Source organism: Lethenteron reissneri, chromosome 42 (assembly GCF_015708825.2).
Source record: "Lethenteron reissneri isolate LAM-NWPU_2019-01 chromosome 42, ASM1570882v1, whole genome shotgun sequence".
Lineage (NCBI taxonomy): Eukaryota > Metazoa > Chordata > Hyperoartia > Petromyzontiformes > Petromyzontidae > Lethenteron > Lethenteron reissneri.
The window spans coordinates 10886201-10958289 of record NC_083820.1 but is presented as its reverse complement, the minus strand read 5'-3'; the positions used below and the strand labels follow the sequence as shown (position 1 = coordinate 10958289).

At 49.5% G+C, this 72089-nt stretch overlaps 1 protein-coding gene across 1 annotated transcript; it reads right to left on the bottom strand.

Moving 5' to 3' along the window:
* Positions 1–18032: 18032 nt before the first annotated feature.
* Positions 18033–48854, bottom strand: LOC133352938 (delta-type opioid receptor-like). The gene is made up of 4 exons (XM_061568944.1): positions 48377–48854; positions 44117–44400; positions 33950–34305; positions 18033–30854 (listed from the first exon to the last, which is right to left on the bottom strand). The coding sequence occupies exons 2-4, from the start codon at positions 44377–44379 to the stop codon at positions 30328–30330; spliced, it is 1146 nt and encodes a 381-aa protein (XP_061424928.1). The 5' UTR covers positions 44380–44400; positions 48377–48854; the 3' UTR covers positions 18033–30327.
* Positions 48855–72089: the final 23235 nt, after the last annotated feature.

Genomic DNA, 72089 nt, shown 5'->3' with positions numbered 1-72089 from the left:
ACACCCACCCACCCAACGCACCCACCCAACGCCCTGACCCAACGCACCCACCCACCCAACGCACCCACCCAACGCACCCACCCAACGCACCCACCCACCCAACGCACCCACCCACCCAACACACCCACCCACCCAACGCACCCACCCAACGCCCCAACCCACGCACCCACCCAACGCACCCACCCAACGCTCCCACCCAACGCTCCCACCCAACGCTCCCACCAAACGCACCCACCCAACGCACCCACCCACCCAACGCTCCCACCCAACGCACCCACCCAACGCACCCACCCAACGCTCCCACCCAACGCTCCCACCCAACGCTCCCACCCAACGCACCCACCCAACGCACCCACCCACCCAACGCTCCCACCCAACGCACCCACCCAACGCACCCACCCAACGCACCCACCCAACCCACCCACCCAACGCACCCACCCAACGCTCCCACCCAACCCACCCACCCAACGCACCCACCCAACGCTCCCACCCAACCCACCCACCCAACGCACCCACCCAACGCACCCACCCACCCAAAGCCCTGACCCAACGCACCCACCCACCCAACGCACCCACCCACCCAACGCACCCACCCACCCAACGCCCTGACCCAACGCACCCACCCACCCAACGCACCCACCCAACCCACCCACCCAACGCACCCACCCACCCAACGCCCTGACCCAACGCACCCACCCACCCAACGCTCCCACCCAACGCACCCACCCAACGCACCCACCCAACACACCCACCCAACACACCCACCCACCCAACGCACCCACCCAACGCCCTGACCCAACGCACCCACCCACCCAACGCACCCACCCAACTGCACCCACCCAACGCACCCACCCACCCAACGCACCCACCCACCCAACACACCCACCCACCCAACGCACCCACCCAACGCACCAACCCACGCACCCACCCAACGCACCCACCCAACGCTCCCACCCAACGCACCCACCCAACCCACCCACCCAACGCACCAACCCACCCACCCACCCAACGCTCCCACCCAACGCACCCACCCAACGCACCCACCCAACCCACCCACCCAACGCACCCACCCAACGCTCCCACCCAACCCACCCACCCAACGCACCCACCCAACGCTCCCACCCAACCCACCCACCCAACGCACCCACCCAACGCACCCACCCACCCAACGCCCTGACCCAACGCACCCACCCACCCAACGCACCCACCCACCCAACGCACCCACCCACCCAACGCCCTGACCCAACGCATCCACCCACCCAACGCACCCACCCAACCCACCCACCCAACGAACCCACCCACCCAACGCCCTGACCCAACGCACCCACCCACCCAACGCTCCCACCCAACGCACCCACCCAACGCACCCACCCAACACACCCACCCAACACACCCACCCACCCAACGCACCCACCCAACGCCCTGACCCAACGCACCCACCCACCCAACGCACCCACCCAACGCACCCACCCAACGCACCCACCCACCCAACGCACCCACCCACCCAACACACCCACCCACCCAACGCACCCACCCAACGCCCCAACCCACGCACCCACCCAACGCACCCACCCAACGCTCCCACCCAACGCTCCCACCCAACGCTCCCACCAAACGCACCCACCCAACGCACCCACCCACCCAACGCTCCCACCCAACGCACCCACCCAACGCACCCACCCAACGCTCCCACCCAACGCTCCCACCCAACGCTCCCACCCAACGCACCCACCCAACGCACCCACCCACCCAACGCTCCCACCCAACGCACCCACCCAACGCACCCACCCAACGCACCCCACCCAACCCACCCACCCAACGCACCCACCCAACGCTCCCACCCAACCCACCCACCCAACGCACCCACCCAACGCTCCCACCCAACCCACCCACCCAACGCACCCACCCAACGCACCCACCCACCCAAAGCCCTGACCCAACGCACCCACCCACCCAACGCACCCACCCACCCAACGCACCCACCCACCCAACGCCCTGACCCAACGCACCCACCCACCCAACGCACCCACCCAACCCACCCACCCAACGCACCCACCCACCCAACGCCCTGACCCAACGCACCCACCCACCCAACGCTCCCACCCAACGCACCCACCCAACGCACCCACCCAACACACCCACCCAACACACCCACCCACCCAACGCACCCACCCAACGCCCTGACCCAACGCACCCACCCACCCAACGCACCCACCCAACGCACCCACCCAACGCACCCACCCACCCAACGCACCCACCCACCCAACACACCCACCCACCCAACGCACCCACCCAACGCACCAACCCACGCACCCACCCAACGCACCCACCCAACGCTCCCACCCAACGCTCCCACCCAACGCTCCCACCAAACGCACCCACCCAACGCACCCACCCACCCAACGCTCCCACCCAACGCACCCACCCAACGCACCCACCCAACACACCCACCCACCCAACGCTCCCACCCAACGCACCCACCCAACGCACCCACCCAACGCACCCACCCACCCAACGCTCCCACCCAACGCACCCACCCAACGCACCCACCCACCCAACGCCCTGACCCAACGCACCCACCCACCCAACGCACCCACACAACGCACCCACCCACCCAACGCACCTACCCACCCAACGCTCCCACCCAACGCACCCACCCAACGCACCCACCCACCCAACGCTCCCACCCAACGCACCCACCCAACGCACCCACCCAACGCACCCACCCACCCAACGCACCCACCCACCCAACACACCCACCCACCCAACGCACCCACCCAACGCACCAACCCACGCACCCACCCAACGCACCCACCCACCCAACGCACCCACCCAACGCACCCACCCACCCAACGCTCCCACCCAACGCTCCCACCCAACGCACCCACCCAACGCACCCACCCACCCAACGCTTCCACCCAACGCACCCACCCAACGCACCCACCCAACGCTCCCACCCAACGCTCCCACCCAACGCTCCCACCCAACGCACCCACCCAACGCACCCACCCACCCAACGCTCCCACCCAACGCACCCACCCAACGCACCCACCCAACCCACCCACCCAACGCACCCACCCAACGCTCCCACCCAACCCACCCACCCAACGCACCCACCCAACGCTCCCACCCAACCCACCCACCCAACGCACCCACCCAACGCACCCACCCACCCAACGCCCTGACCCAACGCACCCACCCACCCAACGCACCCACCCACCCAACGCACCCACCCACCCAACGCACCCACCCACCCAACGCCCTGACCCAACGCACCCACCCACCCAACGCACCCACCCAACCCACCCACCCAACGCACCCACCCACCCAACGCCCTGACCCAACGCACCCACCCACCCAACGCTCCCACCCAACCCACCCACCCAACGCAACCACCCAACGCCCCCACCCAACGTACTTACCCACCCAACGCACCCACCCAACGCACCCACCCACCCAACGCTCCCACCCAACCCACCCACCCAACGCACCCACCCAACGCATCCACCCAACGCACCCACACACCCAACGCCCTGACCCAACGCACCCACCCACCCAACGCACCCACCCAACCCACCCACCCAACGCACCCACCCACCCAACGCCCTGACCCAACGCACCCACCCACCCAACGCTCCCAACCAACCCACCCACCCAACGCAACCACCCAACGCCCCCACCCAACGTACTTACCCACCCAACGCACCCACCCAACGCACCCACCCACCCAACGCACTCACCCACCCAACGAACCCACCCACTAAATGCACCCATCCACCCACCCAACGCACCCACCCAACCCACCTACCCAACGCACCCACCCACCCAACGCCCCCACCCAACGTACTTACCCACCCAACGCACCCACCCAACGCACTCACCCACCCAACGAACCCACCCACTAAATGCACCCATCCACCCACCCAACGCACCTACCCAACCCACCTACCCAACGCACCCACCCAGCCAACGCTTCCCACCCAACGCACTTACCCACCCGCAGATGAGCTGTTTGGCTCTCCGATGCGTTTCGAGTTGTGCCGTGCATTGTTTGGCACGATGTCTGACATTTTGCTCCATGTACTCGGAGCTTCTTCGGGAATTGAATTAAATTAATTAATTCCCGAAGCAACTGTACGTATGTTGAACTTATTTTGCACCGTATGTAGCCAACCGTGAAAATCGGAGGTGCGGGGCGAGGAATGTTTAGTTCCTGGAGAAGCTCCCAGCACATTGGGCTACACATCAAACATCGTGCCAAACAGCCCCCATCACTTCTACCTCGCTCATCCTACTTCTACCGCTACTCCTTGCCCCCACCCTGCAGCCACAACCAGGCCTACCCAAGCCCTATCACTACCCCTATCACTACCCCAAGCCCTATCACTACCCCTATAACTACCCCTATCACTACCCCAAACCCCTATCACTACCCCTATCACTACCCCAACCCTTATCACTACCCCAACCCCTATCACTACCCCTATCACTCACTACCCCAACCCCCATCACTACCCCTATCACTACCCCATCACGACCCCAACCGCTATCACTCACTACCCCAACCCCCATCACTACCCAACCCCTACTTAACCACTCCCACATGTTATCCTGTCATCACCATGACTACACCACCAATTAAAAAAAAACGATCCATTCTCATCATATGTACACTTTTAAAATTATTCTAAAGCACCCTGGAATAAGGCGCTGTATAAATAATATAGCACGAGACATCGGAGAGCTAAACGCCGCGTTTTTTTTTCGTTCTCTTTTGCCCGCGTGTTGACGACGGGTTCCTCTCGCTCACGCAGCCTTTCCAGCGCCGGGCCTCTCGTCCTCCGTGACATTACCATGGTCCCCGAAACACTCTCACCTCCACGCCCTTCTCCGGTCACTTTCATCTTCCGCAATCTTCGCGCCTCAACGGTCAACGTTAATTCTCATTCCAGATACGTTAAGCAACAATTCTGGGAAATGAATTCACCCCCACCCCCTGTGGTGTAATGTGTGTTGATTTTATTTTTCATCAGCGGTGGCGCAGTGCGCGGCCCATTGAATGCCCTCTGGACGCGGGCCACCAGAGTTTGAATCCCGAGGTCATGGCTGTCCCCACCGGCAATTATCTCAACTGGTCCCTGGACTCTTCCCTAGACTCACTCGGCCTCAAATGTGTACCTGGTGCAGTTTCGCAAACACATTTCGAGTTGGGGAGACAAAGGCGGCTGGGTGTGGTGCTGGCCACACCACCACCCCTCGAGTGCCATATCGGCCTTCATCGGTGCCCATTAACAGAGCTCGCCCCGACAGTCCGTGTGGTCTACACGGGGGGACCCGCTGTCTTTGTTTTTAATCTCCCATGCGCACAATTCAAATATCAACGCCGTAGGCTCCAAGGCAGTTTCAGATTGTTTTGGTTTAAACAAATGCAAATGTTTCCACACACTGTAGAATGTCCTTTTATCTCCATCTGTTAAGTGAGAGGATAGGAGATGTGGAGTGGTTAAATGCAGTGCATAGTTGTGAATGATGGCGTGTGCATTTCAACAAATTGCTTGGGGAATATTTACTTCCCTGCTTGGCCTGAAGAGCTTTCATGGCTGCACTACACCTGTTGAAATCATTTGTCGGCCGATCTTTAAAGAGCCCTTCCGGCATATTTAATTCATAAGCGTATATATGTATGTAATTTAGTGGAGGCTTTTGTAAACGAAGCATTCCGAAAAGGGGTCCCATTTTACTCCGCTGCAATACATCAGGCATGGCTGTACACACGCCCCAGACTCATCCGTCTCACTCAATCGGCAAGACGATCACCACCCGGGTAATGTTCAGGGGCTGCGTTTTAAGTTCGCAACGGAAATTTCGCCGTCAATCACAGCGGTGGCACACGGCATGAGTCAACCAAGCACAGGCTCAAGGACCCAAGTAGCTCAAAGAATCCCGCCAACCCGCCGTCCCCCCACCTTCTCCCCAGATTCATGGAATTAAAGTAAAAAATGCACCACAATCATCAACATCATCATCATCAGCAATCCATAATAGAAGTATTGGGTTAGATCACACTACACAATTGTGTTTAATCTCCAAAACATCGGTGTGCTCAACTAGTAACGAATTGCCATGTTTTGATTCCGTGACAGCCCTTTCTAATTGGCTGTGTCGGGTGGTAGCGGGTTTAACGACACATTTATATTTACGCTCTATTATGGATAATATTGGTTGCGATAGCCGTCTCGCACTGGCCATACGGTGCAATAATCCACCGAGGACTCGCACGCTCCGTCTCCTTTGCGGGCGTGTTCCGGGATGCTAGACACCACCGCTGGACATTCCGATCGCGCGCCCAACTGCGCAGAGTTGTCGTGAACAACTCTGTCGTGAACTACTCTGTCGTGAACAACTCTGCCGTGAACAACTCTGTCGTGAACAACTCTGCCGTGAACAACTCTGTCGTGAACAACTCTGTCGTGAACAACTCTGCCGTGAACAACTCTGCCGTGAACAACTCTGCCGTGAACAACTCTGCCGTGAACAACTCTGTCGTGAACAACTCCGTCGTGAACAAATCTGTCATGAACAACTCTGTCGTGAACAACTCTGCGCTGGCAACGGCATCACGAGACCGACCGCGCGAATGCAAACCGCATTGGCGAGCGTACAGACATCCGCCACCGTTCCCGCATTCAGAGGCATCGGCTCTCACGGCGGTAGCGGCAACGCGGTGAATTCACATCAGGCAAAGGGGGGTGAAGCGATCGCTCACTGAAGGCTCTCCGAGAAAGGAACGGATTTGTGTATTTTTTTTACTTTGTGTTTTTCCACTGTCCACCGCCAAAAATTTAAATACGTGATTGTGAAGAGTGATGCATATAGCTCGCTTGCGATTGACCAACGGGAGAATCTACATTTACGGTAATCATCATAAAATAAGAGCTATTTCCTGATAAATGGAGCATTGATGAATTGGTGTTTGTCTCCTGCTTACAGCGTTGAATCAAAGGTGGACATTCCACATTCCTATGGCACGGGGCGAGTATATCTATAGGACAACCATTGTTGACTTTTCAACAAAGCGGTACTCATTTTATCGACACCGTGAGCATGATGGAGCTGCATCAATCCCTCGACCAGGATTCGAACCCGCAACCTTTCTTATCGCGAGCCCCTCGCTCTAACTCTGAGCCATCTGCCCAGATAAATATTAATGAGACATCAGCAGAAACACAGACGCGTTCAACGTTAGGTCACGCGTCCCGATCTAACGATTGGTGCAGTGTAATGTAAGCCAACTATCAGGAGCATATGCTGTGTTATAGAGGTGTCCCTCCGCGCACACGCCGACAGATGTTCCTCATTTACCCATCGTCTCCATGTAGGTGTGGATGCTGCATCAATAAACTCTACGCATCTCGAAGTTAGTACGTCACAAATTACACGTCTGAACCAGGGAGGTATGAGTCACGGAACATTCGGATGTTTATAAAAAATATAGATTTTTATATTTACATATTGTTTTCTCCCAATTATAGTCCGATATCAGTGGCGTGTCATCATATAAAGAGATGTCAATTGGGAACTCTGATAGCTGGCAATGCACTGGCAGTTGACCGGCACATCATAACTACTTCTGGCGTCACTTGAAATGGGTCTCTCTTGTCTCCCGTAGGGTGCAGCTGCTCGTAATAACCCTGGCAAGAGATCAATCACCGCTTGCCAATCAAAGTGACGTTCGAATTATCCGTGTTGGAATGCGAAAAGCCACTAGAAATTCAGAGGGGTTGCTTTGAAAAGCAATTACAATCCAAATTCAATATATGTATAACTGGCCAATGTGCTGGACACGGGCTAGAATTAAGAGCTCTATAGGTAATAGTGTGAAAGAAAAGACATCGGCCATAATATTAGTCTGTGATATATTTTAAAAAAATCAATTTTAATCCACTGCTGGATGAGGGCCTCCGCACGCCATGTCGGCCATTGAGGGTTGCTGAAGTTACGGATCACCTCACCGTGGTCAGACCCAAGGCGACCTAAGTAATCTTTGGAAAGATGTTATTAACCATGCAAAAAAGATTTAACTACACACATTTGGACCATATTATTTGACAGGTACTATTCTTTAGTTACCGTACAGTTTACTGATAGACAGCCAGTTTTGTTTTATCATGTTTAGCTTCTTTTTTCACACGCTGGTTGCCTGCCATGAGTTTTACCCACCCAGCAGCATAGCAAGGGGCTGCTTTGTCCTGACTTGCTTTTCTGCTTCTGCCATCTACATAACAAAGGCTCAGTCCCAGCAGCAGCAGCAGCCGCAGACATACTAACCATCTCACAACAACTCCTCTCCCGCGGCTTCTTCCCCCTTAACCAGTATATATACAAGGTCGGGTCTTTTGGGATTTCAATTTTTCTTGATACAGCAATTGTGCTGTGACGGTTCCACCTGAAGACGGAAGCTTGTGTTGCCTCCGAAACGTCGTGATTTATTATTTTATCTCTATTATTTCTTCCATTATTTATTATTTATTTTTTTCTTTCCTTTTTACCTACGTGACTTTACCGAAAAACCCTAAGAGTATGAATCATTGCAGTCACGAAAGCTTCAAATCTAAAGGGAATACATATAGTCAGTTGTTTGAAAAATTCAAGGCTTGTATCTGCCGTTTAAATCTCCTGCATCACCTTGCCATTGTGTTCAAATAATACTCAGCACGTTGTAGAAGGCGTCAAGTGAGTCATCGAAAATCGCTCGTCCGTCCGATTCTGGGCTCCATAAGCAGTTGCGATCACTCTGTGTGGATGGTGTTCCTCCTGGCAGCGTGTCCTTGAGACAGGAAAACATTGCATCGAGTCGCTAACACAATCATATCAACACACCGCTGCACAACTACTGCTACCGTTAGTCATCAGCCGAAAACAGCCTTTTGGCGTCCTCTGGTCTGACACTGGTGGTGTGATGAGGCCACACAGAAGGCGGGCTGTCTCTGGTGTAGGCCAAACAGTACCAAAGACAAACTCTTTGGTGCTTTCGGTAAAGTCACGTAGGTATGAAATAAAATAAATCACGACGTTTCGGGCGCAACACAAGCGTCCGTCATGACGTGGGAAAGCATGGTCTGGATTCTGGATTCCTGCAGTCACGAAAGCTTCAAATCAAGATTGGACCAAAGACAATGCATATATTAATAATTATCATTATAGGAAGCACGTTTGTTTGCATGTTTACCACAAGTGCGTGTGGTTAATGCAGACTTGACTCCTTGCAAAAGGTGTCTATTTAGAGTTTGAGCATCCTAACACCTGTTTTATTGTACATTCAAACCGCTGCTAAGGCTACACGACATTTCTGGGGAGGCTTCAGCCGAGAGACGTGGCGAGCTGGGAAGCCCCTCCCTCTGCCTTCCTCAGCCCCCGCCCACTTCGCACGTAACCACCCCCACTCGCTCGCTAGCCCCCCACGCACGGTGAGCGTGCCGTTCGTTCTTACTGGGGGAGATTCCGCTGACAAAATTACGTTGAATTATCACTTGAGCGGTCACATAGGTTCGGAACTGAGCCGAGGATCACTTAAATATTATTTAAAATATTATTCAATATTATTGTTATAGTGTTTCATATTAAATAGTATTGTTATAGTGCAATGGAAGTCTTGTTTGTTGGCATGAAGTGGGGCCGGTGGGGGAGACGAGCTGCGCTGATGCTCTCTGTGAGCTGACCAATAACAACCGGGAGCCTTTCGCTTGTCGGGCAGCCAGCAACGGACCACGGGTCAGCTACGCTTTGGCCCGGTGGTGGGCAAAAGACTCGCGCTGGATTCTGAAACACCCTGACAGATGGAGCACCTGTTCACTGAATAATCAGAGGATGGAGAATCCAGAGGGAGTCGTTCAATCTCCCCGGTGCAGTGATATAAAAAAAAACATAAATTGGTGTGAGTAAAAGCCCCACCTCTGTCTGCCCAGCGGCATAATCTGGTGCGCCACAGTGAGTCCTGATGACGACCGCTTGTGTTGCGATCGAAACGTCGTGTTTTTTATATATATTTATTTTTAATTTTATTTGTATTATATTTAAATTACTGAAAGAACCAAGAATAAGTCTACATTATCGACTGCGAGTACGCTCACTCAGTTTAATAACCATTGCTACAGTCTACATCATAGACTGCCAGTACACTCACCAATCTCAATAACCAGGCTACAGTCTACATTATAGACTGCCAGTACACTCACTCCGATTAAGAACCAGGCTACAGTCTACATTAGTGTTTTTTTGTTTATTTTGATTACAAAAAAATAGTATTTATATTTTTTATTAACTTTTGTATTATTATTATGATTTTACTATCTACGTGACTTTACCGAAAGAACCAAAGAATGTACACGTAATACACACAATTATATGTTCTGTTTGTTTGCAGCTCAGAAGGTGGCAATCTTATCCAAGACATCCGGTCAGCGAGAAAGAGAAGGCCAAGCTACTCTCGAGAGGGGCTCTGAAAATCTGAATCTTTATCTATACTGGAGGAATCCGATGAGCTATAAAGCTTTTTTTTTTTACAAATGTCCAATATATGACAGCTGTCCAAAGCGGTGGGAGTCCTGTTGCGAGTGACTACAGGGCTACACTTTAATCCAGCGAGAGAGACAGAAGGAGAGTTAAACAAAGATTGTCTATTCAGAGAGAAAACTCTCACAGGTACGGGCGGCTGTAGAGACAATTTGAGCAACAATGCAGCAGCACTTTTAATTTTGCCTATGAGGAATCCGAAGCTGGAGAAGCCACACAAACAAGCAGTTTTCAAGATGCAGAAATGCAACTGGGGAAACAGCAGAGGGAGTTCAAAGTAGGGGGGGGGGGTTGGAGAGAGAGAGAGAGGAAAACAACACTGACAGCAAAACAGGATCAATCGTATGCGTGTGGAACAACAACAAAGAACAGCAACTTGCAATGGACGGCCGCCACACCTGGCTGTGGATTGGTGCGGAGCAGCAGAGGCGGCGAATCGGACACTTTGATTGTAAACGGTTGTTTGTCTTCTATCGTTAAGAGGACACCGAGTGCTAGAGACACGTTGCGCCTTATCGGATGTCACGCGCCAAAGCAGCCGCGCATTTCGTTCAGAGATAATTAGGTCACTGCAGGAGCGAAACACTCGGCAACATTTTCACGGCCACCGATGCAATATTGGTAGGGGAGACTGCGCTTGTTCTCTGCAAGACTGGCGTTTTTGTTTTGCTGCTGCTGCTGCTGTGTTCTCCGCAGCACCACGAATCTCCCCTTCGTAAGATAGCCGGCTAGACGGCATCGTCCACGTAACAAATAAAAAATAAACGTAACATGACTGCGCCTCCAACACAACGTGGCGTCGAACATCATCACGCACCAAGGTTAGGCAACAAGAAAGTCCCTGTGAAGAGAGAAGGGCCCCGTCGAAGCAATGTGTGGCACAAATGTTTCCACGAATAACACCGAGCTCGCCTTGTCCTATTTTGTTGTGCACTTGAAAAAATGTTCCTCCAAGTTTGGGTACAAATACGTATTTTGTTTTCACTTCTGAGATGTGGGAAATTGATGAAAATATATTCAGGCAAGCTGGCAGGGCTGTCGGCGCTAGGGGTGTTGCTGGTGTGTGACCTCCACCACCAAATGTCCCTTTGACATAATTACAACCGTCTGGTCCACAGGACGGGTTGTGCAGGATTGGAAGTATTCCCCGGTGGTCCTATTTCTTTTTTAAAAGAAGGGGGACCGCATTGATTGCAAACAACTCACCGGAGCAGTTCTCTCCCCCACTCTGCCGGGAATGGTCCTGGCAAGAGTTATACAACATTGCCTTGTCGAGCAAGCGAGAGGCTTGCAGAGTCCCAGTGTGGGTTCAGATTGGGGAGTTCCTGCACAGATGCCTTATTCTTTGTCTGTCTGCTACAGCAGAGAAAGAAGGAAGTTTAACAGGATCTAAATCTATGCTTTATTTATACGGTAAAGGCCTATAATACATGCAATATGCCTTGTCTTTGGGTTATTCTTTGTGATTTTGGGGTTTCTGGTCTGATATTCTACTTGCAATGATTTAAGAACAATTCATTATGGTGGGCAGGCCCGGGTAAAGTTGCGTGGTCAACAAGGCAGAGACATTTCCTGTTCACTTTGGGGTGCGATGTGTCCTCTGGTCCATACATTATTTAACATATTTTAATCACTTAATTGAAGAAGCTTGCCATGGCTGTTTCGGAGGAATTTCCAAATACAATGGGAGGCTAATCGATGCCTGGGTTGTGGTCAAGGGACGGCTCCCTCTTGGGCAATCATGTTTTGTATACTAATGATAAGGTAATTTTTGCTCACTGTGAGAAAAGAGTTGGAGACTATTCTGAACCCGAAGTGTGCCGCTTAAGAGATGGGGGTAAAAACCCTACTTCACGCGGCCTCAAAGTGCACCTAGCCTGGTACAAGCACCGTGATGATGTTACTTCCACAGCGGTGAATGGCAGCTGCCTTTGTTGTATTTATAGTTCAGATCTACTTTGGGCATCAGCTCAGCCTTGTGGTGGAGTTTGCAGACAGCGGAGGCAAGAATAAATGAATGCCTTAAAAATAAAAAAAAGTCAGGAATCTCAATGTTAAACCAGAGCATCAATACCTCATATTGAGACAATTGTTACATAAGTATAACCCGGTCTGAACAGGTGTCCAGCATGGAAATATGCCACGACATCATTTACAATGTGAAATCTATATATTTTTGAAAGAACGTCTGTCACCTTGCCAATGTGTTTTACCTTTATCTTGTATAGTTTGTGTGCTTTCACGTACTTCCAGTGCGAATGACGATTACTTAGAAGTTATGCAACTGCAGTTCACTCCATATGTCGTCTCATGTTCTGATAAATATAAACCTGCCAAAATAAATCTAATAATTGCAACGTTATGCTTATAACACACGGTGGTGTCAGTTACACAAATATACTCAATGAAATAAAATCAATAATTAAAAGTAGCAAGACACGTAACTGAGATGACATAAATTATTCCGGAAAACATTTAGCAGAACTCTAACTTAATTGGTAATAGCTACACGTATATGTTTGTAACCTTTATCATTGATTTGGTCACGTCATAAATATTTTATCGGTATATTAAGTATTTAATAGAAGGAAAACGCGCAACACTCACCGTGTGAGAAACATTGAGCAAAATGGACCAGACGAATATCGCGCATCTCGTATCATACGATACATCGCATCAGGAACGGTGCAATGGTTATCACACTGGACTTATACATCCATCAATTTAAATCTTCCAGGCGATGCGGCAGTTGCAACGGGCAGCAGCACAGTTAGTCGACCGGCAAGTCACGTGCGGTAGCCGATGGGGGGGAGAGAATAAGTTATGGGTAAGGCCACCTCTTCCGAGACGTCTGCCTATCGTGGAAGAGTAGACCAAATGCCCCGCACGGGGGTAGAAATCGCGGTGGAGAGATGTTGTCTGCCTCGCCTGGTATGCAGCAGGCCGTGGGTTCGATCTCGACCCTGATGCCTGCTCAATATTTGGAGTTTGCGTGTTGCTCTCCGCGTGGTCGCGTGGATTTTTCTCCGGGTTTTCCCCTCCACATTCATCAGTAGTTGGCTGCTCTTCATTTCCACGTGATCAGCCACTTCGTTGAGCTATCATTTGTGGCCAGGTCGCCTCCGAAAAAAACCTAATAGGTCAGTGGGCCTTACCTTGGTATGAAAAAAATTTGTATAGGTGAGTTTTTGTTAAGTACATGCAACCCTTATAACCTGGGTTTTCACGATCGAGCAGTATTCACACATCGTCAACTCAAACAGCTCTGTCTTGCATTCCCTACTAAACTGGTCAAATCTGTGAAGAGTCTCTCTCTGCGATCCTCCAGTGGAGGCCGTTCTGCCAGCAGGGGCGTGTGAGCAGCATTCTGCAGCGCATCTTTATCTCTGTTGCTTCTTCTCCCGGTTGTACTGCCGCCGTGATGGCGTGTCGCGGCAATGGTGTTTGCATTCAATACGGCCGGAGGCACGGGGAGGTCACGAGGGCCCTCGGACACAATGAGTCACCCTGCTGGAAGAATACCGGCGGCCACGATCAATGGGACGCTTGCAGAATGAGCCGTGCATCGACAAACCTCCCTCCACTGCTCCTGGAGGGAATCATTCCTCACGCCGTTATGTGCATGTAATCGACGGTGCGTGTGCATGCGTTCATATTGCTGTAGGCGGGCATGGGAGTGCATTATTATTATTACCATTGATCATGTTTCGAATCCATGTTCACACTAAATATGCCTGATTGGGTCAAGGCGACAGAGTTTGGCACATAACTAGAAATAGCCGTACGATGGCAATGCTTTGGAAGTTAGCGCTCAGTAATTTGTACTGGTAGGAACCTCCTGGTTACACCAGCCCACAGGGGATTATTGTGTCCGTCGTGCAGGGAGGGGCTGGGTGGGGAGGGAGGGGCTGGGTGGGGAGGGGAGGGTGGGGAGGGGAGGGTGGGGAGGGGCTGGGTGGGGAGGGTGGGGCTGGGTGGGGAGGGTGGGTAGGGGCTGGGTGGGGAGGGACTGGTTGGGGAGGGGCTGGGTGGGCAGGGTGGGGTGGAAAGGGGTGTGGAGGGGCCGGGTGGGGTGGGGAGGGGATGGTTGGGGAGAGGAGGGGCTGGTGGGGAGGGTGGGGAGGGGCTGGGTGCGGAGGGTGGGGAAGGGCTGGCTGGGGAGGGTGGGGCTGGGTGGGGGAAGGGTGAGGAGGGGCTGGGTGGGGAGGGTGGGGGAAGGGTGAGGAGGGGCTGGGTGGGGAGGGTGGGGCTGGGTGGGGAGGGGCTGGGTGGGGTGGGGAGGGGAGGTGCTGGGTGGGGTGGGGAGGGGATGGGTGGGGAGGGGCTGGTCACCCCGTAGTGTCCTTATAAAACTCAACGTTTAACCTACTAACGCCGGCTTGTGCCCGCCCTCACAGTCGGGCATATTTGCGGAATACACCACGCCGCCGTTGACCCTGGTCATTGACCGAGCAACCCAACGTTCCTAGCAGCTCCCTCCGCAGGAATGTGTTAATATTGGCGTCCACGTCATCACGCGAGGAGCTCCGATCGTGATTGGCATCATTCGCGCGATTCCGCACGCAATATCCTCTGGTGTTGATGCCCTGCAGACTCGTAATTTGACCACTGGTTAACTTTGAAATGCGACCGTTGTGAATGGGTGCAAAAAAACGACCCAATGTTAATTGTGCCACATCCCAGGTACTCTCGAGACGAAACAACAACTAAGGAACCGCGTTGACAGGCAAGCACAAGCATGAGAAGGAGAATGTCCTATTAGGTAGAGGTGCAGCCCTGCAATGGCTTGTTCGTAGCACTGCTGGTGGAAGGGTCTTCACTAGGTGGAGCTCTATAGAGCCCCTCTAGAGGGTCTTTGGCCTACTCTTCTACGCTGGTCAGACGCCACCACACGCGGACCTGACGATGGACGCAACTCACTCTGCTGGGTAGACAGCGGGGGCAGAGGGAAGGACACAATGGACCGGTACCATTTTTTTAAACTTTCGCGCTCAGAGATGGAGCGGGTGACCTCTGGATTGATATTCCGGGCGAGCTCACCGTTGCTCCACTATGCTCGTGTAAATGCATGTTCCTGTAACCAATGCGGCGGTAATGGTGAATGTGGCGAGTGGTTTACGTGGTCTATTTCTTGAGATGCGTGTAAATCTCTTCACTGGACATCTGCAACAACCCCACTGGACATCTTTGGGGGGGGGGGGGAAATGAGCTTTTTAACTCATCGGAATCCTCCACCCGAAACAAAGATTCCGAGAGAGATAACGGTTTGAGGCCCCACAGACGCACCTCAGACCACCTAGAGTCCGGCTGATGGAGATTGCAGCGCCAGCAAGAGGAGAGACAATGGAGAACGGTTCCCCATTGTTATATATACTTACTTTTTTTTAAAAAGGTCACCGATTTGAGCTGAAATTATATTACCTTCGATTACGCGGGACGGACACCACCACTGTGAGGAGGAGGACGCGGAGGAGGATGAAGAGGAGGAGGACGAGGAGAAAAAAAAATCGACGCGACCACGGGGAGACCATACAAACTCCAAATATACAGCAGGCGTCAGGTTCGGGATCGAACCCACGACCTCTTGCATAGCAGGCGAGGTTGTTAACATCTCACCATCATGGCTCCCCATCGTAGAGCCATGTGTGTGGTGGCTTCCCACACACATGGCTCAACTGCCCCCCCCTTTTCCCTTCCCCCCATGCGAGAGGAGCTGGAGTCGGGCCTGGGTGCGGGAGAGTGAGCGAGAACTAAAACTCAAACCGGTCGTCACGATGAGCGGCTTGCAGCACGCCGAGGGGAAAACTGGAGGAGCTTGAGACAAATCGACGCGACCACGGGGAGAGAGACACGTAAACTCCAAATATACAGCAGCAGGCGTCAGGGACGGTATCGAACCCACGACCTCCTGCATACTCCGGCGCCCATCTCATTTGTATTAAGCTAAAGCTTGGTTTGTATCATTGTGTTCACTCCATCAGCTTACACGCGAAAAATTACAGATTAAATAGCTTATCCTTTGTACATGTGCTGCCCTACAATTTATTAAGCCATTGTTGGCGGGATGTCCTCCACCAACCAAAGAGAGCTCTGGAGAGAATTCCAGTCTATATGGTATTTTTTGCCTACTCTTCCATGCTGGCCAGAAGTCTTGTAAGAGGTGTGATTACCGACATTCTACCGCGGCCTGCCGATCGACTAACTGTAAATCTTCCATCATTGGTGCGAACCAAAAATAATTGATTTTTTTGCACGATTCGATGTGAATGAATGCATCATCACCTGCATAGTTGATAATCAAAATGGATTTCGATTTAAAGCTTTCGTGACTGCAGGGATTCATCTTCTTGAAATAAAAAATATTTTTTTTTATTTCCATTCTACGTGACTTTACCGAAAGAACCAAGAAGAATCAACATGGAATATTACAACTTCATATTCAACTTGAGCTTTTCAATAGTGCATCATCAGCATCATCATCATCACCGTGAGCCATGATCTACCCACTGCTGGATGCCATCGCCATCTCCCTTGGTCTTGCATTGCTACAATCCGGAAAGCACGCGACTCAATTGCCCCCCCCCCCCCCCATCTCCACAATCGGCATCGTCTCACTTCTTTGGCTGGCACTCAGCCGTCAGTCTTGACAAACAGCTATTATCCCTGCTGAAGCCCACGTTCTTAACAGTCAAAATTATGTCTCGCGTACATGCCACGTGCCCCTGCTATATAAAAAAAAAAACAAAGATGACAGTAAAAGCTGTGGCTGGCAATAAGTTGGGGAATGGAAACTTTTTTTTACATTTCATGGGTGAATAATGCGCACTCCGTTCGAAGCAAATGGGAACGGCTGCGTGGTGCCTGCAATGTAACATCGCTTGGCTTGGCAGGCGACGCACAGTGGCTGCGCGATTCGCAAAGCCCATGATCGTGCGTTGCTCATGAACCACAAGCAGTGCAATACCCTCGCGAAAAGAATGGGAGTGGAACTTACCCCTTAGGTGGCACGCAGCTTTGGGAATAGGCCTTCATTCGGCAGCGGATTGCCCACGACTGATGATGCTGATGCTGCTGCTGCTGCTGATGATGACAATTATATGAAGAAAGAACGAGTTACAAACTGATGTGCAGCCCATTCAGTCGTGCGGTCAACAGATATCGGAGGGCGCACTGTGTGAATTGTGTTCGCGCTGTTGCCCCTTTGGGATGTTTCTCCCCCCCCCCAACCTCGTCTCGTTTATTTTTCCTCCTCGGTCGCTAGGGGAGAAATTGGTTGTCGACGATATTTCGGAAGGACCACGGGGGAAGCGCCGTTTACGAAATCGATCGCGGCTGCACGAGAATATGGGCCCGCCCCACGTGACACGGAGGCCATTGCGACGTACACACGCGCTCTCGTTTATTGTTAGACGAACAACGAACACGTGGCGCATTCCAACAGTCGTTCAAGAAAGAAGCGGGTGGTTTTTTTTTCCAGATCAATGTGAATCATTTTAGCAATTCAACCAAAATATATAAATATATATTGACGTGGCAAACGACAACAGAATGCCCGTGCACATCTCTTGACAAACGCACTTGCCAGAGATGCCCAAAGGTACAACAACAGTTGCAAAACACTGAATGTTTGTTTCCTGGAACACCTATGCTTGATCGTGGGTGTGTACGCACACACATACACAACAACAACAACAACCGCCATTCGCCACTAAGTGGCGGTGACGTCACCATGACGCTTGTGCACCTTGAGGCCACGTGAAGTGTCGAACGCCCGCACACACACACATACACACACACACGCCCAACCAATAAATCCACGAACAGCCAATTCAAAACAAATTATAGAAAGTGTCCCTCAGCTGAAGCAGATCTGTGAAAGCACTTATTTTCCATCGGACGACTTTGAAGATTTGCAACCTCCGAAAGTGAAAGACGGGCGCGTTTTAACGTTTGCCTTTGCCGATGGGCCATCGGTGCCTTCACGGAAATGTTTTTCTTTTTTTCTTTCACGTCGCACACACACAGAGAGAGGGGGGGGGGGTGGCGATCAGAGGGGCGATGAATTGCGACTGCTGGACTCTTCGCCAGCGTCCGTGCATGAGAGACAGTGGCGTCGCGACTCTTTTTGGCTGCCTATCGCGCACAAAGATCGTGGGGGGTCACCGCATCGCAGCGCGTTTGCAGCCGCGCTTCTGCGGCCGTCTGGAACGCTCTTCCTTCCGATATTCGGAAGCCACTGTGGAGCTACGCACTTTCAAATCTTCTAGCTTTGAAACTCGTTTCTTTAGAGCCGCTTTTAGCGTTTAGTTCGCTGTGCTTTCCCCGCAAACTCCAATTATCACGGTTGGCTACGTACGGTGCGAAAGAAGTTCAACGTGCAGTAACATACATCCCGAGGTCCTTCGACTGTCTCTGAGCTTGATATTCAGAAGAGAAGCACAAGAACACAAAAAAGCTCAAAACAGTCGTCAATAACACTGCCCTAATAGGGGGGAAACATCCCGAAAGATAAATAACCGGCCGTGTTCCAGGCAATGGATTTTCTTCACAGCAGAGACGTGAAGCAGGGATCATTGCTCGCAACTTCACCGATTATGTATCGTCCCCTGTTATACATATTGACGAATGTGTTGATTTTTTGTTCTTTCGTATCAATATCGGGAGACTTACATAAGCCGCTCTCACGGCTTGCACAATCACACGCAGTGCAGCCCGGTGGTGGTGTTGCTTCTTCTTCTGTTTCTTCACCTGGGGTGCACGTGATCCCTGGGGGTGCGAGATGCCCTTTCTGGGGGTGCGAGACGTGGCCAGGTTTTGTTTTAGAGGGTAAATAATCGAAGCACGTACGTAAAACTACTTTGTTTCATCAGACCCTATGTGTATATTAACATTATATAATGTTTTTTTCTTTTTACGATTGAAGAATCACTGGTCCAGCCGAACGGATCTCGCTCCCTCGTTATCTCGCTCTGCCGCGCCATCTCAAGCGAGGCTCCCCCCCCCTCCTCCCCGTGAGTGGGAATCTTTATTTAGACCGCAGGAATCCGATGAGCTACTGAAGCTCCCCCTCTTCTCTGACCGTCCAGCGGGACGCTAACGTCCGCCCAGCCGGCGCTCAGCACCCGACAACCGCGACTCCGTGTGGATTTCCATCGCGCACCGATACGCGAGCGCATCTCAACGCGCGGTGCGGAAACAGCGGGGGGGGGGGGGTGCGTTCGGTTCAAGAACGGAGGCGGTAGGGCACAGGCAGAGGAATTTAAAGAGACGTCTTGAACCTAGACTTGAACAGAGGTAGGTTCAGGAGCTGACAATCATGGATGGCTGCGGGGGTGGGAGAGGGAAGATACGGCCGATTGGGGTAGCAGAAGAGAAGGAGTGACCTCCGTTGGATCATCTGCGCTGCTGGGAGATGGACACAATTAACTGCGGGGAGGATGCTGAGAGAAGGCGACAAGAGACGAGAAAGTCAGCGGAGAGATGACTTTAATGCGTTCAGAGGCCACCACTGGGCAGGAGGAACCTAGGAACGGAAGGCTTTGGAGATAATGGGGGACGCCGTTGTTGCAGGCAGGCGGAAGTTACAGGATGGTAGCAAACAATAGCTGCTGACTAGGATCAAGACCTTCCCTCTCCTCCTCTGCCTTTGAGCGCCTCTCCCGTCACGCCACGCCGAGGACGCGGGCGTGTCAGATTTGCACCACGATGGATCTGCCACTTCACAGAAACCCTTAAATGCGCAAGCACAGTGGTGAAACACCGAAGCAGAGATGGCATCTGTTAGATGTGTACTTGGCCAATGCACAGTTAACAAACGCGGCAATTCTAATACAAGTAATCTCCAATATGCACACACGAAAGTAATGTCACATGCATAATAACTCTACCGATAATTCATTTCATCAACAGATCGTAAAGGAAATGTGTTGACATTTGTGCTTGAAGCATGACCATTCACAATACGGCAGATGCAGCATCTTGTTCCAAGCAGGCAATAACGTGGTTATACGGGCACACGGGAACTTAAGTATAACAATTATAATCCTGTGTATTTTCTGTAGCGTTATTCTCCGCAGCAAACTCACAGGGCTTGTGGATAGGCAGGGAACGGTGGGGGAAGTGACGGCCGATATCAAAACGGGTCCAGCTAACCCACGTGTTTTCGGGTCGTACCACGTGTCGTTCGGCACGATGTCCGACGTTTCGCTCCACGTCCTGGGGGCTTCTTCAGGAACCTAATTGAATAGTTCACGTTCCACCTTGATGTACTGTATATCGTATTCGCTGCTGCTGCTGTTGTTGGTTCCTGATGCTAATCAGCTCAGCTCTCTGTCTGCATCAGGGCGCCACGGTGGCTTGGATATGTTAACTACCTCGCCTGGTATACAGGAGGTCGTGGGTTCCATCCCGACCCTGACGCCTGGTGTATATTTGGAGTTTGCGTGTCTCTCTCTTGCTCTCCCCGTGGTCGCGTCGATTTTTATCCGTGTCCTCTGGTGTTTAACCTCCACAATTAGAATCAACGTGCGTTTAGAGTATTTGGCTGCTATAAATGTCCACGTGGTAAGGCATCTCGTTGAGCTCTCATTTGTGACTGCCTGGTCGCTTCTGAAAAAAAGACCTATAAGGCTCAGTGGGCCTAACCTTGTAAAATAACAAAACAAAGTTTAACTAACTTTTTGTATTTTAGTTTATCTGGGAGCCAACTGCGATACCAACAACAGCAGCAGCCAGCGACGCTATATTATTATGGGAGAACGTGAGCTGCTCAGTCCATTTCCTGATGAAGGTCCTAAGCACGTGGAGCGAAACGTCGGACAAACTCTCCGACGTGTTTTGTTTTCCGGTCGTACCGCACGATGTTTCGGCCGAGATGTCCGACCCGACAACACTTGGGGAGAGTTACACAGCACAAACCACGAAACCCCTACACAGTCGTGTGAATACAGCTGTGTTGTGTGTACTTTGGGGAGCGGTAGTGTCGTGGTTATCCCACTGAGCGACGAACCCGGCGACCCGAGTTCGATTTCAAGCTCACAGCCGCCAACACCTAATGGCAATTATCTGAACCGGTCCTGGGCCTCACCGAGGTCAACCCAGCTTCAACAGAGTACCTGGTGCGGTGTGTAAATATCGCCACTGGGGATACAAAGACGGTTATGTGTGGTGCAGGCCACCAACCCCATCGTGTTGCAGCGCCAGTTAACCGATAAGAGCTAACTCACTTTTATACTATTCCATGCCCCAAATTTGTATATATATAAATAGTATGCTCTTTCCATTACATTAAACTTAAAAGTAATTACAAAAAGGGCATTTGCATTTATATTTGACTATGTACAAACGATATTTTTTCTTTATAAAACAAAGCAATGCGTTTCCGACGGGAAAAATATAATTAAGGTGCCAATTGAGAAATCAGAGCAATTTGTTAAACAACTAAATTACCAAAGTGGGAATGGTTGATGAAACATTACTAGCCTGTTGCTAACTTGCATTATTAAAATCTATTGTCATTTTGATCAGGACGTTTCTTTTCATATTCTCTACATATTGCGTGGTGGGCCAATATAGCTTGATAAATGGTGTCATAGAAATTTGGAGAGCAATTTTAAAAGTAAGGAAAATTAGTAATTGGTACCTATTATATGGTGACGACATAGTAGACTTGAATTAATATTTGATTTTCATACAAGTTCTGCAATTGTCTACGTTTTGTTTAGCAAATGAAATATACTTTCTACTACATAACGAATGCTTAAATGACAAATATGCATCAATAATGTATTATACATGTTTACGTCTTAACTTTGTTGATTAAAATGAGCAAAAAAAAGTACACGTGTTATCTGGGGAATTTGCATGAATATGCAACGTTTTTAGGCATGTTCCTGGCAATTAATATCTGGCCTTCAATTATAGCGAGAACAAAGCACATTTGGCTGAGTAATGAACGGTGTAAATTACTATTTTGGCAGTGCATCATAAACATTCCTAGCACGGACCAGGGGATGGCCGATTGCAAGATGTGCAATATTTCTTAGGATTTGAGTCGACTACGTTTAGGGATTGATTTCGTAACGTCTCTCCAGACGACATCGAGAATCGATTCTTCTGGGAAGGGCTCCAACATCTCCGCGACCATGTAGCAAAGCGCCGCTGTTTGTGAGCGTCGTTCGTGCGAAATACAGCACAGCGTCGCATATCCGACTCGGCTGATGTAGGCGAGTTTGTTACAAGGCCAGATACGTGAGCATCTATCCAGAAGTAGGTTACTGGACACACCTAAAAGCGTCAAACACAGGACCATGCTTCTATGTGTGTGAAAATGTCAGATGTGTGAATTTCTGTAGATAAATGACAGATGAAGCACATATAGTCCCCTGGGTGTGGACAGCTCATTGGTCCATGCGAATATGTCACGTGATGGTCGTTTTTGATCGTTATTTTCCTTTGACAGACATCGAAAAATATACCTTTAAGTATAGCTAATTCGGTTATAATGCATTAGGTACTTAAAGCATACCTTTAAAATGCTACACCAATGTGCCAAGGACAAGCCGCGATGGTTAAACACCACAGGTGCCTTCAATGGGCAGAGCGCTCCAGAGAGCGCATTTCTAATTGGACACCAACAACAACCAGAGCGCATCGTCGTAACGAGAAGCTTACAACGGTCTGAGGAGCCGCCTCGATGAGCGTTCACGCGGAGCATGTCAAAATCTAGCCAATCGGAGGCCACCGTTCCCTTCCCGCGAAACTTCTCGGCTCGCGGACGCAAGGCGCCGCACTCATTGGCTGACCCGTGTGCGTGACGTCACAACGCTGTCAATGAAGGGCTTCACATCCGCCTCGCCAATGGCACGACGTTCACGACACAATAACCACATTCATATATTGAGCATATGTCGTTATTTAGACAACAGTAGAAAAAACACCAATATTGTTAATGCCAACTGTTTATCAGCATACACGTTATCTACATGCCCTGTTCCCCTTTACAAAAGCATTCTCTTAATCGAGATGAGGATGAAAATGCCCGCGGTTTGATTCTGGAATTATTTTTCAGTCAAATATTCACGAGTATTCTTAAGCATGAAATAACGAGTCATCTTTACCGCTTCCTTCGCCGCACAGTACAACAGCACCCTCGAAATTCTCGAATAGGAACGTTCTGTAAATCGTGATTAAGATGGCAATCGATCTAACGACACGTGGTGGCGGTGTGCTCGCAGTGTAAACTATTCAACTATTTAAACTTGTTTTCGCCAGGTAAGGTCCACTGAGCTGTGTATAGCTCTTTTTCAGAAGCGACCTGGCCACATATGATAGCTCAGTGAAGTGGCTAATCACGTGAACAATTTTTAGCAGCCAAATACTCTCAACACATGTTTCTAAATGTGGAGGGAAAAACCGGAGGACCATGAGAAAAATCCACGCGACCACAGGGAGATATGATGTGAAAACTCCAAATATACAGGTGTCAGGTCTGGGTTGAAACCTACGACCTCCTGTATACCAGGCAAGGTAGTTAACATCTGGCCACCGTAAGGCACGGCACCCAACATGTCGTCCTTGCATGTCACGTGACCACCACGTTGCACGTACAATGATCTCAGCCTTGCACGCAGTTGCCTGCTGCTGCGATGATGATGGCCTTGTCATTTACAGAAAGTGTTGGAATTGATTTAAAACAAAAACACGTCGATCAAATGTGTAAATGACTAGGAAGTCCCATGTGCAATAAACAACAACAATAATAACAAGGCCGCAAAAATCGTAATCACCATCGATATACATTTTTAGCAAATTTGAACAACTGACAGTTGCTGTGATGCAGCGTTCGGGGACCACAATGCACGGATTCAGGAAATGCCGATGTTTTTTTTAGTGCATACGCACAATGGCTGTGCGCATTTCACACATTTTTTTACGTCTTGTTCGGAACTTAAAAAGCAGCGCCGAGTGGGCGGCGGGGAGGATGGGGGGGGGGGTGCGGAACGTCAAGACCATGATCCAGGGATGAGATTTTCTCAATACTACCATGGTTTTGTGGGAAATCAACAGCGGGGTCAGTTGTTTACAAACATGACCGGTATTTGGCACGAGGACAAGAGTGAACGAGGCCAACAATAGGCGTGTGGCAGCGCTGCAAGTCGTTTTACATCCATCAGAACACACAAAATCCTCAACGCCCGTGTGAAATGTGCATACCTAGCAAAAGCAATCAACATGGAACGGTAGTCTCAGACACATATATAAATATATGCAACCCACCGCAAATAAACCCAACATCCGTAGACACATTCTACGATCCTATGGCAGTATATATTGGAGTATGCATTCAAGTGCATTGAAAGAGGAAACACACGGATCACGTGAATGGGATGGAGCAGGACGTGTCGCTCATGAGGATGATGGGTCAAGATGAATAACGGAGTGGCAGCCGATAATGAATTAAAATGCGTCCGAAGAGGGCATCTGCCAAGGAGATGGAGCCTTGGGTTCAGCTTGTCTGCAGATAACAGAGCATTTTAACAAATGCAACCTTAATAACAAAAACGTATGCCTCTGTTAAATGGAAAAAATAATAATAAAAAATTAAACCGACAGTGGAGCATACTCACACATCAAAAATAATCCACTGGTCGCGAATGCCGCTTTATTATAGTCTGGGCATGAGTGGTGACGCCGTGGTTAGCGCACTACTTTATGAACCCAGAAATCGGAGTTTGATTCCCAACCGTGGTTAGTAAAATCTGAATTGGTCCTGGGCAACCAACCTTCAGCCTCACTGACCAGCGTGATGAAACAACTCCCATGAGCGACACTTGCGTGGGCTGGCCTTCATCCAGCAGCGGATGGACGAAGGGCGGTAACTGTCTGACGCTTCACATTTGTGAGGATATATACCACGAATATTTTGCTGCGTCAGTGGTAAATGTGAACGTGTTTTTAGCGTGTTGTCACCCGCCCGGTGTGTATATATATTACTGTCATTGCCGTGGACGGGTATTAGCGCTCTTCACGTTGCCCGCGAATGTTCACTCTCGTTCACAGTGAACGCTTACACCATCGTACAACGCGATTGCGTAACCTGCATCTGTAGAGCAGTGGCCGCAGACACGTGGCGTATTTAAAAACGACACGAATGTGGATTCATTCCCATCGCAACCAAAAAAGTAAAAAAAAAATATTTTTGCCGTTGCCACGGTTATTTTTTGTTTTTTTGTAAAAAAATCCCGGCGGTGCGTGGGGCTGCTACAAATGCACGCGGAAGGGTCCCGCAGGTTGGGAGAGAGAGGGCCCTCTGATTAATAGGCTTGCCACTCGACGGTGACGTTATGATTTATTGTACAGGCGCTTATTGTACGGCGCGCGTATCGTCCGTCGTTACAAAATACCGTTACGCTGCGCTTCGCGTTTTTTATTTGTCTCAAGCAATGAATTTGCTGCTGAAATATTTAAGGCAATAACAAAATCAACAAATAATATTGTGAACAAAACTCTTTAGTATTACCCATTATAAATTAGAGTACCGGACAGGATGGAAGTTACATGCCATCATTTGTGTTTCAATCATTTTTTGCATTATTGGCAGCATGTGCGTTATAAGCATTATAGATGGCATCGATTTAAAAGACTGACAGAAAGCTGATGTTGAGTGAAAAGCAGTTGAAAACCTTTAAATAATCTTACTCGTGCAGCAAACCACGAAAATAATAACATTTCAATCAGATTTACAATTATAAAGTGATAGTTGTCAAACCGTGTTATTGAGATATTGTATCATGCTGCTGAAATGATATCGTGGTGACCCTGCTGATGGTCCCAAGTTCCAACAGCCCTTTTGTGTTTTGGGCAGCCTCAAGGTTTATCCAGGAGTGTGCCACCTGTCAGAGCAAAGCATCGTCAAGGTCACGAGCATTTCCGTAACGACGACTTCGCCGGATTTTCACGGTTTCGCCGTGCAGCTCTGCCACGTGTTTTCGGTGTCTGAAAAATCTGCCAGCTCGTGGAACGAAACGTCGGACATCATGGTGCGACCCGAAATCACTGTGGAGAGCCGTACGGCGCAACCGTGAACACCTACTCGGTAGTTTTAAGATGTTTTACCTCTAGCGGCAACCGTCGCAAGTTATGCATCGGCAAAACACGGCACCTCGTTCAATCTACGGAAACGCATAGGTCAGCGAAGTACGACTAACGGCGATCACCGTATGGAAATAAAAAAAAACTGTTCCAGTTGAAAATGTCAACCTTGCTGCTCGCGACGCTGCGGAGCAGACGCGATCAAGCACGAGTGCAGCATCCACTCCCACTCACGGAGTCAAATTAAATCCCAAGGTCCTGCCCGACACAGTGGATCGACGTGCATGGAGCCAAAAGTTTCAAAGTGCCCACAGTGCCAACTATTCAAACCCGAAGAAGCTCCCAGCAAATGGGAGCGAAACGACGGACACCGTGCCGAACGACGCGCGGAGCGACCCTCAAACAGACATCGGGAGGACACAACCGCAAACAGCGACCGTCGGACAAACCATACAACGCTCATCGGTTTCCCACCACGAGAGGAGGGTGCTCTTAAAAAAGTACACGACGACACTCAATCCGTCTAATCGCTAATAATAACAATCGTAATAACTGTGCCGATGGGAACAATCGTTGCTCAGTGAAGACACGGTAACGTGTTCTTTATCCTTCTCCTAAACGAGTCGCGAGGGAGCCACCGTCGCTGGCTCATGGCCGCTGCCTCCCTCCTGTCCGTGGCGCTCAGAAGGAATCAGCGGCAGCTCCCGGGGGGGAGGGGGGGGCGAAGCGACCAATCATTCGCTCCGTTTAAAGCACCTCCGTCAAAACCCGCTGGCTTTATTCCATGCACTTAGATCGATTGGGTTTTTTTTTCTCTTACACGACTTGGAAACTTAAAAAGAGCAAGTGGTGAAGGTGCAGCTGTTGGCGCTGCTGGTGGAAGGGACTCACCACCAGTGGGATCTCTGGATGGCCCACCCTCACTCGAGGCTACTTTGGCCTACTCTTTCACATTGGCCAGATGTCGTTAGGAGAGGTGTGCGCAGCCACACTTTACCACACCACCAGACAAGACTTGCCGATCCACTAACTGTTGGTATTATAATATTTATTTATACTGCAGGAATCCGATGAGAGGAATCCGATGAGCGACAAAGCTTTTCTGCACAGATGACCAGTAGGGTTGACGGAGGTGACGGAGGAGATTAAGAAACTTGCCTCATTATTTCCGAGGAATAGAATTGAGCCGGCGGACCGAAGGATTGCGAGTGCAACCACGACCTCGTGGCAGCGCCAGGTGGTGGGCGAAAATATACACAGCCCCCTACACAGAGGGCCATTACTTTTTTTTTTATAGATTTTAAGTGATAATTTTAATAAGTAGGCGGCCAAGACGGCCGAACAAATCGCTCAACTGCGATGCTCACAGCCCACCGTGCTGGCGCGCGTCGGGTTAGAGCCAAGTCACAAAAAAGTGAATCACAAAGCGAACATCGCCAAATTGGCAAAAGGGAATCACCGCGCTCCATTGCCAGCGCAAGCAGCAGCAGCCACAACGACGTGCATCATCGGCGTCGTCGGCATCATCGGCGTCATCATCATCATCGTCGCCGTCATCATCATCATCATCGTCGCCGTCATCATCATCATCATCGTCGGCATCATCGTCGTCAGCAGTGCTCACTCAGCGCGCTCGCAGGGGCCGTGTCGGCACTTCGATCGTGCTCGTTGTTGACAAAGCGTTCGAATCAGATTGCCGCTCGATATTTGTTTCTTATTCTGAGATCTAGAACGAAAAGTGTGCGCGATCCAGATAGGCGGCCGCTATGTGCCCCCTGTCAAATCTTCACGATCGCGGCCGAGGGGCGAGATGGGGGTGCCATTGGTAACAGTCCCATGTTTTCAAGCTGCTTTGGAAACTCGGTAGGACATCGCCGGGGCTCAAGCAAAGCGGCCGTGCATTGATTTCGTGTCACCCGCGGCCACGGCAGTCCACCTGACCGCCACCACCACCGCCGTTGACGGCCATGCGGCGGTGGATGGCGACTCCGTCGCACGTGGTCATTCCTCGCTGGCTTTAGAGTGACCGGCGGTGTCACAAGCACGGCAGGAACACAGGCCCATCGCGTCAGACGTGACGCCCAAGCCGTCGCGGCCAGTTGTACACTTCAACTCGTTTGTGGAGCGCCTTGACGCAGTCCGTTGGGGGCGTTCCGTCAGTCGAGGTCTTTAGGGCGATTCTGAAAAGACGTCAATCTTCTCTTGCGTATCCGCCTTGGGCGGGGTTGTTTTTCTCTCAGTTTTAACGTTAAAAGTTGTTTTTCTTTTTACTCGGATTGTGTTGTAAAGCACGCTGAGGCCTTGTGTGAATGGCGCTATATATATGTAAAAACTCGAGTTTTACTTACTTACAAATCTTGAAGGTTCCTCGCTCGGAGCGCTCGTCGTTTGTCACGGGAAACGGCGGAGAGGGCAGATCCGATGCGGGCGGCGCACGTGAAGAGCCGTGCAGGAGCAGGAGCTCACGGCGGCATTGTGGCGCGTGGCAAACATTCGTGACGGATTCGACGTTGAACTGAAGCGGCATTTGAGTCGGTCTCTTTGAGAGAAGCGTCACCCTTATCGATCGCGGGAGATTTCAAAGAGCTCGCGACTGCGGTTTGAAAGGAGGGTGTGGGGAAGTAATTGGCGGGTTAATATGCGAAGCGATGTTTCCATTCTTGAAGTGCATCGTCAGTCATGGAGCCGCGTTTGAGACTTTGATTAATTACGTTGTTCGCCTGATGGGAAAAGGAGGAATAATTTGTGCAGCTCCGCTTCGTGTCCTCCTCCTCCTCCTCCTCCTCCAGGCTCCCTTGCGACCCCCCCTCCCCCCCCGGCCTTTAACCTCTTCGCAATTCTCAATCGCACGACCCCGCTAGCCGCCTCTGATTTCAAATCAATCGCCGCGATCTCCACCTTTGTCCCTCGTAATTTTGTAAATAGCGCGAGCGCGACCCTTCAGCACAGCCCCATGTGCTGTTGGTAAAAAGAAAAATCCATACATGGCTGATGAATTGTGGAGGGGGGGGGGGGGGAGGGCAAAGCCGAGGGAGACAAGTGGTGAAAGATTTAAAAAGAGAGGAGAGGAAGGGAGGTGCTGGGATGGTTCTTAGGTGAGAGCCACTGAGCTGGTATCCGATTAGATTCTAGATTTAAATCCAGGTTTGCAGACGCCGTCATTAGACCGGGTTCTCAAGGTTCTAGTGAGTTGATGGTCTCAGCCGGGTCACTGACAACTCGCTCGTAAAATTTTGATACCACAGAAAGAAAGAAAGACATCTTCTTGTCACGCGATGATCGTTACAGTCATTTGCAGCGTGGGCGCGAAAGTGCCGACCCTCTAACACGTGAACCAGAGGTCAGCTCGAACGGATCTCAGAGAAATTTCCGTGATATCTGCTTCCGCGGGGCCATTTCCCAACACGGAGGATCTCGCCGCTCCGCCAGAGATCTGAACGGTTTCTTGATCTCACGTTCTGACGGCCACAGCACAACTGAAAGCAATGAAAGCACGCCACGTTAGAGCACGCAAGCGGAGTGACGCTGCCCCTGTGCGCTCCGGGCAGCCCCGCCACCATCACCACCACCGCCGCTGGCACTCGAGGGCACCGCCCCGGGGCCGGGAACGCCGGGCCCAGGCCGCTCCGGCCCTGCCGGCAGGGGGGACAGCTCCACGACTAGTCAGGTCTGCGCCGTGCTCTGCTCCTCCTGCGGGGACGGCGGCTGGCGGCGCGCCAGGCTCATGACGCGCGTCGTGGTGCCGATCTTGAGCTTGCACAGCGGCGGCACGGAGCAGAACTCGCGGAAGCAGCGCTTGAAGTTCTCGTCGAGGAAGGCGTAGAGCACGGGGTTGAGGCAGCTGTTGGCGTAGCCGAGCGCGATGCAGAAGTGCCAGCTGGCGCGCACCGTCGGCGAGTCCGCGATGGACACGAGCGCACGCAGGATCACGTAGATGTGGATGGGCGTCCAGCACACGATGAAGACGGCCACGACGATGAGCACCATGCGCGTGATGCGGCGCAGGTTGCGGTCCTTCTCCTTGGAGCCCGACAGCATCCGCACGCTGCGCAGCCGCAGGATCATGAGGCCGTAGCACACGGTGATGATGCACACGGGCACGATGTAGGCGAAGACGAACACGCAGATCTTCAGCAGGTTGTCCCAGTACCAGTGCGGGCGCGGGAACTGGACGACGCAGTCGAGGTCGCCTGCGACGACGGGAGGGAGGGAGGAAGGAAGGAAGAGAGGGAGGGACAAAACAAATCTCACGGAATTGTAACCGATGATGTTCGTAATGGACTTCTTGCCTTGGGAATCTGAGATGATTAAACGAGTGCGTGTGCATGTGTGTGTGACAAGGAGGCTGATTGGCGATGAAATGGTTCTGCGTCGTATATCAAAGCGCCCGTTGTTGACCGCGTGAAAAGCCACCGGCTGCGTAAATTTGCGGCGAGAAATGAAACATGTGGCGACAGACTGAGTAGAATCAAACAAAAGAATTTGCAAGGTGAAATGCGGCCAGCGCCTCCAACCCAATCCCATTCTTAGACAGGGGTCACCGGGGTTTGAGAATAAAACACGGGATGTGGGCGGCTGGCTCGGGAAGAGTTCGAGGTTCGAGTTGCCAACCGCTGAGATCCTGGATTCCTATTCGGGCATCCGTCCGGTTGTTGCAATCGAGTTCTCAAGTCCAGTGAGTTGATTGCGTCACAGCCCGATCAGCAATGACTTCCAAAATAAATAAAAATCCATCCCATTCAAATTGGTTCTGCACTTACTTTGGCTAAATTCCAGCTCTGAAGATATTAAATATCGCCTCTGACTATCATGCAATGGAATTTACCATCAGTGGCAACGTGGGTGGGAACATTCCACCCCTTACGATGTGGACTGGAGGTATTTTCATTGGATGTCAGAATTAGTTGTGATATATTCACTTCTGTGGGCTGCGGTCTGACATGAAGGGTTGCTCTGCTCTGCAAGAAATTCAGTTGGATGCTTTGTCTCATGATATGACGTTGATAGCACAATTGGAAAATTGGGCAAAAGATATATATTCCTTAAAGAAGACAAATATGTTGGCTTTGACTCATGTAAAGCACCGTCGCACAGGCCAGACAGCAGTTGAAGAGCCATGCTTCACTTTGTGATATATTTAATTCCTTGGGCAGTATTTTATTTAACTGATATATCTCAACTGTCAAGACGATGTAAATTATTCCTGTAACAGGATCATATTTTAACCACTCCCGTGAAATATGTTCAACAGTAGAGATAAAATAAACTGTAGAATAGTGATCTCTAATTTACATATCCTTACATTTCACAACTATTTTTTTTTACACTTCTTTTCCATCAGTCATGATTTTATTGCACACTATAGGACTTTCAGCGTAAGTTTCATGCAGGAATTATTTAATATTTTTCACTTCCACTGGAGCATTCCAATTGAGGCCAGGCAGTTACCAAGAGATGTTCACATTGTGTGTGCCCAGAAACGCAAGCTTCTGCATGAAACACGACCTTAAGTACAAGGTCGTATTTAAATACAAGGTTATATTCAAGGTCATGTCTCTTAGAGTTATCTTCGCTTGATACAGTAATTTTGCTGTGACTGTTCCACCTGAAGACGGAAGCTTGTGTTGCCTCCGAAACGTCGTGATTTAATATATTTCTTTTTTTTTTATTTGAAGCTTTCGTGACTGCAAGGATTCATATTCTTAGGTTTTTTCCGGTAAAGTCACGTAGGCAAAACATTTAAATTATTAAAAGTAAAATAAAATAAAAATCACGACGTTTCAGAGGCTTTTGTTGCCTCCGAAACGTCGTGATTTTCATTTTATTTTACTTTAATTAATTTTAATGTTTTACCTACGTGACTTTACCGAAAAAACCTAAGAATATAATTATTTGTTTTCTTTTTACCTACGTGACTTTACCGAAAAAACTAAAGAGTATGGATCCTTGCAGTCACGAAAACTTCAAATCTAGAATTAATCCGCCTAGAACATCCGATTAATACGGTTGGCTACGTACGGTGCAAAAGAAGTTCAACATGCAGACTACTTCCTCTATGACGTGCTCCGTTTCTTGGCTGCCACTCCACGTGTTAATCTGGACCGTGGACCATCTGTCCTCTGTAGTCATGATGCCTCCTGTCCAAGGCCACTTACTTTTCTTCGTCGTTTAAGGGACGTCATTTAACCTGCACAATATCTCACAATCCATCATCTTCCCTCTCTCTGTCTCTCAATGCAATTCCGAAAGTACATCGCTCCGTGCGCTTGATTGAAGATAAGATTACAGAAAGCCCGCACGGGTCACCAGTCGTCTACTGGGAGATTACTCACGATCGCGGAATAGCAAAGGATCCGTTACCTACCTCGGGTCTTAGTGCGAGATGGGAATTTGTCAGTGAATAGTGGGGGTGTGGAAGCACAAATACATCACTGCTTCACCCAAAACTTGTGTGTGTGTGTGAAAAGTACAAAGACCCTCCCTCGAGTCTCAATGACTACAGGAGTAAGTGCTTCTTATCCAGCATGTCAAGTCTGCCACGTGAAGTCTGCTATGAAGGTTGCCACGGTTGTGAGATGTTAGATACATCGCCTGGTATGCAGTAGCGCGTGGGTTCGATCCCGACCCTGACGCCTGCTGCATATCTGGAGTTTGCGTGTTTCCCCTCGTGGTTGCGTGGATTTTGTCTCCGGGTCCTCCGGTTTGTCCCCTCCACAATTTAGAATCAACACACGTTTAGAGTGTTTGGCTGCTATAAATGTCCACACGATAAGCCACTTCGTTGAGCTATCATTTGTGACAGCCAGACCGCCTCTGACAAAGAGCTATAACACAGCTCAGATGGGCCTTACCTGATAAGTAAAATAAAACAAAAAAAAAATCGATTTAAAGCTTTCGTGACTGCAGGGATTCATCTTCTTGGTTCTTTCGTTAAAGTCACGTAGAATGGAAATAATAAAATAATAAAAATAAAACATAATAAAATAATTCTCACAACGTTTCGGCCACAACGCAAGCAGCCGTCCTCAGGTGAAGAACAGGTCTGGCCGATCAGTGGACTTCAGTTCTCTCACGAGTCTGAATGAGATAGAGTCTGAATGAGACTCTGTCTTCTCGACAGACCTGTTCTTCACCTGAGGACGGCTGCTTGCGTTGTGGCCGAAACGTCGTGAGAATTATTTTATTATGTTTCATTTTTATTATTTTATTATTTTCATTCTACGTGACTTTACCGAAAGAACCAAGAAGAAAAAAAAAAGTTAAAAAAAATCCACAGATTTCCCACCTTTCTTGTTGTACTGCGTGCCCGCCATGATGATGACCGGCAGCCCCACGGTGGAGGAGAGCAGCCAGATGCACACGTTGATGAGCTTGGCGTTGCGCGGCGTGCGGAAGTCCAGGGCCCTGACCGGGTGGCACACGGCGATGTAGCGGTCCACGCTCATCATGGTGAGCGTCAGGATGCTGGTGAACATGTTGTAGTAGTCGATGGAGATGACGAGCTTGCACAGGATCTGGCCGAAGGGCCACGTGTCCAGCATGTAGTTGGTGCTCTGGAAGGGCATGGTGCTGGTGGCGAGGGCGTCTGCCAGCGCCAGGTTGAAGATGTAGATGTTGGTAGCGGTCTTCATCTTGGTGTACCTGCGAAGACGGTCACGTGGGGGGGGGGGGGGGGGGGGGCGAGAGTGATTTTTCCAAGTCGTGAAGACGCGTGCATTGTTGTTGTTGTTGTTTGAGTGTTTTTTGCAATCAAATAAGGTGAAGAGGTAAAGGTGCAGCCCTGCTATTGCCAGCTTATGCCACTGCCTCGCCAAAGGGCCTCCACTAAGAGAGAGTTTCTATAGACACCCCCCACCCCCTCCAGACGCCATTTTTGGCCTACTCTTCCATGCTGGCCTAGACGCCGTGGAAGGGATGGAAGCACCACACACTTTACCCCACCGCTCGCGACCTGCCGATCCTATAACCGTGGCGTGCCCATCGATGCCGCCGGGCGTTCAGAGGCGACGGAGAGGGGAGGGGAAAAGGAGGAGTTTAAGAGACGTTACATCGTCGTTTTAGCTGCCGCGCCCGGAGATTGAATCGAACCTCCCGACCTCTGGGTGGCAAGTTCGTTCGTTAATCCTCTTCATCCCCTATGGGACACAAGGCTGCTCTGGATTGCAAGCGCAGTGTGCTAACCACTGCATGACGGAAGAATCCCTTGGTCTTGAATGTAATTTGCCTGTTATTTGTACAATGCTGGGCAGTGTGCAAAGACCATTTTGCATAAATTGTCTCCTCACGGACCACACCAGAGCGTGATCCTGTTATTAGTTTTTCTTTCTGTTCGTAGCGTGTGCCAGTCTTTGTGGAACGATGACGTTTTCAAAAGCTTCTGCGAGTGAAGAATGAACCCCGAATGCGTTCGATGAATGGAAAAAAATCACGAACGGCTGATATTCCACGGACCCTGATGGACCGTACTTCACCACTCTGGACCGTACTTCGCCATGGCGGTCAGTGTGGGGGTTGGCGAATGTACGGGACAATCCGGGACCGGTTCACATACGTCACTCGGGCAAGCGGGTTTCAAAGCGCGGCGCGATGACAACGCTTCGCCCCCACAAGCCACGATACAACGCGATATGAAAACGTTGGGAGGACAATGAATGTGCGACACACTGTCACGTGGGAAAATAAATGAAGATCGGCCATTGTGTGCAGGCTGGGCAGCCTGTTCCTTCCTCTCTCGAGGTCATCTGCTGAACGAATACATTACAAGGTCGCGCTCATTGCACACAGAGTGCTTTCCACTAATGAACCACAATGCCTCGCTGATCTAGTCTATGAGCATAAGCCACCATCACGCGAACTCCGCTCGTCCTCGCAGCAGCGGATTTTGACGAACCTTTGAACAAAGGCGTTTACTGCATTTCTCGCTTTCAGATGTACTTCTGCGGCCGTCTGGAACGCTCTTTCTTCCGATATTAGGGGAAGCTACTGGAGCTACGTGCTTTTAAATCTAAATTGAAAACTCATTTATTTAGGACTGCTCTGTGTGTTTAGTTTGTTGTCCTTCGATTGGCACGGTTGGACACGTGCGGTGCGAAAGAAGTTCACCGTGCGTACGTACGTCTGCTGCTTTTGAATCCTCAGTGGGACGTTGCGTTTGATGGAGAACGTCAATGCTTATTATGCCACCGCTGGAGCAAAGGCACATACATTTGCAGGTGCGGTAGAACCCCTCTGAACCCCGGTTATTGGTTTCACGAAACCGGTCGTTAAGTGATTTGGTCATTAAGCGAGTATAGGAAATACACGTTAAAGGCTTAATTCGTTCTGATAGCATCGGGAGTTACCTTGTTCCACCGGAAAAGCGTACTTCATGATATTTAAAACAATGGACATTAATACATACTCTTTGGTTCTTTCGGTAAAGTCACGTAGGTATAAAATAAACTAAATTAAATCACGACGTTTCGATTGCAACACAAGCAATCATCATCAAGTGAGAAACCCACAGCAAGTTTTTTTTTCAAATCTAGAATGGATAGTAATACATAAACATACTAGCAATATTATAAACACATACTATTAAAAAAAACATGGTTGATCCATGCATTAATTCATGTTTACTGTAGCTACAACAGCCCATCGTTAACAGGGGAATGTCGGCAAGGGAACACATTGGGCTCTATGGAGGCACTACACTATACACTACACGATACACTACACTATACACTACACGATACACTACACGATACACTACACTATACACAACACTATAGACTACAGATTGGGCTCTATGGAGGCCTGCCGTTAAGCGATGAGTCGTTAATAGGGGTGGTCGGTAGGAGGGGTTCTACTGTACACACTTCAGAAGATATCAACAAAAACGAAAAGGAAAACGTGATGCATTTCACGGAGTGCATTTCTGACATTTAACTGTGCATTTTTAGAGCCGAGTTTTAGCATTTTCTCATAAAATTACCCAACAGGAAACTATTTCTCAAGGTACCATGTTTCATCCGAGCGCACAATCACTGTGACTTTGTAAAGTCGAGCAGCGGAGGAGGCAGGGGAGCTGGTGGGCTATGCAAATGATCTCAGAGTGATTTAAAGCTTTCGTGACTGCAGGGATTCATCTTCTTGGTTCTTTCGGTAAAGTCACGTAGAAGGGAAGTAATAAAATAATAAAAATAAAACATAATAAAATATTATTATATTATTATATTATATTATTAAGTAATACAATAATAAAAAGAAAAATAATAAAATATTATTATATTATATTATTTATTATGTTTTATTTTTATTATTTTATTACTTCCCTTCTACGTGACTTTACCGAAAGAACCAAGAAGATCTCAGAGTGAGGAAGGCCGACAGAGCCAGAAACAACCACACACCAACGATGAAATAAATGTAATCCCGTGAAAAAAATGTATAATAATAATAATATGGATACCTTTACATGGTTAGAATATGCGTGAGGATATCGGGAAGATTTGGTTGGATTATCAACTTCAGTCATGTTCTATCCACTGCTGGATGAAGAACTCCCCCCGTGTTGTGGCCATCCCGTCACGGTCCTGAAACGGCTTCTGCGTTCTGATCCAATCGCTCCATCTCCGTGTTTGTAGTGCCCTTGGTCGTCTTCCCCTACTTAGGCTGCCATTCCATCACCGATTGCGTCCATATTTCTTCGTCCCTTCCAGCGACGAGTCCTGCCCAAAGCCAACTTACTCTTTATTGTCAAGATCATGTCTCCAAGTAGCATTTGTTGACGGATATATTGTTTAATTTTAGTTTTTTTTTTTTTATACTTGTGACCTAGGTCATGGATGAATACAATTCTCATTTGAAATTACTCTATATATTTTTTAATCAATACATTTCCTTCAAGGCTCACCAAAAAAACAGCAAAGTTTCATTGATACTACGCTAAAGGCAGCGTTGCAGTGGGAAGGGCGGCAGAGTGGCACAGTGCTAATGCTCGTGCCACATGGCATCGAAGTTCCTGAGTTCGATTCCTGACTTGGGAGTCTGTCTGTGAGGAATTTGTATTTTTTTCCCCAATTCTGCTTTGGGTTCTTCTGGGTTATCTAATTTCCTCCCATGGCGAAAGCAAAAAAAAAACACAGTTAACCGTTAGTGCTCAAAACATCAAAATGCTGAAAAAAACCATGCAAATTACTCAATTGGTATTTCACACAGGAGCAACACTGCAAAACCTTGGCTCGATCATCCTGAAAAAGAGTGCTGAGAATCAGGCGTGGATTTTTTTTCCGGATAAGCAAGTCTAAATGAATAAATTCAGTAAAAAATGCAGACAGCTATGGATTTTACGATTTTGAACTGGGATTAAATGTTGATGGGAGCAGCGGCGAAGCAAAGTAGCACACTGCACCATGAACCCGGGTGACCCGAGTCCCCCAGTTATGGGTCAGAGTTACATCAGTGGCACGTGATATCTAAGCGGGCCCTGGGCCTCTCCTTCACCGACCCACTCTGACCAGCGAGATCAAGTACAGCCAAACAACCTCCATCACTTGGCACAGCGCGAGAGTGGCGTGTTTCCAGGAGTTGGAAGAACAGGGCTGTCTTTCCTACAGCCCTGTTCTTCACCTGAGGACGGCTGCTTGCGTTGTGCCCAAAACGTCGTGAGAATTGTATTTTACTATTTTTGTATTTTTATTATTTTATTATTTCCCTTCTACGTGACTTTACCGAAAGAACCAAGAAGATGAATCTCTGCCGTCACGAAAGCTTTAAATCGAAATTTAAAGTCCTGTAAATTGTCATTGTGACCTAGGATGTTGGAATCTGTCTTAAGTGTGCAATTTAAAGTTGACCTTTTTCAACACGCAATTTCATAACATACAAACAAAATGTCAACGTTGTTACCTTCATTTACCATTGAAGCGGTGATAACCTGATCACAGCCTTGAATTCGCCATTCCTCTGGCGGGGGTGAGTCTATCCATCCGACAGCCACTGTTGACTTCACCGCGAAGTGGTACTACTCATTTAAAATGGTCCCAGGTGCATGATGAGCTCAGTCAACCCACCTCCCACAATCTAGGATGTAAACCTTTTGTTTGCCAACTAATATGTAGCAAGATTAAAATTTCTGTCGAATGAGAAGGATAGTAGAACTCAGCACCATCAGCTGGCGAGCTCCTCTTAGCTAAGAGGATGACTTTACACGTTCTGAACGAGTGCAGTAACGGATGCACAAAATCACATTAAGCAATTTCCAAAACCCAGGAGGTAAAATGAAAGAACATTCATCTTCACATGCTGGTGTCAGCTGCCAATGAGCCTGACATTTCCCAATTGGAGGTTGCTAATGGTCGCGGGGACAATGGTGGCAATTTACTCCAATTTAAACTCACCCTGTGTTAGCTTGAAAAGGCCACCAGCCCTTAATGAGCACACAATAAATTACATCAGACGCCATAAACGTATTGGCAGAGAAGGCTACATTAGCGGTGGTCCGTTGCCAATGCAGTATAACTAAATGAGTTGTGCAGGATTTCATTCTAAACGGTGGTGATTTGTGGTCCAAGATATTTATGAAGCGTTAATCGCTTTACTTTTAGTGGTGGCAGTGCGGGTTAGTGGACCTCGAGCTCCACTGTGAACCTGGTGACCCGAGTTCAATTCCATGGCCCTGGATAACATCAGCGGTGAGCGATATCTGAACTGGTTCTGGGTTCATCTTCTTGTTTCTTTCGGTAAAGTCACGTAGAAGGGAAGTAATATTTTATTACTTCCCTTCTACGTGACTTTACCGAAAGAAACAAGAAGATGAATCCCTGCAGTCACGAAAGCTTTAAATCGAAATGGTTCTGGGTTCTCCTGTAACCCTATGTAAAGGAGAGCCGACACAAGGTTGCAGGGGGTTCGTCTTGTAATCCTTTCTCCCATCCACACCTGTCCCCAGCCGTCCCAATCTCGTACCCGCCAAAGGCCCCCTCTTTCCGCCCGTTCTCCCCTTATACCGTATCTCCTCGATCACCCCTCCCACTAACCCTCCTATTGGTGGGAATCCTTCCCCTGACACACCTACGTCTACATCGACCCACACTGACCAACCCCAGTGTGGGGAGACCTTCATCCAGCAGTGGAGTTATATAATACATATCATTTACTCATATTTACTGACTTGCTTTACCATTTTCTCGATATTGCACTCCTATCGTTTTTTGTACGGTTTGCTGTTGTGACTTGCTGTGCTGCTGATACTGGACATCTGCAAAAAGAGCTTCTTAGCTCATCGGATTCCGACTGGAGTATAAATAAAGATTCCGATTCGGAGTGACAAAAGAATTCATCAACTGATCACGTTTTTCTTCTTGTTCCATTTTGTGTATTTGGGTCCATTCTTCACACAATGAAGTGGTGGACCGAGAGTTACGGACAGAAAAACAACGAGTGATTGCACGGATGACCAGCGTGGGTGTAGTAGAGACATGGTGAGCGGTACAGGGCTTATATCATCCATTCGAGGTTTTTGGTTTAGGTCGCGTAAATCTATAAATGTGTCGTTAAACCCACCACTACCACCACCCGACACAGCCAATTAGTAAGGTTTGTCACGTAAACAGAACCTGCCAATTCGTCACTAGTACAGCACACCGGTGTGTTGGAGAGCAAAGCCACAACATTTACAATCTGAGTACTGCCAGTAATTACAACCAGCTTCAACAGGCAACAGCCAGATGTGTGGAGAAATCCTCCTGTTTCATTCCTTAAATAGAGGGGTAGATGTGATGACGACACTTGTGAATACTTCTTGAGCGACGTGGGGGGGAGGGATTCATGAATGCACATGAATGACGATGGGTATCCATTGCCGGTTGAGTTATTTATATGGCAATCAACGTACATTATGCATGCACATTTTGCAAGCCCATCGTGGATTACAAAAATGTAATCCACCATTGTTCTACACTACTACACTCCCCGGCCCCCCGGTGCTCCTTTGCAACAAGCCCCATGGATTGACGAAGGGCCGTAGATGATTATTGTTTTGGAGGGGATGACGGTGCGTTGTGTTCTAGTCGCCGGTGACCCAGCGATGGCAGTGGAAAGTCCCGTGAATCCAATTCATGAATCTGCAAATGGTAATTCAATTCGTGCTGGTGGCACACATTTCCACATTAAAAATAAAATGTATTAGTGAAAAAAACAACTAAGTTACAGTGACCTAAAAACCCAAATCCGAGAGAAATAATTTAAATTTTTAAAAAAAGTTCATGAACAGTGAGCTCATCGTCAGCAGCCATTATCACTCCACTGATGGATTAAAGCCTTCCCCAAACCGCCGCCATCTCTCAAGATCTTGCGATGAAGCAACTCCGCTGCACACGAGCTGACGCCGTTGCTCCATCTGCACGGGGTCCTTTCCCCTCGGCTGCAGCTCCTCTCTCAGTCTCGACCGTCCGCCACGGTCCCTTCTGGCTGTGACGCGTCCTGGCCATGCCCACTCACTCACCTCTCACTCACCTCTCTCTCTCTTCTTAGCACTTTGAGTCACGTCTATAACCTGCCTATTTCCTCGAATCCACGCACTCCTCTGCATGGCGAGGCGGTAATCAGGTTTCTAAATCAATCTAACTGCAGCAGAAGCATTCGACGCGATGGGATGCTGTTAAATGCACTTCATTACACACGCAGTGTTCTGTCTTCACCAAACGTAAAACAAATAAACGGCGCGGCCCACTAATTCCCTGCTCACGCCACTGCTGTCAAGAGGGTCCTCTACCAGTTTGAGCTCTCAAGAACCCCATCCATAGAGTATTTGGCCTACACCTCCACGCTGTCCACGCCAATAGATCATCTAGAGCCGGTGACCGCTGGATTGCAACTTTAGTGTGCTGCTAACTGTTGTTACACGACGCCTGTGAAGCCGCAGTGCGCTCCACCACTGTTATACGTTTAAATGCGGCTCCATTGTTTAAACAGCTGCTCTAAAATGCATTTAAAATCACCGCAAAGGTAATTGAAGTGACGGTTTTTATAGGACGCGAATAAAGCGCATATGCTGCAGACATTGCTCTGCTTAGAAATTGGTCTATGAAAACAAATCCATACATTTAAGCGGCCAAATGAATCTGTAATAATTGCAAGGTCTTGCTGCGTATGTAATTATTGGCGCGTGAAGAATACGTGGGCTAGATAAAGTGGGCTGCTAGGTTACACGATGCCTAGAAACGTGGGCATTGACACAAATGTAATTTGAACCAAAACAAATCTGAAAATTGTGCAAAGACTCATGGGGAGGTGTGTCGGCGCAAAAACAAACGGAAAAAAATTACCGGATGGATTCACCAGCATTAGGGAGTCAGAGCCACAAACGTGGATTGGGCAGGCAAAGCCGCTGGGAGCCATAATGGGCGATGGTCGAGACTAGCGGCGGAGTAGCAGCCAAGGCAGAGAGCCGAGAGGAGATGGAGCGATGGAATGAGCTCGTGGGCAGGTGGTGCTCGGTGAAATGTAGCATTGGGAGACCGTTCGGGATGGACACGGCTTGGGGAGGGCTGCGTCCAGCAGTGGATTGATCATTACTGATGTAGATCATTGTTATTATTGCTGTATTTAACATCGCTAGTACCTAACAATAGTAACCGAGCGCATCTTTATGGAGGTTACGGATCAATTGTGGGGCATGCCGGTGACCACACAGCACCAACCTTCGTGTGCCCACCATTTCCGGGGATCACTCAACATTGGCAGATATTTTGATTTAAAGCTTTCGTGACTGCAGGGATTCATATTCTTGGTTCTTTCGGTAAAGTCACGTAGAAGGGAAACAATAAAATAATAAAAACCGCCACTTATTTCTAATTTTCTTGCTGTGGATTTCACACCTGACGACGATTGCATGTGTTGCAGTCGAAACGTCGTGAGAATGTTATTGTTGTACATTTTTATAATTTTATTGTTTCCTTCTACGTGACTTTACCGAAAGAACCAAGAAATCGTCGTGAGAATTTTATAATTTTATTATTTTATTGTTTCCCTTCTACGTGACTTTACCGAAAGAACCAAGAATATTGGCAGATATGTTTAGGCCGAGTCGACCTAAAGGACGGACATAGGGACCACGCCAGGTCGTAGGCAGGGGCGCAGCTGAGTGGCTACGGAGTTGATTACAAACATTCTGCTCAGTTTTTCATATCCACATCGCCACGGATTGCTCAGAGGGAGTCCTGCAACACTCGAATTATATTGAATCTACGCAGGCCTTAAACTTCAGCTGGAGCTGTCCGATGCTGAGTTCTGGGGAAATATTTTCTCCGAGAAATTGCGGCCTGAGTCTCGCCACAACGACTGGCCACTTGACTCGGTTCTGAGCCTACGATTAATTTGGGAGCAGCACAGTCCACAAGCACACGTGCCTCTGTCACCATGTTGATGGGACAAAAACGTGGACTGTATAAATTGTAGGACAGTTGTCCAAAATGCCGTGGCGTGTCTCCGTACCAACATCTAGCACCCGGGGATTCATGTTGTTTTCACAAGATAGAGCTGAGCCCCAGACAGCTCCGGCTGGTTGTCGGACACCCATCACACCCACCAGGTAGCAAGTAGGTAGGTTTTCAGTTTCAGTTTCATTGATTAGGTATAGCCCTGTGAGCCATTCGGCTCTTGAATCGGGTGCAACCGCAACAAACAAAAATAAAAACATCAACAAGAAAACATCTTAAAGTGACTATGTGACTATGTGCAAACAGAAAATCCAAGAATAGACAGCAAAATATTGCAGAAAAAGCACCGTACACCAACGCTCTATGCAAAAATTCCAGTGGGATTCAAGTCAAACAACAACAACAACCACAAGACAACTTAGATTAAGGCCATCAGTCTAACTCCATACTACAACAAACAAACATGGCCAAACCAAAAAAACTTTTCGAAATCACCAAGATAAAGCCATAAGCAATGTAACAGTGATCATAGGAACTGTGACCGAATTTTCACAATAAACGACATAAACAACATGTACCACCACACCCTGCAGCCATAGCTGGCTGCATGAGTCACTCCACAACAGCAGGTAAGTATCTTCTTGGTTCTTTCGGTAAAGTCACGTAGAAGGGAAATAATAAAATAATACAAATAAAACATAATAAAATACAATTCTCACGACGTTTCGGCCACAACGCAAGCAGCCATCCTCAGGTGAAGAACAGGTCTTCAGACGCTGCCTTTCCAACAGACCTGTTCTTCACCTGAGGACGGCTGCTTGCGTTGTGGCCGAAACGTCGTGAGAATTGTATTTTATTATGTTGTATTTTCATTATTTTATTATTTCCCTTCTACGTGACTTTACCGAAAGAACCTCGAAGATGAATCCCTGCAGTCACGAAAGCTTTACATCGAAATTTAGCAGGTAAGTAAACAAGGTAGTAGGAGGTCGGTAGGTGCAGAGGTCGGGACTGCGGGCAGCGCTCCTTACCGCAGGATGACGAACATCACGAGCAGGTTACCGGACACGCCGAGCACGCACACGATCGAGTAGACGGTCGTGATGATGATGGGCATGGCGGAGAGCGGTTGCTGGATGGAGCTCGCGTTGGTCACCGAAAGGTTGAGGCCGACCCTCTCGGCCAGCCACACCGCGGCGTCCACGCAGCCCTGGCTGGCGTTGTTGTTTATGTTGTTGCCGCCGAGGTGGACCGGAGAGTCATCGTCCATGGGCTGAACCTTGAACACCTCCATGATCTCGCCCTGACACGCGTCCTAGAAGACGTCGGGGTAAGGTAAAGGTACAGCCCCTGCAATTGCTCGCTCACGCCACTGCTGGCGGCGTGGCCCCCAGCTCGAGAGAGTTCGAGGAGGGGAGATCCCCTCTGGCGGGGGGGGGGTGGCGTATTTTGACAAACTCTGCTGGCCACACATCTTGGGAGGGCCCACACTTTGCCCCACCGTACGCGCGAGCTGCCGATCGAGTCGCGGTTTATATGTAAATATACTGCTGCGAGGACGGAGGGGTGGGTGTGGGCGGGGGGGGAGGGCTTTAAGAAATGTGCCCATTGTGTAAAATGCCGCACCGGGAGATAGAATCGAACAGGCGACGTTTGCAATTGCAAGTCTTCTTTTTAGGGGGTGGAGGGGGGTCTCTGACCCGGACAGACCCCGGCTGAAATTAAGCGCCCTGGGTCATAAATGACAAAGCACGAGTCTTTCAAGGAGACGTTTTCATTCGTCAATCTGCCAACTGCTCGTTTGGCTCGCTCACAAATGCAAACTTCATAGGCACGCTGAACATGCGATGCGTTCTTGAAGTCGCCTCTTACTTTGACAAAACGTGCGCACGGAAGATGCCATCAAATTCGCACTCACGACGTGGAGCCAAACGCGAGGTCGTTCCCCCGCCTCCTCCTCCTCACCACCACCACGTGAACGTGTGCGGGCGTGGCTTTGTCATTTTATAGGAGTGGCTGAAAGTGCACGTAGCCTGGCACGATCGCCTTGGCGACGTCACCGCCGCTTCGTGGCGAATGGCGGTTGTTGTTGTTGTTGTCGTCGTGCGAGCGTAGGTGTGGCTTGGCCGTCGGAGGTGCTCGCGAACAGCACTTGCTCCTACTGTCTGCTAAGGCTATACGGGGGGCATCTTTATAGGTGTGGTTATGTGCGTGTTCCATTCCCGCTCACGGCCAACACCAGCGACGCCGATCTGAACCGGTCCTGGGCCTCCCCTAGGTCGACTCAGCCCTAATTGAGTACCTGGTGCGGTGCGTAAACATCGCCACTGGGGAGACAACGGCGGCCGAGCGTGGTGCTGGCCACCCACCCCCTCGTGTTCCGTGCCGGTCTTCATCGGAGCTACTCGTTAGCAGCACTTGCCCCAACAGCTTGTTAAGGCTATGCGGGGGATCTTTGTCTGTGCACCTGTGTTAGTACGTGTTGAAGGTCATTGGAGGCATATCTCTACGTGCAAGGTGTGCCTTTAAATCAGTGTCGGTTCGCGGCGCCGATTTGTCCAGGCAAATTATGCCCCCTCGGGATTTCCAGTTTCAGGTGATAACGCGTGCGGATGCAGGCCTCGTTGATAAGGCAGAGGCATCGTGTGATGGTGGTGGTGGTGATCGTTATGCCCCTCGTGCTGGGTCGGGCGGGGGGGCTGTGTGCGTCTGTCTGCTGACGATGAAGCCACTTGCCCAGTGCATTCCAGTTTAGCTGTGGGTCTTCCTTGCGTTGTGCCTATGAGTGGGGAGCGGTAGTGTAGCGGTTAGCGCGCTTCGTCGAGAACCCGACGACCCGAGTTCGATTCCTTCTCACGGCCAACACCGGTGACGATTATCTGAACCGGTCCCTGGGCCTCCCCTAGGTCGACTCAGCCTCAAATGGATACCTTCTGCGATGTGTAAACATTACCACGAGGGGCCGGGTGTGGGGCTGGCTATGGGGGGATCTTTGTCTTTATTCATAAATACATAGGTCGACGAGGATGTATGCGAGTCTATGGCTCTCTGTGTGAGTCTATGAGTCTCTACGTGAGTCTGTACGTGAGTCTGTACGTGAGTCTATGGGTCTCTATGTGAATCTGTGGCTATTTGTGTTAGTCTATGGGTCGCTGTGTGATTGTCGGTCTCTATGTGAGTGTGTCGGTCCGTGCGCTAGCCTATGGGTCTCTATGTTAATCTATGGGTCTCTATGTTAATATCTGGGTCTCTGTGTTAGTCTATGGGTACCTGTCTTGATTGATGTATCTCTGTGAATATGTGGGTATCTGTGTTAGTCGATGGTTATCTGTGAATGTATGGGTCTCTGTGTGAGTCTCTGGGTATCTGTGTTAGTCTGTGGGTCTTTGCGAATCTGTGGGTATCTGTGTTAGTCTATGGGTCTCTGTGTTAGTCTATGGGTATCTGTGAATCTATGGGTCTCTGTGTTCGTCTGTGGGTTTCTGTGTTATTCTATGGGTAATATGTGAATCTATGGGTCTCTGTGTTAGTCTATGGATATCTGTGTTAGTCTCTGGGTCTCTGTGTTAGTCTATGGGTAATATGTGAATCTAGGGGTATCTGTGTTAGTCTATGGGTATCTGTGTTAGTCTATGAGTATCTGTGTTAGTCTCTGGGTCTCTGTGTTAGTCTATGGGTAATATGTGAATCTATGGGTCTCTGTGTTAGTCTATGGGTATCTGTGTTAGTCTCTGGGTCTCTGTGTTAGTCTATGGGTAATATGTGAATCTAGGGGTATCTGTGTTAGTCTATGGGTATCTGTGTTAGTCTATGGGTATCTGTGTTAGTCTATGGGTATCTGTGAATCTATGGGTATCTGTATTAGTCTGTGGGTCTCTGTGTTAGTCTATGGGTCTCTGTGTTAGTCTGTGGGTCTCTGTGTTAGTCTATGGGTCACTGTGTTAGTCTGTGGGTCTCTGTGTTAGTCTATGGGTCTCTGTGTTAGTCTATGGGTCTCTGTGTTAGTCTCTGGGTAATATGTGAATATATGGGTCTCTGTGTTAGTCTATCGGTCTCTGTGTTAGTCTGTGGGTCTCTGTGTTAGTCTGTGGGTCTCTGTGTTCGTCTCTGGGTCTCTGTGTTAGTCTATGGGTCTCTGTATTAGTCTGTGGGTCTCTGTGTTAGTCTGTGGGTCTCTGTGTTAGTCTGTGGGTCTCTGTGTTCGTCTCTGGGTCTCTGAGAAAACTATGCCACACATTTGAGTTGCAGTATCTCGATGAGCCCAGAAGCTGTTGCCGCGTCATCGACTCGAGCTACGCACCGCCGACTGCTGCACGGCATCTGCTGTCCGTGCATGCGTAGGCGCACATGTACGTGCAGCGACGCCTGCACGAATGAGTTCACGTGTTGTCGCAGTTGTGTGTGTGTGGGTGCAGCGGTGAGTGTATCCGCGCGTGCGACAGAGTGCAACGGCGAGTCTAAGCCGTATGTGCAGCAGTGCGTGTATTGGGTTGTGCAGCGGTGTGCGCAACAGATGGTGCATCTGTGTACAGCAGTGAATGTATGCTACGTTCAGCAGTGAGCGCATCTGGACGTGCAGCAGTGTGTCTGATTGTGCAGTAGCGAGTGCATATGGGCGTGCAGCAAGTGGGTGCAACAGTTGGTGCATCTGTGTGTGCGACAGTATTTGTAAGCGCTACAGTGAGTGTAACTTAACTGCAGCAGTGAGTGTGTATGCGAGTGCATCAGTGCCTGTATCTGAGTGTGCAACAGGGTGCAGCAGTATATGTGGGAGCAGCAGTGCGCTCTCGTGCCCATGGGGATGTGTGTCAGTGGGTGAGTGCAGCAGTAGTGCAGCAGCGGTTTGCGCGCTGCTCTACGAGCCTTGCTACGCGGGTTTGATTCCCGCTCACGGCCAACACCATTGACGATTATCTGAACTGGGCCTCCCCTAGAGCGACTCAGCCTTAAATGAGTACCTGGTGTGATGTGTTAACATCGCCACGAGGGAGACAAAGTCGGCCGAGCGCGGCGCTGGCCACCCACTCCCTCGTGTGCCGTGCCGGCCTTCATCGGTGCTACTCCCTAAGAGCGCTTGCCCCAACAGTTTGTTAAGGCTATACCGGGGAACTTTGTCTTTGTGCGCAGCAGCAGTCAGCAGTGGTGAGTGTACTCGTGGGCGCCCAGGTAAGTGAATCTGTTCGTGCACCTCTGTGTGCAGCAGCAGCAGCGAGTGAGTGTACGCGCGCGCACACACACACGCGCAGACGCACGGACGCAGCGTTCCTCATCTCCCCGGGAGGAGCACCCACCTCGATCGCCTCGCGCCGTCTCCTCTCCGCTGCTTGTCGCTCCGCGTCCACCGCCCGCCTCCCCCTCGCCCTGCAGATCGCGCCGGAGCGGCACCGACGCGCGCGCGCGCGTGCCGTCTGCCGTCCTCGTCAATTCATGAGTACGACGATTGACTATTTACTGCAGCTGCAGCTGCTGATGCTGTGGCGTCAGCTACGCTCTGCTCGACGATCAAGCAGAGAGTCGTTGAGAGGAGAGATCGGCGTTGGCGCCGTTCGGTGAGAAGCGAGCAAGGGCGAACGTCTCGATAACAACAAAAACAACAATATTAAGGAGATTCCCGCCGGCGTTAGTCTCCACCGAAACCCGGTGCCGCGGTTTCAACCGAGAAATCCTTTCGCTTTGACAGTTCGACTCGAGGACACGGTCCCTTAACGGCGCAGCGGTGTTCGCGTGTAGATAGCCCCCCTTTTTCTCGCGCCGAACGAAGAAAGAAGGCGAGGGATGGCGGGATTGGGGGGGTACTATATGGGAGGCAGCGGGTCTCCCCTCTCATTCCCTCCCTCCCTCTCTCCCCTCCTCCCTCCCCCACCCCCCATCGCTCTTCATTGGAAGCGCCCGCGCCGCGCAAAGAGCTCAACAACCAAAGATAAAGGTTCCCCCGTGTGGCCCTGGGGCAAGGGTGCTGTTCGCGAGCACCACCTATGAAGGCCGGCACGGCGCACGAGATGGTATGGGTGGCCAACAGCACGGTACCGGCCGCCTTTGTCTCCCCAGTACTAATGTTACACTGCCCATAGCAGGTACTCATATAAGGCTGAGTGGACCTAGGGGAGGCGGGAGGTCCGGGACTGGCTCAAATATTCTCTACAATTTTGGTCGTACGTGGGAATAAAACTCTCGAGTCACTGAGTTGGTAGCGGAGTGCGCTCACCACTGCGCCACCGCTCCCCACCACCACCCTCCCCCACTCGCCCCTCACGTGATTGACACCTGCACGACAGCGTGACCTTTAATTAACGTCGTTAATTATTATTATTAGTCTTGCAGTCAGCGTTAATGCGAATTCGCTTCCTATATATATTAACGTGTGTACGAGTGCGCGTGCGTGACGACGCCCCACGTGCTCGCCACGTGCCCGTGGGACACGAGAGAGGTTTACGAAGCTCGCATTCGGGGCCGCCGCCGCTGCTGCTGCTGCGCTGTGCTCTAGGTCGACTCAGCCTTGAATGAGTACCGGCTGCGGTGTGTAAACATCGCCACTTAGGGAGACAAAGGCGGCCGGGCGGGGCTCTGGTCACCCCCACCACCACGTGTGCCGTGCCGGCCTTCATAGGTGCTACTCGCTAACAGCTCTTGCCTCAATAGTCTGTTTGAGGCTATACGGAGGGTCTTTGTATTTGTGTGGTGTGGATGTGTGTGTGTAGTGTAACAGCGCCGGCTGGTGGACATACAGGCGCCGGTGAGGTTGTGCGAGGGGTGTAGGCGGAGGGAGGAGCTAGGGAAAGGCTCACGGAAGAACCCATCTGGAGGCCCCTAAAACCTGCTAGCGGGTTCGAGAAAAGAGGCACGGGGGAAAGACAACCAACTAGAGACCCATTTCTAAAGACATTTCTCAAAGAAATGGGTCTCTAAAGGAATATACGTTTACGAACCTCCACGTGAGTTTATATCTTAAACCACCAACCACACAAGGCTGCACGTGTGTCCCTGGGTGTCTATGTGCGTGGGTGTCTATGTGCAAAGCATGTGTCCGTGGTGTCTATGGACGTCTATGTGTCCGTGTGCGTTTGGTTCGTTTCTGCCGGAGTGGCCTCCGTTCCATGCGCTCCACGTCTTAATCGCGCGCAAGAAGGGCGACATTAATGATGATGAGGCGATAATCGCCGAGCTTAATGCACACAGCAAAGACAAAGATGCCCCGTATAGACTTAACAGACTGTTGGGGCAAGTGCTGTTCGCGAGCACCTATGAAGGTCAGAACAGCACACGAAGCAGGTTGGGTAGCCAGCGCCACGCCAGACTGCCTGGTACTCATTTGAGGCTGAGTAGACCTAGGGGATGGCCCAGGACCGGTTCATATATTCGTCACCCGATGTTCGCCGTGGACGGGACTCGAACTGGGCAGCGCAGCGCGAACCGAGACGTTGCTCTGCAACCGCTCACGATGAGCATTTTTTGCGGAGATAATTGTCCATTGGTGACTGGGTGGCGTGCCGCACGGCGATATGACGGTGCCATGCGGGCAGCCAGAGGGCTTCAACAATTACCGCGTCGTCGTCGTCGTCAGCAGCTCTAACGCGACGCTTGCGTATTCACGCACAGCTCTGCCCGTGCGGTAGAATTATTCTCGCATATGTGGACGTGCCTGCAAGGTTAGTCAATTTCGATTTAAAGCTTTCGTGACTGCAGGGATTAATCTTCTTGGTTCTTTCGGTAAAGTCACGTAGAAGGGAAATAATAAAGTAATAAAAATCAAACGTAATAAAATAATACATTATTTTATTATGTTTTAAATTTTATTATTTTATTATCTCCCTTCTACGTGACTTTACCGAAAGAACCAAGAAGAGGAAACACATAATTATTCCCGCGACATGAAAGGCGCAATATTGCAGGGCACCTTATTTGCACAGCCATTTATTTACATATAATCGGATGTGCACGCGTACGCTAAATCCTGGTTTACATTTGTGCATGCGTGGTGCGTTTGTGAAGGGTGTTTAAATCAGAGGTTAAGGCGCAGCGCTGAAATGTGTTTCTCACGCCACTGCTCGCGGAAGGGCTCCCACGAGAGGGCGCTCTAGGGAGCAGCCTTCTGTCTCGCTGTTCCGCGTTGGCCAGACGTCTCGCATGTGACAATCGTGGTGAAACGTCACACCGTGTCTGTGTGTGTGTGGTTTGGTAGCGCGATGGTTTGCCAGCTGCGCCACGAAACCCGGCGAAACAGGTTCGATTCCCACTCACGGCCGACACCAGTGACGATTATGAGTATCTGGCACGGTGTATAAAGATCTCACTGGGGAGACAAAAGCAGGTGGTGCTGGCCACCCGGCCCCTGGTGTGCCGTGCCGGCCTTCATAGGTGCTGCTACTCGCTAACGGCGCTTACCCCAACAGCCTGTTAATGGGGGTCTTTGTATATGGGGGCAGCTTTGGCACAATGGTTAGCGCACTGTCCTATGACGCTGGCGACCTGGATTCTATTTCCAGCCGCATCTAAGATCATTGGCGAGTGGTAATTGAGTATCTCTATCGGTCCTGGGCCTCCCATTGGGAGACAACGGCAGTCAAAAGTGGTTATAGCCACACGACCTTGGTCACGTGCTGAGCTGGCCTTAATAGTTGCTCGTTCACAGCGTGTGTCCCAATAGTCTATAAACGGCTATACGGGGGATCTTAGTCCTTTGCGAAGTATGTGAAGTCCCTGTACACGTTGAATTTAATTTGCCACAGCGATGAAAGGGTAGTTAAAATGTCCCATTAGCCCACGCAAATACCAATTTGGTTTTCGTAATGACTGTGTTGCCAAGCTGACGTGATGAACGATGGCAACACTTCACATGCAGTGTTCCGGCTGATCGCTAATGATATCTGCCCGGCGACGCAAGCGTCAACGGATGGCTCTGAGCAAGCGTCACCAACTGGGAGCATCGGAACATCGCGCGGCTAACTCCGACCCTGACGGACAATCGTGGGACCTGCGGTCTCAATTCTCGTAAGCATGAACCGCAGAGCAAGTCCATTGCCACCATTCGCTGACCGCATTCCACAGATGCTCCGAGTGTCTATGCGAGTTTATGTTTTACGGTATGTATGCTGAACTTCTTTCGCACCGTACGTAGCCAACGCAAAAAAAAGTTAACAAACGGGTCTCTCTATGCAAGTCTATAAACCTCCACGCGAGTCGAAATCTTAAACGACAACCCACAGCATCACGGCCACTATGCCCGCTTCGATCATTCAGCGTCACAGATGCTCAACGTGAACATAAATGACGTCACGCGATTTTGGACGATTTTTGACCCCCCCCCCCCTCGTCACACGGCGTCACAAAAAGTCAGAACCCCCCCTCAAATATGACGCCACAAAGCTCTGCTGCCCCCCCCCCCTAAAAAAATGCTTCAAATTGCTTTCAACTATTGTCATTGTGGTGCGTATTTAATGTGGCGCTGCACTCTGATATTATAGGAGAAACCATTTACTAAAAAGTATATTTAATTAAGTAGAGCGTGTTATCTACATTTATTTAAAGTTGAGAATTTTGATGTGACGTCACATTTCTCAAACCACCCCCCCCCCCTCGTCACACATCGTCACAAATGTCTGACCCCGCCCCCCCCCAGGTGCGTGACGTCATTTATGGACGGCCCCTAGAACGTTGCTGATCAACTCCCCACCGCACAGAAGAGAAAACCCAGATAGAAGTTGATGTCATCTGCTGTGAATCGTTAATTGAATGCAAATCTGGGCACGGCAGAGTAAACTGTTGATGGTTGCGTGGAAGTGGAGACGGCACGGGCGACATGGGTGCGTGTCCCTGTGATGTCAGGTTTGAAATGCAATTTGTTTTGCATCATCTGGAAGGACGTGAAAAGTGTAAGGAGAAAAAAAACTAAACATCGAAATCATCAATGTGGATAAAAGCGATCCTTGAAATAGCAGAGATAGCAAATAAATGCATTTTCATTGCGCCCTGCCCCAAAGAACAGACCTTTCGGTACGCATGGGAACTGTCACCAAGCTCAATGTAGTTGCTATTTACTATATTATTTACCAGGGCCAAGCCCCCTGACCTCTGAGCTCTTTTTAAATCCTTTATATTAAGTTCACTTGCGCGCTTGCTTGCGCGCTTACGACCGTGCAAATCTTTCGGTCGTTTTTTAACCCACTTCCCGTGATCCAATCGAGCTGACATTTTGCACACAGACTCGTTGTGCGTGACAATTTATTTTCGTGAAAATTTTTTTCCAAAACTTTACACTTTTTAGGAAAAAATAAATTATATTTAATTACCAATTGCTTAATGGTGGCAGGCAATCATCTGACCCATAGGTGGCAGCCATCTCAAGCCAGAGGACGAGAGGACTCTAGCCGCCACGCATACAAAGGATTTATAGTGAAAAACTTTGTTTTTACGGGTTCATTTTTTTAGAGACAACGTGGCCACACACGGTCGTGGCTTCTATCGTCATCACAGTGGGGAATCACAGTGGCAGCCAAAACTAATCTAAACGCACACATCTCAATGTGGAGCGCAAAACCGGAGGACCCAGAGAAAAGGGCACGCGACCTCCGAATCTACAAGAGACATCGCAGGGGTAGAGATCGAACCCACGTCCTCCTGCGTACCAGGAAAGGAACATTTTATTTCCACCAGGGGCGCCTCATTAATCGTTACGAATAATCTCGAAATAATAATAATGATCCAGATTATTGGCGAAGCCATGATGTAACGAAAGAAAACAGAAGAGGCTTTGAGAACATGACCACAGAAGAGCCGGCTGCTATTACTGATCACTGTGACAAATGCGGTTATAAAGCATTACAACAACAACAACAAAATCTGTGTTCAAAATAAGCCCGAAGGGATGATGGCAGGTCAAGAATAATGACGGAGTGGCAGCCGAGAACGAATGGAACGTGTCCGAGGAGAAGTCATAGAAAACGGGGGAAGCCGTTTTTGCTCAGCAGTGAGAAGTTAGAGGCCTCACAACAGCGACGTCAACAGCAGCAGCAGCAGCAGGCAGCAGCAGCAGACAGCAGCAGGCAGCAGGCCACGCCAGGGTACGAATGATGGAGCAAAATCCAAGAGACGGCTCTTTGTGGAATGTGCATCCCCATGACAAGGCCGGGAACATTTCTCCGCAGCCTCCAGAGCATCGAACAATGTACAAATAAAAGCACAGAATTCAACAACAATTTGTCCTTGTGCTGTTACCAAAAAAATGACGTTTTTTTTTAATATCGCACCGGGGAACAAACGCGCTTTGTATTATGTATGGACAACACGGGGACAACGTTTGTTTTTTAACATATTTTGATCGCTCCTTTACAATTCCACTACCGCTGTTATTGCTTTAAACTCATTCAAATGCTCAGGAATCAACGCGTGCTGTCTCCCCGGTCTGTTTTTTTGTTCCACTTGCCACCAAAATATGAACTGATAGGTAATTTCCCGATGTCCTGGTATCATGAGAATTTAGACAACAGCGTCTAGACACTGTTGATGGTCTACAGCGGGACTGAGAATCAAACCCCCACACACTGACCAAGCCGATTACACCCATCAATACGTTTTCGTGAAGAGCAGGGGTGACTGCGTGTAGCAAGCAGTGCGCACAATGACGTACTGGTCAATGACACAGCTGGCATTATAATGCATGCTTCGCCGTTAAAATGAGACGTTGACACGCCGTGTTTTTCAGGAGAGAGAAAAATGGCACGCTCCTTCGGATGCGTCGGCTAAGGTTCCCCCGTGCCTCTTGCGACGACTCCGCTGCTGTGCGTTTGAACACGCGACGGTGTCTGTTTGATAGTGCGCAGAGAGGATTCTAGTCGGAGTTCATGTGAGTTTAGTGCCAGGCGCTGGTTGGTACGAGTTTAGTGCCAGGCGCTGGTGAGTCTGCACGTCTGTAACATAGACGCACTCTGGAGGCGAGGGTGAGAGTGGACCACACCCGTTTGTGAAACTCCCTCCTCACCCGTGTGCCTCGAGGTCACCATCTCCCATCTTACCAGGCTCTGGCAGTACAGCAAGTGGACTGATGTCAATTCGTATGCGGATTAAGCGTATCCTGCCCCCTCCACCCACCCACCCACCCCCTTGCACGTATGGGCGTTCTCCAGTTCTCGTGTTTTCTCCCACGTATAACAAAAAAAACTCATTGATGGACATTGGCAAAGAGATTCGAATATAGGACTACAGAGCTCGGGCAATTGTTGGTAGCGTCGGCGCTGGCTGCCTTCACAAGTGCTTGTCTGCGGTTTTCCCGCGCCTCCGTGCAACATTTATGTCGAGTGTGGTTCGCAGGCTAATCCTGTTCGTGTCTAGGTGCATCATTATCATCATTAACTGGTAAGGCCCTCTGACTAAAGTAGCTCTTTTTCAGAAGCGACCTGGCCACAAATGATGGCTCAACAAAGTGGCTTATATCGTTTGGAAATGTATAGCAGTCAAACGCGCTAAACGCACGTTTATACTAAATGCAGAGGGAAAAACCTGAGGACCCGGAGAAAAATCCACACAACCTCTGCGAGAGAGAGAGAGAGCACGCAAACTCCAAATATACAGCAGCAGGCGTCAGGGTTGGGCTCGAACCCACGATCTCCTGGACACCAGGCGAAGTTGTTAACATCTCCTAGCCACCGTGATGATGATGAGAGAGAGAGAGACACGCAAACTCCAAATATACAGCAGCAGGCGTCAGGGTCGGGATCGAAGCCCACGACCTCCTGTGTACCAGGCGGCGTCGTCTCACAGTGGAGCCCACGAACACGATCCATTCGCCCCACCCCGACTCGTGTCAGCGAGCAGGAGGAACCTGCCGTGCTCCGTGCCAGTGTTGAAATGCGGGGAACATCGCAAGCGTCTCTCTCGCTCGCTCACTCTCAGCCCGCTTTGAACATTGTCTCACGTGCTGATCGACGATTGGCGGGGACAGATTTGATTCAGGCGCTTCCGTGTGCAGGGAAACTCGGAGGGAATTCAACGTTGTGATGATGCCACAGTGGGCCCGTGGTATGTGTATGGAAGTGTATATTGGGAATGTAAACATCCCGCGTTGGGAGTTCCTTTAAAAAGAATGCACTGCCGTGTGTAAAGTACCCTGCAATATGACCCTCGAAGGAGAGTTAAGGCAAAGAGTGGAGACAATGTCGTGGGAATGGAGGGGGGGAAGGGGAGTTATGGCGCAGCGGTTAGCACGTTGTATTGTGAGTTCGATTCGCGGCCACGGCTCACATCAGTGGCGAATGATATCTGATCTGTTTTGCGAGAAAAAAACGCATTGGTGAGCGCTGTAACAGAACGATATTAATCCGCGACAGAATGAATGATCAATTATGTTCATGTCCAGGGCAGCTAATGGTCGTCACTGGGTGAGCTAACAAACAAAAACGCCACCAATGGGCTTTTTAACATCCACAAGTCGTGTGCGAGGAGTCATCATACCGATTTCTATTTAAAAAAATCGCCTCTGATCGATCACTGCTTGAATGTGTGTCTATGTGATCGAGCTTTCGATTCGTGCTGCTGCTGCTGCTGAAAAGTCGGTATCGTTTCTGACGATTCCCCGTTCCGGTACGGTGGCTTATTTGGGCAATAAGAACGCACGCCCAAAATACTGTAACCGTCAAGTCCCAATCCCTCCATATACGGGCCTCAAAATGAAGGACATAATGTATCATTCGTTCTGTCGCTGATTCAATGATGCCCTTTTACAGCGAGCGCACTCAACCGACTTGAGCAATGTGCCGGCCCTGTTCACCGCTGGCGTCTGCGATTTGACCGAGCCGTGCCACACACTAGGGGAGGTGACACAGATTGTCAACAGACTCGGCCGCTGGTGGCATCAACATCGAAGAGATCTTTATCCGGCAGAGAATTGGAAAACATCATCATCATCATCAGCCGCGCTAGCTGACATGTGTTTTTGCGCAACAGCTTGGGGAGATAGAATCTAACAATATTTTTCTCCTTGATCTGTTTTCTGGCAAGCATGTATGCGTGTGGTTGGTTCATGTCTAATATCATGCCTAGGTTGCTGTCACTGACATCCTATCGGGACGGTGTTAGTTTAGAGGATGCCACCCTCCCTGAGCAATCGCCTGTCCCCCGCGGTTCTGACGATGTGATGGGATTGGGAGAGTCCGTAAGGGTGCGAAGGTGCACACACAGCCTCTCGCGATATCGCTGTTAGATTTTAGCATAAATAGTAGTGACTAATCCCATATCTGCATTTTGCATAAATATGCTAAATTCCTCTGTTGATATGCACATTTCTTTGTCAAGGCGCTCTCCTCCTCTAACCCAGCTTACATATACGCTGTCAAGCTTGGTGGTGTTCATTCAGACGCTGTCTATCCGACAGACCTGTTCTTCACCTGAGGACGGCTGCTTGCGTTGTGGCCGAAGCGTCGTGAGAATTGTATTTTATTATGTTTTAGTTTTTATTATTTTATTATTTTCCTTCTACGTGACTTTACCGAAAGAACCAAGAAGACAAATATTTGCTTTATCGCAATTAACGTTGCTATCAAACGACTTCAACTGGGCATGATATGCATCTGAATGACGTCTTAATTTATCGTTACTTGTAGGAGAGAGTAATGAATAATTTTCCGCATGAGAAACTGTTATATATTTTTTAAAAATGAAACAATATAACCTTGCATCGCCCCTTTTTCTAATGTACAGCCCTTCGTCAACCTTCGGCTGATTGAAGGCCTTCCCATGCCGTGTAAGTCATTGGGGGTTGTTTGACCATACTTCACCACGCGGGTTAAGTGCGTGTTGGTGAAGGTGGCGTACGCTACAGGACCGGTTCAAACATCACTCGCCGGTTCACTGCTCCCCATGGACAAATTCGATGTTGAGGCCACTGCACACAGACCACCGCCACTGCTCCACCCCGATATATTAATTAATGTATTTGCCCTTTTTCCCTTTCAATTCTGCATATACCTCGCTGGTCTCGTCCAGGAGCATAAACCATCATAACGCCAACTTCGCTCATCCTCACAGCAGCGGCTCTTGGCTGGCCATCGAACAAAGACGCGCTTTCAGATGCGCTTGTGCGGCCGTCTGGAACGCTCTTCCTTCCGATATTCGGAAGCCACTGGAGCTATACACTTCTTGATCTTGACTTGAAACCAATTTCTTTCGAACTAATTTTTGCGTCTAGTGTGTTGTCCCTTTCTCCCCGCACCTCTGATTCGCAAGCTTGGCTACGTACGGTGCAAAAGAAGTTCAACATACACGCATACAAAATTTACGAACCAATACACATCGTCATTCATGTATATAAATTGTTATGACCGGCTCTCTGTAAAACATTTATCAGTTCGTTTAAGACGTGTCTTGCTCAATGTTGTATTTTTTAACAAGCTATGTAATTATAAAAAGGTGGGGAAGGAGGGGGTGGAGACGGGTGGGGGCGGAGGAGGATGGCGGGGGGAGTGGGGGAGGGGGGGCAACCCGCGATGGGTTCGGACATCTGCCTACATCGTGACGTCATCTTCACCGGGGGGGGGGGGGGGGCTCTTAAAGGTGCCCTCCACATTGATGGAGATCCCTTTAAGAGTGAGGTCGAGCGGTACCACCTGTCCCAGACTCGGGGGACTTGGCGTGCGCTCGGCTGGCAAGAGTTGATTTGTGCCAAGGTCTGGTGAGCGGCGTTGCGTTGAACTCTATTTCAGGAGACTGCAGTGTCGATGGCCCCTGGTACCGGCTGAGAAATGCGCCTTGGAACAAAGTGGTTCGGTCCGTTGGAAAAGGTGGCGACCCTAGTTATGGGCCCAGGGTTGGCTTTCCACCACGACCATGATGAATTCTCAGTGACTGACCTCGAGGCAATTAAATAAAGAATTGGAAAGAGCTACGCTGGTGTGAGGATCAGATGAGGAATGGAGATGCGACGACAGAGAGTGACTATGAGCACGGCGTACTGAGAAGGCTGATGAAGAATTGATTGAGGAAGGTGGCATATGCGGGACATCGCTTCAGAGGGTCACAGCTGCAGTGGAATAAATGGGGCTGCAAGGCCCCGGATCGCTGTGATGGGAGTGAACATTTTGACCCGACTGCGTTCTGATAGGAATCAAGGATTAATGTTTTTACTCATAGATAGACCCCTAGGCTAACACACAGACATGCTCAGAGATCCACAGACACGCACAAGGACTCACATACACTCACATATACCCACAGACGCGCAGACAGACCCACAGAAATGCTCAGATACCCACAGACACGCATAAATACCCACAGACGCACACAGAGGCCCACAAACACACACAGAGATCCACAGACAGACACAGAGACCTACATACACGCATATATACCCACACACACACAAGACATATCAGTGTACGGTCCAGATCTAGTGCACAGCTGGAGACACAGAGAAGGTGATTTCTGCAGGGAATACAGACGGGAAGGTGGGAGAGGAAGGAAACTGATCTGTTGGTGGGACAGTTTGCGGTAGATGGACGATGAAATCCGTGGAATATAGAAGCGTCTCTCATGGACATCAACCGTCAGTTACGAGGATGATGCGAGATAGACATGGAGTAAATAGACCTCTCATTCTGCTACAAATTGGCCCCGCGTAAGCGTAGGGAATTTCAGAACAGCAGGGCTTGGACATATCCTCTGACTCTTGACTACGGGGGATATCTGAGGCTCTGATCTGTGACTGTAAGCCCCGGAGACTGAGAAAATGCCAATTCAAATCAGCATCTCGTACCAGGGATAGAGAAATTGATTTCTTTGTGTGGCCTTCAGAGAGATTGGTAACTGGCAGCTCTCCTGTGATCGTGATAATGGGGCTGGAAGAAGTTGCTTCATGACAATGACGCGTGTCACCAATGATGATCATGATGACTTGCCACACTGGTGTGAGCTCGGTCAACAAAATGGGAAAAACTCAACAGAGCAACGAAGCAAAAAATACAATTAGAGCAAAAAATTATGATGGTAATGATGATGATGAATTGAGATGCACAAACGAGTCGTGGTATCCATAATAGAGGGTTTTTTTGGTCGCGAAAATATTGGTCGTGAGAAGCCTGCGGGTTAAACTGGGGAGTGATACGTGATGACGCTATCCCAACGATGATAGCGTGTGCCCGCGAAATGTTGCGATAATCACGCATCGGCAGTGTCACTCACACATCACCAGTGGCACTCAAAGTGTCACTCACACATCGGCAGTGTCACTCACAGTGTCACTCACAGTGACACTCACACATCGGCAGTGTCACTCACAGTGACACTCACAGTGACACTCACACATCGGCAGTGTCACTCACAGTGACACTCACACATCGGCAGTGTCACTCACGCATCGTATATTTGTGAATTGCGCAACGTTGCATCGACTGCATTGATCAGTGCGATATCATTTGCGTACGGTAATCGAGCAGTGAATATCAAGAAATTCCATCCCCCACCTTTCAATACGGTAGCCACGTATGTTTTACGTCGCCCTAGTTTATCATAAGGGACACGATCCAGCGCATTGTAATGTTATTTTTAAAAAATGCAGATTGCAGCGGTCCTTTTTTTCCTGCACAGATAAGGGCCGCTGTAATGGAAATGATCTTGGCTTATCAAGTCCCCGCTGATAATTGCAAAGGGGCTGCAAGAGCACTTTAATTTCTCACATGTCGAGCCGCCGAAACCACGATGTGAGCTGCCTGGCTTCGTACCTTTTCGTAACATCGTGGGAGAAATGTGCAACGTATAATGCGTAGGTTTTCACGCTTGTGCCGTATTGCTCTCAATTGTGTGTTCACGACGTTTTGCATACGCAGTGTGACTTGCACATCGTGTGGATGGTAATATATACACACAGTGGTCAAATTGGAAATGTAGAAGTCCCGGTATGAAGCCTATTTATCCTGCAGCTCACGTTAGCTTATGCTTCCCTGGTGCGGCTATTTTACACGGGAGATCCGTGGTGCTGCGTGAGCACAGCAGGAACAACAACAGCAATAATAATAACAACAACAAAGACCAAAACATCGACATTGCTGGAGAACGAAGACTGCGTCCTTCAGGAGAGAGACCGGAAGGGGGGTAAAACCCACATGTATTTAGAGAAGATACGCCGGTTAAAGGCATCGCATTGTTCGCTCGTGAAAGTAAGTGGGCTTGAGCAAGGGCACTCGAATGGACGGACGGTGACTCAGCGCTGCCGTGCGCCTGGAAAAATCTGCGCGCCTCTCTGGATGAGGTTTGGGCCCACGCCGCCTGCGACGGCCTTCAGGCACCACAGCCGCGTCGCCGAGTTGCGTGGAGATCTGCCAACACGTCATTTTACTCCCCCCGTGCTCATCGTGGCGGGTAAACAAAAATCATCCATGGGTTCCCTTTGCCTAAATCGTAACGTCTGTTGAAGCCACCAAATGTCATCTTCTCACCCGCCCTTTTGCACACTGCAAATTTTTTTACGCGTTTTTTTTCAAAATACAGTTGATATTATCAGATCCTCGTCATCTGCCTCCGGCGTAGTTACACGATCGGGGAGACCTTTAACAACGTTCACTGAAACTACGCCTGCGTGCTAGTGTTTCCATTCTCTGTGTCCATACGTTACGCGCATTTTCACCAATTCCTTTCAGTCTGGTTTCGTGCCGTCTGCTTTAAAAAAAATGCAGCTAATCGCTCTGCTTGTTCAGCTGCAGCGGTCCGACGAGATGGGACACATTTAGAGCAATTTGACAAATGTAGGATAATTTGGTCGGATAAAATCATAACAGGACCAACATTCCCCCTACCTGGCGAATATCTACCAACCCCCCCCCCCCCCTCGGCAAATCGAGATGCTCGTTATTCCTGTGGTGTGTTCCAGCGTACAGAGTGCGCATACATAACTGCGATGTGGGCCGCAATTTTCACAGCGGCGGAACTTCGTGTGACTTTTTGTCGTACGTGCAAATTAGTGATGTTGCGAACACAGTCATCGCACCGAACTTGCCGGTGTCGGCTGCTTGCACTCTCGTGCCCCCTGCACAACGCGGGGAATTGTCCGACGCGTGAGGGAGGGGGGGCCGCGAGTGTTAACATCCCTAACGTTTAACAGTACTCTCTTTATTGTCAGCCAACACTGGTATAAACATGGGCCTTTTCGTTCCTTTTCTATTATGTGCATCCACAGTGACTTGCGCACAAACACGTCGTTGACCACGACCACGAGTACCCCGTCCCTCTGTTAGCCCCGCCCCTCCCTCCCGATACGTTCCATTCATTGGCTACCACATTCTGATAAGCCCCTCCCCCCCCTCCCCCCTTAACTGGTACTTAAGAACTTACACCTTGAATCCCTCCCTCACTTGATCCTGCAAATCTGGCTGTGACGGTCCCACCTGATGACGGAGACTTGTGTTGCCTCCGAAACGTCGTGATTTTTATTGTTTTATTTTTTATTAATTTTATTTCATTTTTTACCTACGTGACTTTACCGAAAGAACTAAGAGTATGAACCAAAAATAGTTGTGGACGTGTTTTCCTGATTAAAAGGCGCACATTTTCTCCTCTATTTGTCTTGGTGGTGACGCTCAAAGATCCTCACGGATAGCTCCAAGAACCCATTGCTGTACGACCATCTCCTGGCCACATCGCAGCCAAGCCTCCAGCACACGAAATTCCCAAGCAGTCTCCCGTTCAGTACTAACCAGAGGCAAGCGTGAGCATGAGCTGATCTCATCCCTCTAAGTACTATTTACGATTTGTCGATCAAGGATTTCACAATCATCAACATCTTTTTTTTTGGCCTTCGTGCTCCCGATGCTTAGAGAGACACCCTCCTTAATTCTTGGTGTTCCATAATTTATTTCCACATTCCTTCGCGAGAGGCTCTTGTAGTGTTTGTTTGGGCATCTTCATCGATTATTTCATACCTCCTTTGAGTTTCTCGTGGCTTTTTGATAACTTTTCCCCTCCCACCCCCTATCGTCATCTTCATCATCAACAGCCATGATCAACCCACTGCTGGATGAAGGTCTTCCTAAGGTGCCACCATCTAACACGATCCCACTCAAATACATGTGGGGGGGGGGGTGTACAATGCACAACAGGGAGGCCTCATGTTAGTAATTAAATTATCATTTGTGATTTTTTTTTTGGACAAAACTATAAATGACTGTGCTTCAATGCTTTATTAATGCTCGTGGCTGGAAATTAGAGCAATAATTAATTTTCATATTCTTAGGTTTTTTCGGTAAAGTCACGTAGGTAAATCTAGAATTAATTTTCAGCCTTAATGGTCATGTTTAAAATATACATATATATTGCTATATTGGCACAATAAGGGGATGTATTTAGCCTCACTGATGAGCAGCGGAAACATATTTTTACTATTAACAAATTGTCAGCAACAAATATAATACCGGAAGAAAAAAAACATATTCTATTGACTCCTTTGATTTGCAAGCTCAGCAACTAATATCATCAGCCATGGTCAACGCACGGCTGGATAAAGTCTTTCCTGAGCCGCCACCGCCTCAGACGACCTCACAATGGATATAATCCACCCAGCACACACACGAACCTCATCATCTCGTTCTGGACCACAGTATACCATTCTCATGCTATGATAATTGACATTATTCAGAAAATGTTTTTTTCAAGGTGGGGAGGGTTATTGCTAATTTACCACATATTACAAGATAAACAAATAGGTGAGCCTTGGTGATGAATAATATTATTATTTTGTGAGCAATGTCACACGGTACGGTAATTCAGAAATATAGCCATTAAATATTACAGTGAACTAAATTAGAGGCCAGCCAATTTATTTAAATCTGACAAAAACAATGGTTTGGAAGGCAACATTACTTTTAGGCATATCAATAAATTATCTCTGTCAATAATTAATAACGCTTTGGTGGAATTCTGTGATGAATGTTTATGTTAATCTGCCCTCAAAGACAATAGGGGTCTCTGCGCATAACCATGACAGATGTCCGTACCGTTGGGGATACCATATATTTAGCGGTGTAGTGTTTAAAGCCCGTCACAAGCGAACCTATACAACTGACAGCATTAACCTTCCTGTAGACATCAGTGGCGTGTGATCGCTAAGCACGCGATGCCTCGTGACCTTATTCGCCCACGGCTGGAGGGGGTTCTACGGGTTATTTTGGCCTACTCTTCTTTAGATTGCCTTGGAAAGAGGTGGGCGTACCACACAATTCACCCCACCACACGTCATCGCGAGATGTGGTGCACCCATTGCATGCTGCTGGGTTGAACTGCCAACCTCTGGGATTGCAAGTCTAGCATCTCTTCTTTTACCAGAGCGCTCACTCACGATCATGCATTGCGCATCCTCATTACATTGGACGAGTCACTCGGTCGCAAACGGTGACCATCTCCAAGGTATGAACGCATTAAACATGCACATTTATTTTGGGCAGAGCAAATAGCGTATCTCTTCGACGTGCTTTGCGTTGCTCGGCATGCTGTCTCTCCACGTGCAGTGGGCTTGTTCTTCAGTGTCTGGGAGCGAAACGTCGGACATCGTGCCGAACAACACGCGGAAGATCGTGGAAACACACCGGAGAGCTGTACTTTGCAAACCGTGAAAACAAAGTGCAAACGTCGGATCGGTGCTTAATTTAATCCGCAATAGTCCTGAACGCGATAATGACCATTACTTTGATATTGCCACATCCACCGAGCTTTGTTTGAGTCCTACACCTGTTCATAGAATTTTAGGAATGTGGGGCCCCGTTAGAATTTATCATGGATAGGCTTATATTGTACTCGGCTGCTCGTGCCTCATGATCATAATCCCTACTCCAAGCCAGCACAGCAGGCGTTAACGACAATATCGAGTGATGAATTAAGCCTTGAGTGGAAAGTATCTTATTTCAAGTAAGCATGATATGATATTTCAACAAATTTCATGCAGCGCTTTGGCGGAAAATGGGGAGGGAAATTTTAATTAAAATTGACATCTCAGAGCCGAACAAAGTGGCCCATGAATGATGTGGCCCTGGATGTGTGTTTGGCTACGTACGGCGCAGAAGAAGTTCAACATAGACATACGAGGAGTCGGTTTAATCGCACAGCATTTGCCTGGATTCGACCTCGTTAGTGCCAGTAAACACAGCGAGCACTTCTAAAGACGTGAGTTTTCCTCTAATGTGGTGAGTTGACGGTTTCAACCGAGTCGTACCGTTAAATGTGGTTCTGCACTTACTTTGGTTAAATCTCACCTCTGAGAATTAAAATATATTTTTTGACTGCTCTCCAATGCAGAGTGGGTGGGAAAGTGCTGCCCTCTACTGTGTGAGCCAGAGGTCACGTGATGAAGGGATATCAGAGCTAGCTCTGTGATATCCACTTCAGTGGCCCATTCTCGAACACGAAAGGTCGCGCTGCTCTGCGAGATATCCGAATTGGACATTTCATCTCATGCTGTGACGCCAAAAGCGCAATTGGGATACAATTGTGGTAAAATGACGGCAAATATATACAGTAAAACCTTGGATTGCGAGCATAATTTGTTCCGGAAACGTGTTTGTAATCCAAAGCACTCGTATATCAGTTGTGATCAGGTGACGCTCAGCAGACAAAGTATATATGTACTACTCGTATTGCAAGACCTCGCTCGTTTATCAAATTAATATTAATTTTAAAAAATTGCTCGTCTTGCAAAACACTCGCAGACCAAGTTACTCGTAATCCAAGGTTTTACTGTATTTGTAAGTCACATTTCACTGATTGCAAATGTAAAGCAGGGGTACCTGAGATGCTGGGTCCCATGAGCAGAATGACATCACAAAGAAGCGCGTGTTACTGTAACCTTCAGGGATCACAGCGGCCGTAGCCACTGCTGTAGAGTTTGACCTTTGATATATTTGTGTATTTTTAGAAGGGTACGACGGGAGCTTCCGAGTGGCGTGCGGGAAGGCCGAGTTGGTGGAGGCTAAGATTGGAGGTTGGGGGGGGGGGGGGTTAATAGTAGCAACTGAGTGGCGCTGGAGGTGATGGACGGGGAGGGAACGCTATCGTTCAGGGACCCGGTGGCCTCACCGGTGCGTCGGCCGTGACGGCGAACGCCGCGCGACACCCTCCCTCTTGGGTGGGCAGCATCTCTCTGGTGGTGGAGCCCATCGCGACAACAAAACACCACACAGATCCACCCTCGCCACCCTCGCCACGCCGGTGGGTGATGGCAACACGGAGGGCCTTGACGCCGACCCCCCGTAGAAGTTGTTGTCTCCACAGCGGCGCCTGCCGACGGCCCCATTGATTTGTGGGAATATTCAATTGTACGTCACGTTTTTGTGTGCGCGCGTGTGGTTGTTGTTGTTGTTGTTCTAGGGTATGAAGCTTTTCAACATCGACGATTGTATGGGGATGGGGGGGGGGGGGGGCACTGACGCTGCGTCATGGATAGTAGCCTAGTCGCCGTTTCTATCTCCCGGCGTGGCAGACGATGGTGCACGTTTCAAGTTCCATTTATTAGGTATAGCCCTGTGAGCCATGCGGCTCTTGAGTCTCTTAAATCTCTCCCCCCCACCGCCCCCCCCCCCCGCCTCTGTCCACCCAGCGGTGTCGCGTGGCTTCACCCCGACCACATCTTCGAGACCGTCTGGCCCGGCGTGGAACAGTTTGCCGACTTAGCTGGAGCTCCCTCGCGTGGGAAGTCACCCAGAGCAGTGGCGTGGACGCGCATTTCTCGTGCTGATCCTTCAACTATTTCAGCGCGATACGTGAGAGAACTGAAGTCCACTCATCGGCCAGACATGTTCTTCACCTGAGGACGGCTGCTTGCGTTGTGGCCGAAACGTCGTGAGAATTATTTTATTATGTTTTATTTTTATTATTTTATTACTTCCCTTCTACGTGACTTTACCGAAAGAACCAAGAAGATGAATCCCTGCAGTCACGAAAGCTTTAAATCGAAATTTGATTGGCCACTGTTAACATCAGCGCCGAGTGATGATATGAACCAGTTATGCATCACGCCGCAGTTAACTCGGAAATACATGGACATCTTTTTGCTGTGTGTAAACATCAGTACTCCGCCACCGTGCCGAGATGTTAACTACCACGCAGGAGGTCGTGGGTTCTCCCCGTGGTCGCGTGGATTTGTCTCCGGGTCCTCTGGGTTTTCCCTCCACATTTAGAAACACGCGTTTAGACTATTTGGCTGCTACACATATCCAAATGATTATAAGCCACTTCGTTGAGCTATCATTTTGGGCCAGGTCGCTTCTGAAAAGAGCTATACAGCTCAGTGGGCCTTACCTGGATGAATAAAAAATAGTTTTACTGGAGAGACAAAGGTAGGCCAGCTGTGTTTGTGGCTGCACCACCCCCTCGTGCACCTCGCCCACCTTAATAGGCGCTCGCTAACACCAGTGGCGAGCGGTATCTGAAATAGTCCTAGGCCTCTTCCTCACCAACGCTTACTGACCAGCGTGGTGAAGTATGGTCAAACAACCCCCGAGACTGACATGGTGGTGTTGTGGGGGATACATTTTGCTCAGCAGTGGATTGACAAAGGCCCTGTAAAATTGCACTTTTCATTTCTATTCCACGATATAAAGTATTCTGCCAATATATATGCTATATATATTGCTTTTTCTTCTTGTCCGATTGGACAAGTAAAACTTGGGATAACTTTTTGTACACCAAACGCGCACGCACATTTAAAATTGACTCGTGAGTGCTCTTCGGTGGAACGGAAAGGGAACGACGGTGGATCGGAGCCCACTGAAAGCTCGAACGTCAGAGGCTGCAAAAGTGCAAAGGGGAACTGGGAAACGCGCTGCAAATACGAGCTGCTTTCCAGCGTCTCGCGTGCCGGTCATCGTGACGCGCCGATGGTGTTTCATCTCCCGTCGAAGCTCGCCCGCACGTGCGGCGAAACGTCGGACATCATTCCGGACGACGCGTGGCGCCACCCGCGGACATACGGAGGCGAACGCCGACCCCGACGCGGTCGCACTGCGGGCCAATTGTTTGAACTACGCTTGCACAAAAATTAATATTCCCTGGGCTAAAATATGCGGATAGATTAGCGTACTTAATGAACAGGCTATAAATGATGATAAATGTGTAGGCGTTGATAACCGAAATTAAACAGATAAATACTGGGTTATTGTTTATAGTATGATATTAATTAGTGTCACACGTATATCTTGTGATACTAAGTTGGTAGTTGTACATGAGCACGAATAACAAAACCTCAACACGTTTAACAACAACACCGCCTGGCAAGGAGACCGGAACGCATCCAGCGAAGAGACGGAACGATGGAATCCGTTTTTGGTGCAGGTGCTCGGTGGATATTTTGCATCGCAAGGTGATTAAAGGTGACGACGGATTGGCGAAGCCTTCATGCAGCAGTGGATTGACCACGGCTGCTACTGCTGCTGTTTACGATGATTATGATTATGATAATCACGATGATTAATCACATGTTTTTGTATTATAGGCGGCGTTTCGAGCAGTTGCTGTTTGATGTTTCATCTTAGGGCAATGTGGCTGACGAATGTGCGCTGAGACTTTGTAACGCGCAAGATCAACATGCAGCTGCAAGATTTAGCAGAGGCACAGAGGAGCTCTGCAATTCTGAATTTATCTTTACAAAAAAGAAATGATGAAAGGACGGTCACCCATTGTGTACGGCCCCGTGAGTCTGACACGTGTCTTTGATTTTAGACAGGACGCGAATTGAACAAATCTTGAGAGGCGGTTGCGTTCACAAACGAAATGAACACAAACATGCTTAACCCGAATTTGTTTCATGCATCCAGGCACTTGGAGCTCCACACGTGGTGCACGAACTCGTCACGTGGCAAATCGTGACGAGTAAAGGCGCAGCCCTGCAATTACGTGCACGCTTCCCGTCCTCGCGGCAGCAAGATCTTCACTTCGATTAAGCTCTGGAGAGGGCCCTCTGGTGGAGGGTGTTTTGGCCTCCCCTCCCACGCTGGCCCAGAAGTGGCAGCAACCACATTTCATCACACCACACGTGCCCCGCCGATTTACTTGTGGTGAACACATATTGCTGTGCCGCGCCGACGAGATGTTAATGACCTCGCCTGGTATGCAGGAGGTCGTGGGTTCGATCCCAACCCTGATTCGAAATGTGGAGGGAAAAACCGGAGCGCCCGGAGAAAAATCCACACGGCCACGGGGAGAGAGACAAGCAAACTCCAAATATATAGCAGCAGGCGTCAGAGTTGGTGTCGAACCCATGACCTCCTGTATACCAGGCGAGGTAGTTAACATCTCGCCACCGTGGCGCCCAATATTTCATCACCATTCATTGTCAGCCACTGCCTTAATTGTCACTCCAGATTGATGTATTCTGACAAGAAGAGTATTTTTTTTAGTTTTCAAACTCTCGAAAAGTTTAACATTGTGATATAAGAAAAAAATCACACAGTTGCTAAGCACAGGCTCAAAGGCCCCAAAACGTCAAACGGCCATGAACACAAAGCACAATACGAGTGTAACACGTTTCTTGAATTGAGCAAGGGCATGTTCGAAATTGCACATAGCCAATGTTATGCATGCAGAGAAATTCACAGTCCAGCAAGGTAAGCGGGCTTGGGCAAGAGAGAGAGCCACTAAGGGATGATGGCCAACGGGTGAGATAGTCGACAGAATTACAGCTCAAGGAGGGAATTCCCCCCGAGAGAATGATCCCTGTGTATACAGAACAATGAGATCAGCTCAGAAAGGCCTTGATCCAGCAGTGGATAGACTAATGACAATGATGATGTATGCAGATAAGAAGTACAGTGAAGGCACTTTCAAACTTTAATATATAAAAAAAATTGCAACCACTTTTTGATAATTTACACCCATTGTTTTGAAACATTTCGGTGACAATTACTCACTTCAGTTGAGCATCAACGGCTTAATAGTCCCTCCGTGGAAGAATTCTCAGTTCTGTGTCCTCTCCTGTGCCGTCACTCATCCATAGGCATCCGCCTCGCCAGCGTGGTGGTGGTGGTGGTGGCACGGGCGAGGCGACGGGGGACAAAGCGCGACAGCGAGGAAATGCCTCGGGGAGAACAGGGAGAGGCGACTCCTCCGGGAATGGGGGGAAATGTCATATTCCATTGATCCAACCTGTCGATCGTCGCTTTGATGCTTCGCCCGCTCGCGTTGGGTTTAAATTAAGTCACTTATTGTTTTCACCCCGATGTAATCTTTCAGTAACAAGGCTTGTGCGCCTTGAAGGCGTGAGCGTTTCTTTTACATCACGTTCCAACGACGAACGGCCACAGTCCACTCACCACACACACACACAAATAAAATACCTCGAGCAGTGTAGTCAGCAAGCGATAACGACCGTGTCAAAAAAACACCCAACAGTTGCTGTGGCAGAACACCTCGGCTCTCGTTCGCCACTGACGTTCGCGGTGCGTGAGTGCAAATTCAACCGAGGGCTCGGGTGGGATTCACTTCGGAAGCCACCAGCTGGATTCACAACCCAGACATCGATTAGTGGCCGCTACTCAATTCATTATCCGCGCAAAGGAAGACATCTTTAGCAGGACAATGCAGCGTGAGTCTCCCCACGTGCTGCGTAGTCCCCCTCGTGGATAAGTGCTTTGTGTATAACGCAAGTGTCAACACGTGCGTCGTTTGTTCGTGTGCGACGTCCCTCCCTCAAACGCACTGAGGTCGCCATAGCAACTCGAGCTGGCGCAGTGGCTTGCGCATTCGCCGTGCTGCCTCGCAGAATAAAACCGGGCAGCTCTTGCGCTCGCGAGCGCCTCTCGGCCACTGTGGCAAATCGTCATGCTGTGCTGGCCGCTTTTAGCCGACCAGGTGTTGTGTTGTTAACCTGCTGTGAAAAGAAAGAGCTTCATAGCTCATCGGATTCATCCAGATTCAGATTGTGATTGTGATGGAGGGCGAACCGCTCGCAATCGGAAGGTCGTGAGTTCAAATTCTGCTTGCGAGTTGGCTCGGTCATTCATGATGTCCAGGGTCGATAAAATCGGAATTACTTTGTTGGGAAGTCAAGAGTGGTTGTCCTATTGTGTGGCCCCTTGCTATCGGACTTTGAAATCCCCACCACTGATTCAGGGCTGTAAACAGGGGATGAGCACAGCCTCGACACTCACTAGGGCAAGAAATCTCTGAATTTGTTTTATTTCCTTTCACCGTTCCACCATAACAATGGCAGGAGCCGTGGCTTTGTCCCCCTCTCGCCTCTTCATTCTTCATTCTATGGATGACGAAAGCATAATTTAGTTGTTTTTTGGGTCATCTTGCCTTTACGCAATGAGCACTTCGTGTTCTGGCGGAATTCAACCACCGTGGGAGACGCGGGGCGTTGTTTTTCCCGGCAAAATCTTGCGGGTCACTCGAAAAAAATGTCGAACCCAACTCGATTTTTGCGCCGTTCGGGAAGCCGTAACCTTGCGCGAAGGAGCAACACAAACATTCACCGCGGGCCAAAGCTGAACGCCCACACCAGGTCCTCGAGCTGGGCGACACTAAAACAAAAACCACTCCGTGCTGCTTGGCCGCTCCCTCGTTTGCGAGTGCATTGTGGGGGTCACAAGCTCGGCGAGGCGGCGTTGTGTGCGCGCTGATGATTTGAAGAGAGGTGGACCCGGTCTTTGCTGTCGCTCGCAGATCGACTTTGCCGAGGGCAGAGTTCAGCCGAGGGGCGGCAGGTAGTTGGATTTGGTAAAAAAAAAATTATGCTTAATCGTGGGGGGGGGGGGGGGGGGGGGGTTAGAGTTGGCGCTGGCTACATTTGCGTGGATGCCACTTTGAACGAAAAGAGGCAAGTCAAAGCTGCTGTCGATTTTAGTTCAAAATAACCTTCGCACCAATCTACGACCCCCCCCCTCGGTCGCTCCGCATCTCGCTATTGCGTGAGTTTATTCAAGCGTAGCTCTCTCTCGCTCTCTCTATAATTTTGTTTTCTAAAATATTACTCGCCGCCAATGTCAGACCAGCGTTGCACTACATCAAATCCAATTACTCACATCTCATGTTGGGCTTTTTTTCCAT

What these genes read in the sequence shown, in the direction of transcription:
- LOC133352938 (XM_061568944.1), bottom strand. Translation starts at nt 44,379, where the DNA reads ATGGAGGTGTTCAAGGTTCAGCCCATGGACGATGACTCTCCGGTCCAC. An exon ending in GTGATGTTCGTCATCCTGCG is followed by an intron (nt 34,306 to 44,116) that starts GTAAGGAGCGCT and finishes CCGTCTTCGCAG; the next exon opens with GTACACCAAGATGAAGACCG. An exon ending in CACGCAGTACAACAAGAAAG is followed by an intron (nt 30,855 to 33,949) that starts GTGGGAAATCTG and finishes CCGTCGTCGCAG; the next exon opens with GCGACCTCGACTGCGTCGTC.